The following is a 60,948-nucleotide window of genomic DNA, read 5'->3' as shown; positions in this document are numbered from 1 at the left end:
TCCTTCTAAAACCTGCTGAGCTTTTCCAGCAATTCCTATTTTTGTCTCTGATTTACAGCATCTGCAGTTCTGTCAGTTTCCATTTCCAGCACTTGGCCCATCTCCTATTTTTGTGCTAGAAAATAGGATGAGAATAGTCGTATTCAAATGTAGTTTGGTGTTTGCTTTTGATTGGTGCAGATTCAATGAGCCCAAGGGCCCTTTTCTGTGCTGTAGACCTCTATGACTCTAGAGTTTGGTACTTTTCAGTAAGGACTGTCTTCAGTTAAAAGTGGACCCTGCCATGTTTTAGTGGCATCACGAAGGGTAGTCATCAAACATCTTTCTGAGTCAGATAGATGATGTTTTGTGGGTGGGACTAGTGAATTTAAAAAATATTGTCATAAACAGGCTTAAAGCAGAATTCCACATTGGAATCAAAGTTTCTGGAGTTTTTAAATACATTGGATTGGCGTTCAGGTAGAATAAACTGAATGTCACTTTGCAATAGCAATCTTAATTGCAAACTGTTAGCTGCATTGCTATTAGTCAAAGTAGGTCTACATAGAAAAACACAGCAGCTTCCAAAACTGAAATGGAAGAATTTTGCAATCTAATTGGAAGTTGAATTGGCTGAGCACCCAGTCAGGGCTAGATGCCAGTTTTAAATGATTAGAATTGAGTACAATGATGAAACATCCCAAGGTCAAAGCAAAAAAAAATTGGAAAAGAAATTAGTGGATAATTCTCTCTTGTGACTGGATAATGATTTAAGGCCATAAATACAACAGAAAAACTTTGTATGGATAATTAATATTTTAGAAATTCAAAACTAAATTTCTTTGCTCAGTAGAGTTAAGGGGTTTTAGTTATTTATCTGATAATAACGATAATTATTTTTTCTAGTCTATCCATAGTATGAATGAAGGTAAAATAGAAGCAAGGTCCATATTCTATTTGATTTTGTCTAGGGAGCTGTGACCCATGACTTCCATGTCTGTGTGGGAAATCCAAGATGTTTCTGGTGGTCTGGATGACCAGGATAAGGAGATACCTCCAGTTGGAGCAAATCAAGCTCCAGTTCAAGGCACTATAGTGTATTCACGAAGGTAAGAGCTTCATGAATACCACCTTTGCAGGGGTGGATAAATCTGTAGTTTAAGGTAGTGCAGGCTGAGGCAATCAGTGACCACCAGATAGAAGAAGGGTACCAGGCAGATCATCCCCCCATCTCACTCACCAAACACTTCTCAGCTTTGGGAAACAGTGTGTGTGATGGCTTTGTGAAGGACAGCCAAATTAGCTTATCTGTTCTTGCAGAAAGTCACAGAAAACATTGGGCTGAATGGCCTATATTCATTCTATGATTTAAGTATTCCCCTCTTGACTCCCATACTGGAGCATGGCCCTGCAGGTGTCCAAGCTAATTGAGAGCAACATGACCAAAACCAATCCAGTCCCCACCCAATATTTCAGACAAAACATTGAGTGTTTTTTTGGCATTCCATCCACCACCTTGGATGTTCAGTCCTTTCTCCTCCACAGTGGCTGCAGTGTGCATCAGCTAGAAGATGCACTGCATAATGCAACAAGGCTGCTTTGACAACACCTTCCAAATCCATAGCCTTTGCCATCTAGAAGAACAAAGGTAGCAGATACAAGGCATCATCACAACTTGCAAGCTTTCCTCTGAATTACACAATATACTACCAATCCTTCATTGTTGTAGTGTCAACATGCTGGGACTCCCTTCCCAAAAGCACTTGGAGGGTATCGACCCCACTTCAAATAGACTGCAGTGGTTCAAGAAGGCCACCATCACCTTCTCCAGGGCAATTATGGATGGGCAATAAATGTTGGCTTGGCCAATGATGCCCAGATCTCATGAATAAACTAAAACAAATTCACACATGCAATTGGGTGAGTTAGGCAGGAGTGGTGGGTGTATGTAGGCCACTTGAAAGGTGGAATGCTGGATTCTAATTGAAAGAAAAATCTTGTCTCTAACCCAGATTGCTGCGATCAACAGCAGCTATTTGTGATTCTGGCATTCACACCTCCCCTAGACATTGAAGGCATAGGAAAAAAGAGGAGTAGGTCATTTGGCTCCTTGGGCCCGCTCCACCATTCAATTTGATGATGCCTGATCTGATTACAGCTCCAACTGTACTTTCATGTCTGCCCCACATATTACCTCAATCCCTTATAAATCAAAATTCTAAATAATTCAGCCTTAAAGGTATTCAATGACTCTCTGGGAAGGAGAATTTCAAAGGCCAATGACCTTCTGAGAGAAGGAATTCATCCTCATCTGTGTCTTAAATGAGAGACCCATCATTTTGAAGATAAACTCTTAGTTCTGCATTCCCTCCCTTGCCCCATTATGAGAACCGTCCTCTCAGCATCTCCGCTGTACAACTGCCTCACAATGTTACATGTCTTAATAAGATCACCTCTCAGTCTTCTAATGAGTTTAAACCTAATCTGCTCACTCTTTCTTCAAAGATACACCCTTCATCCCATGATTCAATCTTGTGAAACTTTTCTGAATGTCTGACGATGCAAGTATATCCCTCCTTATCTGGGACAAAAAACAATATGCCCTTCCTGATGAGGGGCTTATGCCTGAAATGTCAACGCTCCTGCTCATTGGGTGTTGCCTGACCTGCTGTGATTTTCCAGCACCGCATTCTCGACTCTGATCTCCAGCATCTGCAGTCCTCACTTTCTCCTAAAACCTATATGCAGGACCCTACATATTGTCTTACCAATACCCTTTACAATTATATTAAAACTTCCCTACGTCTATACCCTATCCTCCTGCAATTTAGAATTGTCCTATCACCACTCCCTTTTACCTTGCATCATCAACTCTTTTGTTATTTAATCTCTCTTGTCTTTTATCCTGTCACAAGTTCTCTTTTTGTGTGGTGCCCCTCACTCTCTGGCTTACAAACTGTTACATCTCTAAATTCTCCCAGTTCAGATGAAAGATTAATGAAATGTTAACTTTTATCTGTCTCCAAGAAACTGCCAGACTTACTGAATGTGTCTGGAATCATTTGATCAGTGATCAGCCATTATGTCCCTTCTACAAAAGGGACATGTTCCATCCTATACTAAAACTGAATTAAATGCAAATATAATTGTCACAGAAACAGTGCAAATCTTGTAAGATTGTGATGATATTGTCAATCAGATCACAAACTTGGAAAACTAACTCCATTTCTCTCCACAGGTGCTTCCTGGGCTGCTAAGAATTTTCAGCATTTTTTCCCTTTATCATGTTTGTTACTTGTTTTCATGATGACAATATTAACTAACAAAATAAATACAATAATGTATAATTCTAGTGTTGAGGGGGTGCAATAAAGACAAATTTGCCATAGTCCTACTGGACAATTGGGGTGTTCTCTCATTAGAGAGGGATGACTGGTAGTGTTTTAACCTGAATGTCACTACTCCTCAGGTGAGGGGAGAAGGTGTGAAGGAGAGCCTTTCATGATAATCTCAACCGGTGCAAGAATTGAACCTACATTATTGGCATCACAAATAAGCCAACCAGCTAACTGAACTAACCAAGCTCCTAAGAGATCACAATAACACCCTATGAGTATCAGCATCAGTATATTAGCAGTAAATATATTTCTAGGAAGTTTCTTACCAGTTATTTTGACAAAGACAAACACAGTCAGGTAATACTCATATTGAAATAACAAAAGTAACTTTGAAATGAAAGTGTTAAATATTCAAATATTATTATTCATACAACCTCATTTCAAAGACCTTACAGTGATTTCAAAATTTGCAACAACCCACTAACCGGGATATCAATTAGGCCACTGAATTCCCCATTGTTGCATTAGACACCTTAACCAGGAATTTATAGTGTTCAGTATGTCTGAAGGCCTGCTGTTTTAAACTCCTCTGTGCACTATTAACTGGAGAGATGAATGCCTCCTTTGAAAAACTGGGCAAAAAGGGACTATCTTGGCAATGTGATGTATGCTTGCGTGGTAAGATAAATCTGATTTTCAAGTTTCAGCCCATTTTCTCCTTCCCGTTCTCTTTCTCATTGTTTTAGTATTGTCAAAAGCTGGAAGACAGACACTATGTGTGATTCTGGAACAGCAATGATACCATCATTGAAATCGAAGCATCATAGAGAAATTTACACTGGTACATTTTATACAGTTTGTGATTTCTAGAGAAACAGATGAGAAAAGTATGATAAAAAAGTTAAGAGTTATGTGAAAACAATAGTCTATTGTTTCTTTCTTGTTAATGTTTGCAATCTGCTGCTAGAATACAAATTGATCCCAAAAATGTTACTGATACTGTGGAGAATTCAACGACTCAACAGTTGATGAGGACATTTAACCTACCACAGTTGCATATTTGCTTTTAGAAGTCAAACTCTTTAGAATTGTGCCATCAAGTTTACATTGCCTCACCCTATCCATTCTGCCCACCATAGTCCTTCTGCCAAAATGCATCAACAGGAATAATGAGCAAAGGAAGGTCTCAGGACAATGATTGCAATATCAGTCTGTATCAAGATAAAATCTGTTCTTCCTTTGAATACTCAATAGCCAATGGTATTGCTAATAAGGAATCAAAATGAACAGCAATCTTCAGTTGGATTGAATTAGATGGTAGAGATAATTGGACCTGACTGCATACTATACAGTTCCCATTTTAAAACTGCATATTCTGTTCTCATGCTTATGATTTCATTATAAATCACCATACTTATATACACAATAAAACTATTTATTCAAATTTGTAACACTGTAATGACAGCTTCCTGTAAGGATCTCACTACATTCACTGGTGCGAATGGTGTAATTACAAATAACAAGTTTAAATAGAAAGTTTCTATTATAAGTGTGGATACTGAAACTTAAAATGAAAGAAAAAGGTAGGCAACACAGGCAGGTAAATTGTTTAATATCTTGTAGGTTTGTAATACAAAATATTTTAAGTGTGTGATACTCTTAAGACTATACTGAGCATGTAAAATGACACATTGTGAAGAACTGTAAGTATCAGAAAATATTTAACTTAAATAAAAGCTATTGTGTTTTCTGGTTTTGTAACCTTTTTTCTTTAAATGTTATTTGACACAAAAGGGGAAAAGATTGTTAAAAATCAGAATATAATGCAATCAATATTAGCAGTAATTATGGTAGTTATTTAAAATATATTGCCAAGTGTCTTTCTCCTAAGATAAAAACAGTTCAGTTGCAAAGCTATGTTATTGGGAGTGTTGGTAAAGAATTAGTTACAGTATTTTTATATGTGTCCTCTGCATTGACCTGGCTTTGCTTCCAAGTGGTAGATGGCTGCTCCTTATTGGTATTGAGATTTTGCAGGACATGGTGATCTTCAAGGTCAGTTGTCCCAGTGTGACGCAACTCCTTGTTCTCCCAGATTTCTGCTGGCTTGGAGGGGCTAAGTAATGGTAATCTTGATATGTGAGTAACAGTACTTGCTGGTTCCTTGGTGAGCATCCAATCTAACCTGTCGCTGTGTGATCCAATGGAATTTTTCCTTTCTTGATTCTTTGGTGTTATGTCCAAAACCCTTAGCTTAGCAAATACATTGTACTTATCTGTCAGATTGAGGTTTTTGTAAGAGCGCTGATTGCCCAACTCACTGTTATCTACACTTGTGAGGGCAGTGTGAAACAGACCTGGGTCAGTTGTAGGTTTGGCCATAGTTGGAATGTTCTCAATTCTTTTGGCATTGCTAGTAGAGATTACAGCCGAACTCTCATCATTTCCATCCATTTTATTTCTAAGTACCTCATCATGCCAGTTATTATGAACCAAATCTGTCAATAGACTCATAGCATGGGTGGACTCCATATTACTTTTGGTATAAAAGCCATGTCTTGATTGGGTTGTGTGTTGACTGTCCATTTTGACCTCCTTCGTTTTGCTGTCGGTGTCGCTTTTGACGTGTTGATTCAGGCCTAGCAGAGTCGATGCAACTCCCAATTCCCCTACATTGGAGGTACTGATTGCCCACCGGTTTGATTCCATACTCGCTGCATCGCTCTTGCCTGCTTGATTCGGGTCATTGGGAGGTGGGTTTATTACCTTCTTCTGGCCGGCCGCTTGGGGTGCTTGCAGCGTGGAAATGCCCCGAGCAGCGATGCCGATACCGCTGTCCGTGGTGCTGCCGTTTCCGCTATCGGCGAGAGTAGAGCTCTGCTGGTGGCTGCTGGAACTGGGAGCCTTGAGCGATCCGCTGTCCGAGGTGCTGAACGCACGGCTCTTGACAGTCGCTCCCCTGCCGCTGGCGCCCCTTTGGTCACTGTCCAAGGTGCTGAATGCCATACTCCTGGCGGTCGCCTGGTCGTCGCTGTCCGTGGTCCTGAACGCCCCGTTGTCGGTGACCGCGTCAATAAGACTGCGAGCACCGGGGATGCTGCTGCCAATTGCCCTGGGCTCACTGTTCTCGGTGATTAGCATGAGACCGGTGCCGCTGTTGACCGTGGTGCTGAAGCCGGCGAAAGCACCGTGCACCATCCCGGACCCCCGCCTCGGTGAGTTCACAAAATCGCTAGTCCGACCGCCCGAGCGTCTCAAATGGCTCCTCTCGTATCGCGGATTGCTGAAACCTCTTGGACTATTCCTTACTGCGTTGAAGGCACTTCTCCGTCTATGCCCGACGCTAGAGTTGCCGGTTTCTACATTGGCCACGGTTAAGTTGCTGTTGGACGGTCCTGGTTTCGTGCGGACCGGCTCCCAAATTAAAGTGTAATAGATCACCAGAATCACCGCCGTCAAAGATACACACAGCAGATAAGCAAAGACCGTTGCAAGTCTCATCCACGTCTTTTGGGTTTTGGCTGTGATTTTCGCTTTCTTGTCTCCCGTAAAGCTGGGACCTCTCATCTGCTTCCCAATCCCATCAGGTGCCCTGTTTTTCATTTCGGCCTTTAAGCTTGCAAAGCAAAACTAAGTAATGGCCACTTCATTACTCGGAGAAAAAAACGCGGGGCCAATTCGTCATAGCTCGCATGTCCTTAAACCTCTTATTATTAGCCTATTTTACCTTTTCAGTTTCCCCAGCGAGACTGATATAGAAACATGCTTTTGTTTACAGCGACAGCCAGAGAAGTCGTCCCGCCTCCAAGCTCCAGCAGTTGGCTAGTGTCAAAATGAGGAATCCTTCGTTAGCTCGGCAGCATGTAATTTAAAACGTTCCAGCCCACCTCTGCTGGCTAAAACAGACACGCAATGATCGAATATTAAAGGGCGATTGCCCCCAACCCCCCAAACACCAATCGTTCTTTACTACCTCTTGTGATTAATAGCCAGATGCACAGAATGACACAGCACGGCAGATGGTTGTTCGGCCCATTATGATTGTACTAGCGCTTTCCAACCTCTCCACTTAACTCTGCATTTTTACTGTACTTATCATTTTTTCAAAAAAGTTATTATGAGTGGAGTGTGTTATTTCCCCGTCCAACTCTACTCTGATTTAGTCCCTGCCCTGCCCTCCCCTCCCCTTCACTGATGATGCAGCATTGCCCTTTGATGTGAAGGGCACTGCTTGTCATTGGCCACTGGGGTGTTCCTTTTTTTTCTGGTGGTGGAAATTACATAAAGATTTGTGCACCTTGTGTCTTTCACTGTGTGTCACACCTACACACACACACACACACACACACACACACACAAACATGGGTGCTGGGTAAAAAAAAAAACAGGATTGTTAGACATCCTGTTTACTCAGAGCTGGCTCTGAGGGAGCTGGAAGAAAAGAAAAAAACGTTATTATGGATTCTACTTCCGCTGTTCTTTCAGTAAATGCCAGACCACGATAAAACCTAACTTGCAGTCACATTTGCAGATGACACAAAACTAAGTGGAAAGGCAGGTTGCAAGAAGGATAGGAACAATTTAAAGAGAGATACTTATAGGATAGGTAAAGTGGGCAAAAAAGTGGACAAATGGAATATCATGTGGGAAAATGTGTAGTTGTTAATTTTGGAAGGGAGAATAAAAGAACAGAATATTACTTAAATGAAGAACTACAGAAAGCTGTGACACAAAGGGAGTTGGGGATACTTGTGCACAAAACATAGGTGCAGCAGGTAATCAGGAAGGCGAACAGAATGTTAGTCTTTATTTCAAGGGGGTTGGAACATAAAAATAGGGATACCTTACTACAACTGCACAAAGTGCTGGTGAGGCCACATCTGGTGTACTGTGAGCAGGTTTAGTTCCCTTTAAGAAAATATGTTATTTCATTGGAGGCAGTTCAGAGAAGATTCAATTGAATTATCCCAGATATAGAAGGAGTTTTATAAACAAAAGATGAACAGGTTGGGTCTCTGGAGTTTAGGTGAATGAGAGGTGATTTCATTGAAACATATCAGACTATTAAAAGGAGCTTGACAGAGTCAATGCTGAGAGGATGTTTCCCCTCATGGGAGAGTCAAGACCAAAGGGCACAGTCTCAGAATAAAGGGGCACCAATTTACAACTGAGATGGAGGAGGAATTTCTTCTCTCAGACAGTTAAGAGTCTTGGTAAATCCTTCCCACAGAGAGCTTGTATATTTAAGGCTGAAATGGACAGATTCCTGATTAGTTGGGGAATTAAGGATGATGGAGAAGGGTACAAAAGTGGATGCGAGGATGTTGGATCAAGCATGATCCTACTGAATGACAGTTAATATTTCTTATGATCTTAACCTCTTTTGGCCAAAATAAAAACTACAGTTTCTTCAATTTTACCACATAACCTGAAATCCATTATACCTCATACTTTTTTGTGAATTGCTGTAGTATTGAAAAAGATCATGATCTCCTTCCTAAAATATGGTGCCCAAAGTAGCTACAACACTTGATCTGGAGTCTAACAAATGTTTATAGAGTCTTAGAGATGTACAGCATGGAAACAGACTTATCGGTCCAACTCGTCTATGCCGACCAGATATCTTAACCTAATCTAGTCCCATTTGCTAGCACTTGGTCCATATCCCTTTAATCCCTTCCTATTCATATTTCCATTCAGGTGCCTTTTAAATGTTGTAATTGTACCAATCTCCACCACTTCCTCTGCCAGCTCATCCCATACACGCTCCACCCTCTGCGTGAAAAAGTTGCGCCTTAGGTCCCTTTTAAATTTTTTCCCTCTCACCTTATGCCCTCTAGTTCGGGACTCCCCCATTCCAGGGAAAAGACCTTGTCTATGAACTTACCCATGCCCCTCATGATTTTACAAACCTCTATAAAAGGTCACCCATCAGCCTTCGACACTCCAGGGAAGACAGCCCCAGCCTATTCAACCTCCCTCTGTAGCTCAAATCCTCCAACCCTGGCAATATCCTTGTAAATCTTTTCTGAATCCTTTCAAGTTTCACAACATTCCTTCCAATAGGAAGGAGACCAGAATTGCAAACAATATTCCAAAAGTGGCCTAACCAATGTCCTGTACAGCCACAACATGATCTGCCAACCCAACTGCTCAATGTCTTTCCAATAAAGGAAAGCATACCAAACGCCTTCTTCACTATCCTATCTACCAGCGACTCCACCTTCAAGGAACTATAAACCTGCACTCCAAGGTCTCTTTGTTCAGCAACACTCCCCAGGACCTTACCATTAAGTGTATAAGTCCTGCCCTGATTTGCCTTTCCAAAATGCAGCACCTCACATTTATCTAAATTAAACTCCATTTGCCACTCCTCAGCCCATTGGCCCATCTGATCAAGATCCCACTGTAATCGGAGGTAACCTTCTTCGCTGTCCATGACACCTCCAATTTTTGTGTCACCTGCAAACTTACTAACTATACCTCCTATATTCACATGCAAATAATTTATATAAATGATTAAAAGTAGTGGACCCAGCACTGATCCTTGTGGTTTACCACTGGTCACAGGCTTCCAGTCTGAAAAGCAGCCAGTTCTGTATCCAAATGGCAAGTTCTCCCTGTATTTCAGGAGATTTACCTTGGCTAACCAGTCTACTATGAGGAACCTTGTTGAACGCCTTACTGAAGTCCATATAGATCATGCCCACCACTCTGCACTCATCAATCCTCTTTGTGACTTCTTCAAAAACAAAACTCAATCAAGTTTGTGAGACATGATTTCGCATGCACAAAGCCATATTAACGACCCCTAATCAGTTCTTGCCTTTCCAAACACATATACATCTTGTCCCTCAGGATTCCCTCCAACAACTTGCCCACGACTGATGTCAGACTCACCATTGTACAGTTCCCTGGCTTTTCCTTACCACCTTTCTTAAATAATGGCACCACATTTGCCAACCTCCAGTCTTCCAGCACCTCACCTGTGACTATTGATGATACAAATATCTCAGTGAGGGGCCCAGCAATCACTTCCCTGGCTTCCCACAGAGTTCTAGGGTACACCTGATCAGGTCATGGGGGTTTATCCACTTAAGCATTTCAAAACATCCAACACTTCTTCCTGTGTAATATGTACATTTTTCAAGATGTCACCATCTATTTCCCCACATTCTGTATCTTCCATGTCGTTCTCTAAACACTGATGCAAAATATTCATTTAGTATCTCCCCCATCTCCTGCCTTCCACACAAAGTCTGCCTTGCTGATCTTTCAGGGGCCCTATTCTCTCTCTAGTTATCTTTTTTCCTTAATGCATGTATAAAATCCCTTTGGATTCTCCTTAACCCTATTTGCCAAAGCTCTCAAGTTCTCTTTTGCCCTCTTGATTTCCCTCTTAAGTATACTCTAAGGATTTACTCGATCTATTCTGTCTATACTTGATATATTCTTCCTTCTTTTTCTTAATCAAAATCTCAATTTCTCTAGCTATCCAGCATTCCCTACACCTACCAGCCTTTCCTTTCACCCTAACAGGAACACACTGTCTCTGGACTCTCTATTTTTGAAGGCTTCCCATTTTCCAGCCGTCCCTTTACCTGCAAACATCTGCATCAAAAGCAACAGCTTTTGAAAGTTCTTGCCTAATACCATCAAAATTAGCCTTCCTCCAATTTAGAACGTCAACTTTTAGACCCAGTCTATCCTTTTCCATCACTATCTTAAAACTAATAGAATTATGGTTGCTGGCCCCAACATGCTCCCCCACTGACACCTCAGTCGCCTGCCCTGCCTTATTTCCCCAAGAGTAGGTCAAGTTTTGCAGCTTCTGTAGTAGGTACATCCACATACCGAATCAGAAAAATTTCTTGTGTACACTTAAATTCCACTGGATCTAAACCCTTAACGCTAAACCCTTAATAGCAGTCCCAGTCTATGTTTGTAAAGTTAAAATTCCCTACCATAACCACCCTATTATTCCTACAGATAACAGAGACCGCCTTACAAATTTGTTTCTCAATTTCCTGTTGACTGTATGTGTTGTCACTGACAAATTGTCTACTTTTAAAAAGAGAACACAAGGTATCAGTGAAAGTACACTTCAAAATATCTCAAAACACAGTTTGAAGGTGATCTATTGCAGAACTAGTCCTTGGTGGGTTTAACAGGAAATGGATATGGAAGCCAGACAGAACAAGTATTTTGATTGTTGTCATCAAGGTGAGATTAGATTAGATTACTTACAGTGTGGAAACAGGCCCGTCGGCCCAACCAGTCCACACCGACCCGCCGAAGCGCACCCACCCATACCCCTACCCCTACCCCTACATTTACCCCTGCATCTAACACTACGGGCAATTTAGCATGGCCAATTCACCTAACCTGCACATTTTTGGATTGTGGGAGGAAACCGGAGCACCCGGAGGAAACCCACGCAGACACGGGGAGAATGTGCAAACTCCACACAGTCAGTCGCCTGAGGCGGGAACTGAACCCGGGTCTCTGGCGCTGTGAGGCAGCAGTGCTAACCACTGTGCCACCGTGCCGCCCATGGTTGGGTGTGTATGTTTCCAACCATTGTACCTCCTTCTGTAACTGATGCTGCCAAATGCCATCCACATTTCAAAAAGCGAGGAGTCATAGGAAAGCCTCAGCCAACACAAGGTTGGTCACAGATGGGAGCATTAAGCGTGCTAATCTGTTCTGCTTTTAGGGTGTAGGTTTGCTCACTGAGCTGTAGGTTTGATATCCAGATGTTTTATTACCTGGCTAGGCAACATCATCAGTGGCGACCTCCAAGTGAAGCGAAGCTGTTGTCTCCTGCTTTCTGTTTATATGTTTGTCCTGGATGGGGTTCCTGGGGTTTGTGGTGATGTCATTTCCTGTTCGTTTTCTGGAGGGGTTGATAGGTGGCATCTAGATCTATGTGCTTGTTTATGGCATTGTGGTTGGAGTGCCAGGCCTCTAGGAATTCTCTGGCATGTCTTTGCTTAGCCTGTCCCAGGATAGATGTGTTGTCCCAGTCCCATCCACAAAAAGACACGACCCCCTCTCCCTCGTAGCCCTACACACGGATGAAAAAAACCCACCATTTTGACTGGGACAACACATCTATCCTGGGACAGGCTAAGCAAAGACATGCCAGAGAATTCCTAGAGGCCTGGCACTCCAACCACAACGCCATAAACAAGCACATAGATCTAGATACGATCTATCAACCCCTCAGAAAATGAACAGGAAATGACATCACCACAAACCCCAGGAACCCCATCCAGGAGAACGATATAAATAGAAAGCAGGAGACAACAGCTTCGCTTCACTTGGAGGTTGCCACTGATGATGTTACCTAGCCAGGTAATGAAACGTCTGGATATCAAACCTACAGCTCAGCGAGCAAACCTACACCCTAAACCTCAAACCTTCACAAACCTTGTGTTCTGCTTTTCTTTGACTAGCACTCTGGATTTTGTTTTACATGCAATGGAGGGGACAAATACAGGTTTAACACAGTACCTTCAAGAATACAACATTCCCTCAAAGTTGCTCTGAAGTATAAGCTTGGTTAACCTGTTTACTTTCTTCCCTTCTTGTCCCAGTGACAAGAGTGTTATGGAGGCAAGATTGATACTAATCTGTGCTGCATACCTTCTCAAACTAGAGAATAGGATTGAAACAGATAGATGGAATTAAAATATCATTGCTCCAACAACCTTTTAAAACATTGTTGGGAGAAACAGAGAATGGATCCGACATCAGACAGCACAATTAGGTCAGTGTGCATTGGATGGAGTCTATCCAAGAAATGGCTGATGTCAGCTATGAAGCAGAAAATGGTGAAGAAAGCTTGTCAACACAGGAGGAAAAACATTGCAACGGCATTGGTGCAAATATCTTATTAAGTTCCAAATCTTAAAAGACAGAAGGATAGTAAGTGCATGGGATTAGCCACATCGCCAAGTCACACACCGTCCTCATCGGAGATGTATAAATCATCATTTCTCCACCATTGCTGGGTCAATATCATTGAACTCTACTGAACTACACAATGGGACCACCACAATCCCATAGACTGAAGCACTTCACAGGAGTGGCTCACTACTGCCATCTGAAAGGTACCTTAGGGAAATGTGCATTAAATTGAGTATTTGTAATAAAATGTGGATTATAAGTAGAATGCCACAGTAATAAAATGGGAATGTTGCAGTTTCAAAAACAAATTCAGTCACTTTTTTTCCGCAAGTGCTCAACAGAATGCAATTTGGTCCAGAACATGTTTATTATAATGATAGAGATGTAATGCATTATTTAGTGTTGCAAAAATAACATTCAACCAATAGTTTCTCTCCCCACACTGAAAGGCAGGACCCTTTCAACCCAGTTTGTTCAATGTTATGGTTGGGGAGGCCGCCAGTTCACTTGCAACTACTTGAATATATACATATATAGTTCTCAAAACCTTTTGGTGTAAAGATTATAGTCATTCCCGATGGCATTTCAAGAATTCTAATCTGACCCTTCAACCCCAGGCCCAGTAATTTCCGACACCAATCAGATTTCCACAACTTCTGCTCTGACTAGTTCTGAACTCATTTAATGGCAGTTTTTGGTACACCATTTATCTTCCCACGTGTGGATTGATGCGATTTTCTCTAGCTGAGTGGACAGTCTCCAATCCAGTGGTCTTGGTCAACCTGTAAATAAGATGGACACAAGTTTAGCAGAAAACACAAACTGAGAATTGCTCCATTAACTGTCACAGAAAATTCAAATTCCACTTACAAAGAGGATTTCCATCAGCTACACCTACCATTTCCCAGAGATCTCTTTCCGAAAAGGCACTTGGCTTTTGCAGTCCATCCTTCTTGAAGGAAGTGACATATCCCCATCATGGTGAATTTATTTGAAGGATTATAGATTTTTGTTACAACCCAAGCCATCACACTATTAAACTGCCATGCACTTTTCAAATCCGTCTTTTGCTAGTTTTAACCTTTGCTCCTTCATTCTGCCAGTTGTGTCTATGATATTTTACCTGTAAAGATTTGAACTTCTACACTACTCACTCTCTTAAGAATCTTTTCCCCAAAGTCCCACAGCCGTTGTTGGCCTCTAAAGCTGCTACCGTACTGATAAGTCAAGAAATATTTATAATCCTTGATATGCCTTTAGAATTTGCTGGTTACTTAAGTCAAATAATCACCCTGCCCATAACCAGTTTCCTAACCAATTTGTACAAAATGTAATTGAGCTTAAAAAAAATTCCCAAGAATAGACCATTTAATCCTTTGGAGGCTGTTCAATTCAATCAAGGTTCATCTTCTGTCTCAGCATCACTTTCCTGTTCCTTCCCCGATATCTCCAAAAACCAAGCTCATGATTGCTGGGATGCAAACAAAATCCAGGGTCTCTTCCCTTTTAACTGAGGTAGCCTCATTAACACCAAGCGCATACAAGTGATACAGACCTTCCCCACACGCTCTGCGTTAGACTTTATCAGTTGATGATTTCCATTAAATCCTGCCTTTACTCTGTAACAGTTCACCACATGAAGTGGTGTCTCCTCCGAGTTTCACATACAATGAGAGCAGCAACCTTGGCCCGTGACTGACTTTCAAGCTGTCGAGAGCACATTCAAAACATCTCTGGATAGTGCAAGTGACTCCCTCCACTCTAATACACAGCAAACAAGAGAATAAGTGTACAGCACCCACCGGAGAACAATGTGCAGGTAAAGGCTAACTGGTCCATTCACTCAGCCCTACAATGTTGTCTGGAACTGACCTCTCATAGCTCCTTTTACAAAGAGGGACAGGAGTGTGTATCCTGCTTTTTGAAACTTACTAAACACAGTTATGACCAGCTGCTGCAGTGGCTTATCAAATTCGACAGGTGGGCTTTTGTTGGAGAAGGCATTAAAGGGTGATGGAACTAAAGTCGTGCAAATGAAGACAAAATACAGATCAGCTATTATTTAAAAGACTATTGGAATAGGTTTGAGGGGCTGAATGGCCACATCCTATTTCTAGGCTCCTGATCACCATTTGGCAACTGCACATGCAGTTTGCGATTAAACCTAACAGGCTCGACTGCACATTTTTACCGAACAGCCAATGGCCACTGAATATTAACATTCACACTCTCTGGCTGAGAGAGAAAAAGAAATGACTTGATTGAAAATCTCAAGCAGCTCGACAGATATTTTGGAACAAGCAGGCTTTCTTTTTTAATATTCTTGTCCATTTGTTGAGAAAATACAAATCCATTTTTGGAACATCAAGTGTAATAAATACACCCTAAGAATACAGTTCAACAGCAACGCAAGTAGACAAGTTCATTTAAACGTGATACAATATTTCGATGCCCTGACACAAGCCTTGATTTCACACTGACTTGCCGAGTGATTTCATTTCGATAACAGATAAAGAGGAAATGTCACGTGGGTGCATTTAAGCACTTGGTTAACATTCAGGTTATAGAAAGCATTCAACAGAAAGAGAAAGTATAAATCAAGAAAACAGCAAAGTTAAGAGCCCAAACCTCTGTCTTATTTCAGCATGGTGACCCCTAGGCGCCAATGTTGCATTTTAAAAAATTACGACACGCTCCAAGTCTAACGTACAAAGGTTAAATATTTATAAATTCAGCATCTGGAATGCTTGGCAAAGTTTCCTTAAAACAGTCACCAACATTTACAAAGTTTGGTGTGTATTTGTTGACAATTTTATCCAATCTGCCAGAGACTCGTATACCCACAGCCTCCAGTGTAACAATGCCTCCCACCTAATATTTGTGGTCATATAGATTTTAAGATTAAAAATACATCAAAAATATTCTACATCTTACACAATTCTTTGCCTCTGGCTATGCAGTTAATACTGAGATTGTCAAACTCCTTTATGGACAATAGTGAACCTTTAACTGTCAATAAATTAGGATATTTTCGTGGATTTCTGGTCCAGTCCCCATTTGGAGTCCTAATACTGCCTGCATTCACATTAATAGTCACTGGATTGGAATTAGAAATTCTGTACACAACCAGCCCTGCCCTTCTGTCAAAACTTGACAACTAGTCAAGGGGGAGCACTACACAGATTCCATAAATCTCAAGCACTACCACCCACTGCATCTGCATCTGCTGCTGCTCAGAAGGTCATGTGTTCAAGTCCCACTCCACAGACAGAAGCACAATCCAGGCTGACAGATCAGTGCAGTACTGAGGGAGTTCTGCACTGTCGGACATGTTACCTTGTGGATGAGATAGTAAATGAGGGCCCCTCGCTGTCCTCTCAGATCTGCAATACCTCTCAGAACATTATTCTGCAGGGATGCACTTCCTGGTGGCCTGGCCTATTTTTTTTTTCCCTCAACAATTACTAAAACAAATAAATTTAAAATAATTTTATCTTGAGCTTGCAGTCCATGAATTGGTTTGTTTGCTACATCGCAAACGATATTTACACTTCAAAAAGCAGCTTGATGGTCATAAAGCACAAACAGGTGTTACATAAATGCATGCTTCTTCCTTCCTGGTCTACGTTGCATTCTATGGCAACAGGAATAATATGGAGATCAGGAACACAGGGTAGTAATGGTGAAAATCCATTAAAGCAAGTGGGTTCCTGAACAAGTCCCATGGCCAGGAAAGCTTAAAGTGGGATGGTAGTAGGGACAAAAAAATATACTTTTGGGCATCAGCAGCAAACTTCACCATGGATTTAAATTGTTGCATCTGGTAAACACCACACTCTATGGAAAATTCTAAACAAAACAGTTTGAGTCATTATACCATCAATACCAATGTTCAAATGTCGTAGCTTAAATAAGACAAAACATGTAGAAAGGCTACATCTGTGCACAAGGTGAATTTCTTGGACATATCTAAAAATTGAGGAAAAACACTAGCATCCAAATGTAACTGGAGCAACTTTGCAGCAAAACAAAGGGTGAAATTACAATTGAGAATGGAGGAAAAAGAACACCAATCCTAAATATTCAATTATTCCAAGTTTGACTGCCTGATCCTCATGAAAAAAAGGGTCAATTCATTTACAAATTTCTCCTGGTCTCCATCAATATTGTGGCCCATTGCTTCCTTGGCTTTGATATGGTTTTTCACACGTGACACTTCCAGTAGGGTTTAGTCACCTCGGAGTAAAGATCAAAACTGGACTGAAGACAGGATGTGGCCAAGGTAAAGAGGATTATAGCTCAAATTGCACGTGTCCTGTCGATAAGCAACTGGCTATTTCTCCAATGTCTTGCGCATCACATCAAAGACCAAAAACAGTCCAAAATTAAGTGTCTGGCTTATTTACATTCAATGACCTTTTGAGTGGCCTACTAGAGATCCAAAATGTCCAAAACCAAACAAGTGGTAACTAACTCCAAAAAGAGTGAAACCACAGTCACTTCTTCAGAAAATTTCCCTTATTCAGAGAGATAAAAAGTGCAGGAAAGGAAAAGATCTGAAACAGGTGCAGCCCATGCTTTCCTGAGAGAGTGCAGGAGAGAGAACGGAGTTGAAGAAGAGTAGACAGCAGGAATCGCAGTTCAGAGAACATAGTCTGGGTTCTATCCCAATCCCTCTACTCAGTACATCAGCAGTTGGGATAGTGATGTTAGTATCCTGGAGCTGGTTAGTATTTGCCCTTTGTTCAGGCCGGTAGAAGGTTAGAGTCGTTAGGTGCATGGTCTAGTCTGATTAAGCAAGGCTTGAAGGTTAGACAGCTCACTCAAAGCAGAGCTTTAGCCCAGAGTGAGAGCAGCTTTACGAAAGCAAACAGTCTCATAGCTAGTGATTTGAACAGCACCTGAGCTGGGCTCATTTCCTTCCACACAATCTGTCCTCGGTTTTGTCCTTGTGGTGGGTTCCGAAACATCTCCTTCAAGATAGAAACATATAGTTTTAATAAATAGACAACAGCATGGCCATTTTGCAAGCAACTTTACATTTTAAAGACTGAAGGTGTAAGAGAACAAAATGTGGTGTTTCAGGGAGAGGTGGAACCTTTGGGGTTGAATTGCATTATCTCCCCCTCCGTTGCGATTCTGATTTATTGCCTTTCTTTGTTAGTCTTTTGTTATTGTTACACTGACCTTGGTGGGCAGTATCTGCAGTAACTTGATGACTGGCTGTTTTGTTTAACTAGAGGAGGATTCTTGGGAGGGTCTCGTGATGCAGTGGTAGATTCCTAACGTCTGGGTTAGACTATGCAGATTCAAGCCGCACCTGAACATGCCTGAACTCATTAGCTTTCTCTTTCTTTAAAAAAAATCAATTTCATGATCTGGTGTGGTGGGGCATATGGACAAGTCAGAGGATCTCCTTGTGAGTTTACTCCTGGCCTACCAAAACTAGCTATCAATAACAGAGTTCAGGGTCATAACTCCCAACTGCCTGCCCCTCTATCATGGTTACACCTGTGCCCAGGTTTGCTTGGCAAGGGAATATGGTGCATTTAGGAGGGTTTCATGATAAATGCCCACCATTTATCAAGATTTTGATTTCAAATTTTCTAAAGTTTTCTTTAAGATTTATAAAAATTTAATCATTTGTGGGATGCGGGTGTCACTGGCTGGGCCCAGTATTTATTGCCTGTCCCTAATTGCCCCTTGAGAAGGTGGGGGTGAACTGCCTTCTTGAAGCGCTGCAGTCCATGTGCTGTCGGTTGACCCACAATGCCCTGAGGGAGGGAATTCCAGGATTCTGATCCAGGAAGGAACGGCAATATATTTCCAAGTCAGGATGGTGAGGGGCTCGGAGGGGAACTTGCAGAGGGTGATGTTCCCATGTATCTGCTGCCCATGTCCTTCTAGATAGAAGCGGTCGTGGGTTTGGAAGGTGCTGTCTGAGGATCTTTGTTGAATTTCTGCAAATTCCTGTATTTAATTAATGCCACAGCACCCTCAGTGGGGTGAAAGTTGGTTCAATTTGGTTAATTTGTTCTATTGAGAGAGAGTTGGGTTCTTCCCAGTTGGCTTCTGGCCAGGGAAAGGTGGAAACTGGTGTTGGCGTTAAACTAGATTTACAATGTGAATATCGGAGTCTTTTCTTGCCTAGTTCAACGTATGGGCCTGTCAAACAAGGGAAAGGACAAAGACAATCAGGATAATTTGTAAAGCATATCTGGAACTCCCGAGGACAACTCACTAAAGCTTGTAATTTTGACTGAAGATGCAACTGTAGTGAACAAAACCCACCAACCTGTTCTCCTATTGGCCTCCTGCTGATTAAGCTGCTTCTCTGTTGTTGCTTGTGTAACCACTATGGTGGCAGTATCACCGGTCTTGTTAGCATCGTCAATCTCCAGTTCTGCCTGCTCTTTCAGGATTTCATCAGCAGGATCACAGCTTCCGCTGACATTTTGTGGAGATGTCTGGTCAGTCACAGCTTCTTGCTCCTTCCCAGCTTCTAAATCCGACTCCCCAACATTGGGACTGTCTCCAGACTTGACCTCCACTGCAAACAAAAGCACGGTTTGTTACCTCAAACTGAACGAACCCGCTCGAGACACCAGAGGCCCAGGAACAGCTGGGGATTTCTGGAGTGTGTTGAGAGTCTCATCTCCGGAGGGGACAGGCTGGGCTCCAGAAATTGAGTAGATTTCAACTCAAGAGTCTCGCCAGCAGAAACATGGGAAAGCGGGCATCGTGTCCTTACTTGGAAGAGGATGTGGTTTCAGCCAGAGGGAGGGGGCACGAAAACGTGAAAAGAACGAAAGCTCGAAACATTATGAAATAGTTTCCACGCAGCTTTCTCCGGCATTCTGAAAAGCTGACACAACCTGCTGCCCAAGATGTGAGAGCTGCTTATTTGGTTTAAAGGCACATTTAATAAGAAAGAAATACATAAATAAATAAATAAATAAAGAGAGATGCTACATCACTGAGAACTGAACCTTACCTTTCTGCTCCTCCTTTGTTGCATTAACTGTTTGTAAGGGATTCAGCTGCAGAGTGGCTCTTGGTGATGTTGTTTCCATCTCCTCTGCCCAGTCTTTCACTGGGTGATACTCATCCAGGGAGAACGGACTGAGTGGCTTGCTTCCTGACTCCTTCGGTTGCATAGTCATATCCTGTGGAGGGATGTGAAGTTTGGGTGTTTCTCTGGGTTTCCTAGCTTGTTGTTCTTTAACACTGGTCTCTGGGCTTCTGCAGGGGGACTGCACCACCTCAGCTCCCTTTGCCACATCCTCCATTACTCCCGCACCATCTTTCTTCTTCTTCTCCTCCTCCTCCTCAAGATCCTTGGTTTCCTTCAGTTCGTCCTCACTGTCCGATACATCCTCTCCCACTATTTCCTCCTCATCATCACTAGCATCTTCCCATTCATCTTCATCATCTGCCTCATCTGCAGGAGGCTCGCCCACATCAGCCTTCCCCTGGTTCTGATCTTGAACAGGTTTCTCTTTCAACTCCTTTTCCTGCAATAATCAAACAGAGGGGCGAACATGTCAGCTTCTCAGTGTTACACAACCTGACCACAACTGTAAACAGTCGCTCAAACCTCAGAATCCCTACAGCGAGGAAGCAGGCCATTCGGCCTATATACTGACACTCTGAACAGCATGCCACACAGACCCACACCTCTACCCTATCCCAGTAACCCTGCAGTTACCAGACCAAACCACCCGAATCTACACATCTTTGGACTGTGGGAGGAAACTGGAACACCCAGAGGAAACCCACACAGACATGGGGGCGAATGTGCAAACTCCACACAGACACGGGGGGGGGGGGGGGGAAGAGAACGTGGAAACTCCACACAGACGGTCGCTTGAGGATGGAATTGCACTGGCGCTGTGAGGCAGTAGTGCTAACCACTGAGCCACCGTGCTGCCCAAATACAAGAAGATATGCTTAACCCAGCTTAGGGATTCTATGATTCTAGATTTTTTTTATTAATTCATGAGATGTATGCCTTGCTGGCTACGCCACCATTTATTTCCCATCCCTAATTGCCCAGAGAGGAACTAAAAGTCAACTTAGTCTGATTTGGAGGAACTGGTATTAGACTAGGATGTGCAAAGTTAAAAATCACACAACACCAGGTTATAATCCAACAAGTTTATTTGAAAGTGCTGCTCCTTCATCAGGTGGTTGTCTCAAAAGCTAGTGCTTCCAAATAAACCTGTTGGACTATAACCTGGTATTGTGTGATTTTTAACTTCCTAACTTAATCTGGAGTTGCACATCGGCCAGACCAGTAAGGATGACCATTTCCTTAAGTGAAGGGTAGACAGATTTTTCCAACAACCGATTCACATTCGATATTAGACTCTTAATTTTAAACAGAACATTTTTTTTATTGAATTCAAATTTCACCATCTGCCATGTCAGGATTTGAACGCTGGAACATTCCCCAGGTCTCTGGATGAGCAGTCCAGTGATAATACCACTAGGCCATCACCTGCCCTGTAGCTGCAAGCTCTTGGCCAAGTATTAAACTTGGGAAGTGAGTACAACTCGTACCTACATCCATATACAGGTGGATTATGGTAGAACAAACCCACTTTCTCCAGCCTTGCATTTTTAAATAGATTGAACCAACAAAATACTGGCTCCAGGCCCGAATGGTGAGCAAAGCCATTTACTGACATTGGGGCCACACAGACATCAATTGGTTGTATGTCAATCTTCTGTTCCATTTTCAATTAGTATTGCTTCCCATCAGTAACACCTTAATGCCACAGCACTCAGTAACATGGGGGTCAATTTCCACATCCACATGTATCACTCAGTTTCACCTCTGCAAAGGAGAGGCTGAATAGGCTGGGGCTATTTTCCCTGGAGCTGAGGGGTGACCTTACAGAGATTTATAAAATCATGGAGGTAAATGATTAAGGTGAATAGGCAAGATCTTTTTCCCCAGGGTGGGGGAGTCTAAAACTAGAGGACGTAGGTGAGAGGGGAAAGATTTAAAAAGGACCAAATGGGGCAACTTTCTCACGCAGAGGGTGGTGTGTGTACAGAATGAGCTGCCAGAGGAAGTGTTGGAGGCTGGTATAATTACAGTATTTAAAAGGCATCTGGATGGATATTGAATAGGAAGGATTTAGAGGGATATGGGCCAACTGCTGATAAATGGGACTAGATTAATTTGGGATATTTGGTCAGCATGGACAGGTTGGACCGAAGGGTCTGTTTCCATGCTGTATATCTCTATGATGAGAAGTTGTGCCCTCTCTGTTTGGGGAGCATCCTGATTGGCTGTCCATCACAGTTAATGACATGATTTCACCATGGACCATGTAATACACCATGTAAGAAGGCCTATGGTGTATTAGCATTGGTTAGCAGAGGGATTGAATTCAAGAGTCGTGAAGTGATGTTGCAGCTGTACAGGACCTTGGTTAGGCCACATTTGGAGTACTGTGTGCAGTTCTGGTCGCCTCACTTTAGGAAAGATGTGGAAGCTTTGGAGAGGGTGCAGAGGAGATTTACCAGGATGTTGCCTGGAATGGAGAATAGGTCGTACGAGGATAGGTTGAGAGTGCTAGGCCTTTTCTCATTGGAACAGCGAAGGATGAGGGGTGACTTGATAGAGGTGTATAAGATGATCAGAGGAATAGATAGAGTAGACAGTCAGAGACTTTTTCCCCGGGTACAACAGAGTGTTACAAGGGGACATAAATTTAAGGTGAAGGGTGGAAGGTATAGGGGGAGGGGGGGATGTCGGGGGGGGGGGGATGTCAGGGGTAGGTTCTTTACCCAGAGAGTGGTGGGGGCATGGAATGCGCTGCCTGTGGGAGTGGTAGAGTCAGAATGATTGGTAACCTTTAAGCGGCAATTGGATAGGTACATGGATGGGTGCTTAAGCTAGGACAAATGTTCGGCACAACATCGTGGGCCGAAGGGCCTGTTCTGTGCTGTATTGTTCTATGTTCTATGGACTGTGCAAGGGGTCAGGCTCCAAGGTCTGCCCATACTGTGGGCATTATCTGCAACACAGTTTTGCTTTGGAAACAGTTTGGAGAAAATTCACTCGGCTGATTTTGAGGATGAGGGGTCTGTCGTGGTTCACTGGAGTTTAAAAGAATGAAAAGCGATCTTACCTGAACATTAAATTTGAAGGGGTTTGATGGGATAAGTGTTGAGAGAATGTGGGGTTAATTAGAGCTGGGGGCCACAGTTTTGAAATAATGGTCTCCCATTGAAGACTGAGGGAAGGAGACATTCCTTCTCTCTAAGGAGTTGCTATTATTTGAAACTCTCTTCCCTCAAAAGCATTGGAGGTTGGGTGTTTGAATATACTCAAGGCTGAGTTTAGATACATTTTTGATCAACAAGAGAGTCAAGGGTCATGGCACAGATAGGGAAGTGGAATCTGAGGCCACAACAAACCAGCCAGGAGTTTACGGAATGGGAGAACAGGCTCGAGAGGCTGAATGGCCTCCCCCTGCTCCTAATCTTTATGTTTTTAATGTATCTTGCATGGGTCTGGATGGGATGCTCCTTGGAGGGTCGGTGTGGACTTGATGGACCAAATGGCCTGCTTCCACACTGTACAGATTCTATGATTCTCATCAGCATTGCCATCATGCAACTGGGTCTCTGGATGAATGGTCCATGTGATAATCCAGTGACTTCACTGGTCTGAAGTATGTCTGCAACCTCACCTTTGAAATTGGCCACATCCCGATGAACTCACTCTCGATGAACTCCTTTGACAGGGAGTCTAAACCTGGTTTCCCTGTCAGTCCCTGTGCACCTAGACCCCGTCCAGTCAGCTCGCTCCCTCTCTGTATTACCATTCCCTCCCCAGTCACTATATGTATCCACAATACAAAGCTTTGGGGGAAAAAGGGTGAGAGAGTGGTTGGGGCAAAACCAGCAGCTTTTGCAGCACAGACATTGGGCTGAACGGCCTTCTCCTACGCAAAAACCTTCTGCAAATAAAGGATATCCCCCTATATAAACACGCAGCCATTTCATAGATTCATCATAAGGCATACATTGAGTGCATTCGGCCCACATTGTATCCCATCACATCTTTATACAGTTGGAACCATCTGAATTTTCTACCACTGGCCCCACCTTTTGCTGTTCACTTATTTCTTTCTGCTCATGTTTGGCTTCACACGTTTCCCATCGATTGTCGTGCATGCTACAGAGAAAGAACAGAATACATTTCAGCGTCAAAACCTACAACTCCAATACACACAAGGAGCTGCTAAAGCAAGCATTCCCCACTTCCCATTCCAGGTAGTTTCTGTTTTATATCACTGGAACTCTTTTTCACTGATCTATTAAATATGATCCATGATTTAGCAATGTTCATACATTGAATTATGCAGCAAAAGATTTTCAGAAATTTACCAGGACTTTATTGGAACTCTAAGATTTAGCACAAACACCAGCATCCACCTTTCCCTTCTGGACCTTTCAGTATCCAGAAGTCAATTTCCCACTGGGGAAGAACATAGTTCTTTTGTGGTTTTTTTAAAAAGATCAACTTGTTCAGCCATACCATGACACATGTCCACCACAGGTAGAACTTGAATCAGGCCTCCTGGTTTAAAGTCAGGGACACTACAACTGCCTCATTACAGCCTTAAGAATCCACCTCTCTCCACGTTGTTCTGCTATAACATAGGTTAACGTGAATTTGATATAATGCCATTGTCCCGTTGGAACACTGTTTCTAAACTGCAAACTTTTAAAACGTATGTTGGCTGTAATGTGATTACATTGCCCATACTTTAGGCCCGATTTTTCTATAACATGGGGTTACCTGTTTAGATCTATTATTACACACCTCTGGAGCAGGTAGCACTTGAACTAGTCCTTCCAGCTTGGAGGCAGGGACACTATCACTCTGCCACAACAGTCCGAAGAGCACAGCTTTTTTTTTTAAAAATAACCAGAGACGCTTTTTATGCTCCACTGATTCTGTTCCATCACAGATTCACCCGGGTTTCTGATTCACCCAACAATTTATATGCAAAATCCATTGGGGCAGTGCAAAAGTAGGGGAAAAGTGGAGAGTGTGCATGTGACTGAGTGCATGTTGAGATAGAATCAACAGTGGCTCAATGGTTAGCTCTGCTGCCTCACAGCACCACAGACCCAGGTTCGATTCCAGCCTCGGGGGACTGTCTGCGTAGAGTTTGCACATTCTCTCCCGCGTCTGCGTGGGTTACCTCCCACAGTCCAAAGATGTGCAGGTTAGGGTGATTGGCCATGCTAAATTTCCCATTAGTGTTCAGGGATGCATAGGTTATCTGCATTAGTCAGAGATAAACGTTGAATAATAGGGTACGGGAATGGTTATGGGTGGGTTACTCTTCCGAGGGATGGTATGGACTTGTTGGGCCAAAGGACCTGTTCCCACATTGATGGGATTCTATGAAAATGAAATTGCAAGGCGAAATTCCACCCAGTTCTTGTTGTCATATATCCAGTACTGCTTAAAGACTGAATAGTTCTTTTTGAGCCCCATCACCAAATCACATGTGTTTTTTCCCACATCTATTAACCAGCAGCAAGTCAGCCGTGCGCTCCAACTGATTTATGTACGAAGCCCTTTCAGGGCAAAGCAGACCATCAATGGGGAGGGAGATGGAAGAGGAGATCAAGAACTCTTCTTTTTTCCCCTTTTTGCCCTCTATACCCAGAAGTGTTCTCTCTCTCTTTCTCACTCACATACACACACACACAAACTGAGCAACCTTCCCACCACCACAACCACCATGACATTTCTGCCCCCCCCCCCCCCCATTTTTCCTTGTAACTACCTGCAGTAATCACCTGTGCAACCGATCAGATATTTACGAGTAAAGCCCATTATGGGCAAAAATATGGAGGTGCTGGACTGGAGTGGATGAAGTCGCACGACACCAGGTTATAGTCCAACAGGTTTATTTAAAATCACAAGCTTTCAAAGCACTGTTCCTTCCTCAGGTGAAGTCACTTCAAATAAACCTGTCGGACTATAACCTGGTGTCATCAGACTTCTGCCCTCAATACTGGCAATGCCAACCATCAGAAGTGAGGGGGGTTTGTTTTAAATGAAAACAGAGATTAAAAAAAAGCAATAGAAAGAACTCAAATTCAAACTCCAATGAGCATGAGCTGATCTGAAACAACTCTGGAGTGGTTTCAGTCTGTCAACTCTCTGGAGTTGACACTAAAAAGGAACTTGCAGCTCTAACAGTGATAGCGGAGGATATAGCTTGTGTGTGTATGGACAATTGTTGATTGAAAGGTTTCAGATTCCAGGGAAGACGAAAGTACTCCTCCCTCAGAGAGGCAAACTGCCACTCAAGACCAGGAATTCTGACTAAATGTTTCCTCTTACATAGAATGTAGGTGGAGTAGGCCATTCAGCCCTTTGAGTCTGCTCCACCATTCGATGATTCAACATCCCCTCAGAGTCAAACAAAAACCCCAAAACACCGTAATGGGATGAGATCGGACATCATCCTGTGGTGTTGTTGCTGCTTTCAGAGCTGAATATGCCATGAATTAAGATCCAGGATGACAGTGAGCAACAGCCACGTGGAGCTGTGTATACAAGTTCCTCAGTAACAGCGAGCGAGTTTGTCTGTTAGCTTTAAACCTGTCTGAAATTTCCAAGTAAATAGAGCCTACACTATTTACCAATCTGGTGAGAGACTGGGAACTCTGTCTTGAGGAGCGCAACTCTCTAGGGGATGAAAGATTACATACAAGATGATCAGAGGATTAGATAGGGTAGACAGTGAAAGTCTTTTTCCTAGGATGATGACGTCAGCTTGTACGAGGGGGCATAGCTACAAACTGAGGGGTGATAGATTTAAGACAGATGTCAGAGGCAGGTTCTTCACGCAGAGAGTGGTAAGGGTGTGGAATGCATGATCTGCTAATGTAGTCAACTCAGCCACATTACGGAGATTTAAACAATCCTTGGATAAGCACATGGATGATTTTGGGATAGTGTCGGGGGACGAGCTGAGAATAGTCCACAGATCGGCACAACATCGAAGGCCGAAGGGCCTGTTCTGCGCTATGTTGTTCTATGTTCTAAGGCGTAGTGGTATTATCTATTATTACAGCTGCCCAGGTAGTGTTCTGGGGACCTGGGTTCGATCCCTAACATGGTGTAATTTGAATTCAAATAAAAAGTCTGGAATTAAATGTATAATATGGCCAGAAAATAATTTTAAATTGTTGGGGGAATACCCCATCTGGTTCACTAATGTCCTTTTGGGAAGGAACTGCCCAGTCAGACCTACATGTGACTCCAGACCCATAGCAATGGGGTTTTGTCTTAACTGCCCTCTGGGCAATAAAATCCCAGCCTAGCCAGTGATGCTGACATCCCGTGAACAAATACAATAAAAAGACACATCTCAATGGTGGGGTTCTGTATCACGTGGGCCCTTAGTGCATTGTCCATACCCCTCCTTCATAAATGGAGAGGCCATTAGATGATTGGCTGCTATACACTAGCTTCCCAGTCTCTCTTGAAAAACGTAGACCAGTACAGCACAGGAACAGGCCCTTAGGCCCACCATGTCTGTGCTGACCATGATGCCATTCTAAAATAATCCCATCTGCCTGCACATGATCTGTATTCCTCTATTCCTTGCCCGTTCATGTGTCGGTCTAAATGCCTCTTAAACGTTGCTATTGTATCTGCTTATACCACTTCCCATAGCAGCACATTCCAGGCACCTACCACCTTCTAGATAAAAACATGCCTTGCAGTTCTCCTTTAAAAACATTCCCTTCGCACATTAAACCTACGCTCCCTATATTTGACATTTTCACCCTGGGAAAGAGTCTGGTTCTCCAGCCTATCCACACCTCTCATCATTTTAAAAGCCAAATAAATTCTGACCATCCCACTCTCACGGCAGCGAGCAATAGCAAAGGTCTTTTTCCTAGTTTGGAGGGGTGGGCGAAGGAGTTCAAAACCAGAGGGCATAAAAGGCGAGAGGAGAAAGATTTAAAAGGGACCCGGGGGCAACATTTTCACACAGACGAGGATTCGTGTGTGGACTGAACTGCCAGAGGAAGTGGTAGATGCAGGTACAGTTACAACATTTAAAAGACATTTGGATAGATACACAAATAGGAAATGTTTAGAGGGATACATGTCAAATGCAGGCAGCTGGGACGAGTTTTGTTTGGGAAATTTGGTCGGCATAGATTGGTTGAACCAAAGGATCTGTTTCTGTGCTGCATGACTCTACAAACCATGTGAAGGCGAAACTGAATTGTGGAATATAATCAAGGTTTACCGCAGTCAGACCACTGGCAGGCACTGTTGCTCTGGTGGAACTAGTTTGGTAATCCATGTTCACAAAAATGAGGGAACTCCATAAATGCAGCCCCCCAACCCAACATCCTATGTGGAACAGAATCCCAAGTAGTCCAGACGGGCCAAATAGCCTGGTTCTATGCTGCGAACTGCACTTGTGCTCTTTTCAACAGTTTTCATAGAGCCTCCCTGCTCCCAAACCGGGGGAAGTGTGGTCACCTTTCAATGGAAACAATTCTGAATAAGGGTCTCCAGACCCGAAAAGTTAACTCTGTTTTCTCTCTCCACAGATGCTACTAGACCTGCTGACTCTCTCCAGCAATTTCCGTTTTTGTTTCACATTCACACGGAGATCAGTTCAATCGGGTTCAGCCGCAGTTAGGAGACGACCTCCTGGTTTGGGAAGCTCAAAAGGGGAAGTGCAGAAAAGCTGAATGTCCCGTTAGCCAAGAACTCAAATACTCCTCTTACCTGTAAATTTTATTTTCCTGCTTCGATCTCCCCCTCTTCGGATCCTTACTTCTGGATGCAGGGATGAAGTCTGAAATGGTTGGCGGCTTTGGAGGACGGCGGTCATCTGGAGCAGGAAGAGGGTGTTATGAGCTAGTGACCTTTCCTCATTGTTAACAAAATGTCAAAACCAAAACGCAAACCCCACCTACACGCCCCCCCCCCCAAAGCTAAATGTCCTCCCCAAACCCCTGCCCCAAAACCACACACACACACAAACAATCCCCAAAACCAACATCTCCCAATACTAAACTCAACCCTAGCCACCCCCCACAATCTCAGCTTTTCACTTTGTTTCTCAATTTGCCAGCAATGGGGTTTAGTCGCTCTGTGACAGCACAGTGCACTTGGCAATTTCCAAACAGCATACTCAGTGCGGCCCTGCTTATTGCTAATCATAGATTTGTTTTCCGTACAATCCCTAGCGTGGAAGCAGACCATTGGCCCATCGAGTCCACACTGAGGTGTCAGCCTAGATTTTATGCTCATCGTTGAACCCACTGCCTTCTCACCCGAGGGGAGAGTGTACCCACTGTGCCAGGGCTAATTTTAAAAAACCATTCGGGAGATGTCAGAATTCATAAGCACAAACCAAACACATGCAGGAGAGCAATGTAGCAAACCTGTATGCTTGGCACTCAGATTTAATCTCTTAAAGTTCCTCAGTCCTATAGTCGGAAAGACAGCCAAAAGGAACAGGAATAGGAAGAGAGAGAAAAAAAAAAGAACAATGAACACATATACTTAAAAGACAAAAGTGTGGAAGTCAATCCTGGACCAGTCGAGATGGTCTACCTGTCCAACATATACGCATAAACCAAAATTTCAGACTTGCATTGCTATAGCATCTTGCACAACATCAGTGTTCCCTAAACCAGTTTAATGGAAACTATTACCTAATTTTTTTTCTACTATTCTTTAAAAAAAAACATTACTTCATAAAGTCCCGTTTCTTCTACTTCTTTGTACCCGAAGTCTATGTAGATGGCGCAGTACCTAAGAAGTCTATGTACCTAAGATGGCGCAGTGCGGGGCAACATTAAACACTTTTTACTGCACTCCTGTACTTGAGTATCCATGACAATAAAATCTAAAATCCATGCAAATGTAACAGCATTTTCATTTCAAAATTCAATCTGACTCTGTTTTAAAGGATTCACATTCTTTCCCCAATGAAGCAGTTAAGGCAGGACACGGAGGAAGATTCTGCACTTCCCTCTTTGAAACACTGGATATGGAATCTACCACATCTATTTATCCAACAGGTTGGACAGGTCCTGAGTTTTAAGTATCTTGTCTGATCAGTGGCACTCCAGACAATACTACGTGTGAAGCATTAGCCTGGGTTAGCGTTGTGCATGTTTGCCTGTGTGGTATAAATGCAGTTTCTGGAGTTGCTGTTGAGCTGTACAAACTACAGACCAAAGGTTCCAGTAGCCAACAAGCGGGTTTTAGAGATGATTCAGTGATCTTCATTCTGCAGACTGCAATGTTGCACTATCAGCTACAAGCACCCAGTGTAAAAGATCCCTTTCCATCTCAGAGAGAGAGAGTCAGCACTTTTGCAAACTCAGGGGAATAGGTTTAAACTAACTTTTTAAAAACTCAGCCGACTGCTTTGTATGGTGTCTTTGATGGTCCATTCACTGGATTTGAACCCAAGATGGACTGATGATAAAGTTATCCATGCCTGTGCTGGGGAACAGGTGCTATTTGCAATTCCTGGGGAAAGAACCCTAATTTGGCTCCTCACTTTTAAAACATTTTTCTATCAGACTTAGCCATCACTGACAAAGCCAGCATTTGTCACCAGTCCTTGTTTGTTCAACTGCTAGTACCATTTCAGTGGGTAATTACGCATTTACCACATTGCTGTGGTCACATGTGGGCCAGACGGGGTAAAGATTGCAGATTTCCTTCCCTGAAGCTCATTAATGATCCAGATTGGTTTTCACAACAATTTGTGCCAATTGGTACCATCACTATGACTGACTACTCCAACTTTCAATTTCAGTTTCCATTTAAATTCATAATAAAATTTGAATTCTACGAGAGGTTACAGTGGGATTTGAACACATGTCCCCCAGAGCATTATTCTGATGCTCTGGATTAATAACTCAGACACGTTACCACACACTATTACCTCCTTGAAATGGGTATAGAAACCTGGCACAGAGGGAACAAACCACACCGGCAAAGACCAGGCAGGAAGACACCAAGGGACAATCAAACTGGTGCCGTACCAGGAATGATCTCTGGCAAACATTATCTGTGTAAACTCCAAACAACAGAGGAGCGGAAATAATTAGATTCACAGCAACTTCACAATCAGAAGCAGATGACCTACAGCAACAGGAGCGGGTTATTGAAACCATCATCCTCGTGCTAGCTCTTTGAGTAATGTAGAAGCATCTAAGGAGGCACTAGACAAACCTAATTTTCTATTCAACCAGTTCAGGGATATTATCACCTCTGGAGCAAGTGGAACTTGAATCCAGACCTCCTGGTAAACCCATTGAGATGGGGGAAAGATTCAGATGATAAAAGTTGGGAGGTGGTTTAAGTGGAGCACCAACAAGGACTGCTGGGCCAAATGGCCTGTTCCTGTGCTGTACATTCTACGCACTTGAAATCAGTTGAACAATTGTGACTCTAACCCTTCCGTCTTTCATGTTGAGGTACATGCCCAACGGGATAGGAACATTCATGGATGGTAATGTCCAGAATTTCTCCTCCTTATGCAATAGAAAGGCCCCCAGCAGGTTAACCTACCTCGCTTACTGTAGCCTTCAGCACAACCGGTGGGAACTGGATTATCTTTGAACCTGAAAGCGGGGCAAAGGAAGAGGGAAAAGAAAAAATAAAATTGATGAATAGGTTGAGACTCAATTCTCATCTCTACTGGAGCTGAGCAAAATGGTTCAAGCAGATCAAATCAAACATAACCCACTGGTGATGTTTAACATCTGTCCGAAGCCATCTAAATAAGGCATAAATAGTTAATTTGAACTGTGCTTAGGAGCTGAGGCAGAAAGGATTATACAAGAATAGATATTTTACTGGAGCATAGTTGACCAGACTGCATTCAAGATGACAAAAGGTCTTTAAAGGATCATCGTACCTTCCTACAACCACTCCCCAGTTGTAGCATTATGTACTCTCTACAAGATGCACTGCAAAAATTCACCAAAGATTCTTAGAGAGCATCTTCCAAACCCACAACCACTTCCATCTCAAAGGACAAGGGCAGTAGATACATGGGTACACCACCCCTCCACTCCACTCACTATCCTGACTTGGAAATATATCGCCGTTCCTTCAGTGTTGCTGGGTCAAAACCCTGGAATTCCCTCCCTAAGGGCATTGTGGGTCAACCCACAGCAGGGGGACTGCAGCAGTTCAAGGAGACAACTCACCCCCACCTTCTCAAGGGACAACTAGGGACGGGCAATAAATGCTAGCAACATCCCATACTGGAAGAATTATTTGAAGGACACAGACAGGACCAGATCATTGAGCCCAACAGTTGTTCACATAATCTTCCAGTCTCTTCCCTTGCTTGTTTATCTAGCCTCTCCTTAAAGGCAAGGATAATTAAAAAACAACAACAGCTCAGGTAGTAGGAGAAAGTGAGGACTGCAGATGCTGGAGACCAGAGTTGAAAAATGTGGTGCTGGAAAAACACAGCAGGCCAGGCAGCATCCGAGGAGCAGGAGAATCGACATTTCGGGCATAAGCCCTTCTTCAAGAATCAGGGATTCCTGTTCTGTGTCAGCCTTAAAACTGATTTTAGAATCCACAGTTTCAGAAAACACTGAATTTCCAAAAATATTCTAAAAAAGAGGTAATTTCCAAAATTAAAACCAATCATATTTGCAACCATTAGCCAAAATAAAATCACAATTATCACACTATAAAGCGAGGGACTTGAAAACAAATGACCAGATACACAATACAGCAGTTTGACAAGAGGGATTATAACAACAGCTGATACTCAGCGTGTGAACAAATTGTCTCGAGAATATGAGTGGTGTGAAAATGAATGCTGGGGCTCTAATTAGAAAAGCGAGGGGGGTGAAAAACAGCTTGGCAGTGCCCGACTCTCTCGATAAACACGTACATGGATTCAGTCTTCTCTGCATCCCACTCGCGTCTCCACTGTCCCATGGCATTCCGATGACGCTCAAGCCTTTCCTGGTCAATCTGCTCCCGCTCCTTCTTCCAGCGCACATACTCCGCTCTCTCACGACCAGTCATCGACATCGTCATGTCGACAGAACCCTTGGAGCCTGACCGTCTGCCCTGGGGGAACATACATCAGCTGGATTGGTTTGGCCTTTATTCTTTCAATGAGATATGGGTGCCACTGGTATCTGTTCCCCACTGGTAGCTGTTGCCCACCGGTATCTGTTCCCAAATGGTTGCCCATCTGTTCCCCACCGGTATCTGTTCCCCGTTGCCCATCTGTTCCCCACCGGTATCTGTTCCCAAATGGTTGCCCATCTGTTCCCCACCGGTATCTGTTCCCCGTTGCCCATCTGTTCCCCACCGGTACCCGTTGCCCACCTGTTCCCCACTGGTACCTGTTGCCCATCTGTAATTGTCCCTTGAACCGAATGGCCTGCTTGGCCATTTCAGAGGGCAATTAAGGTCAGCCACATTGCTGTGGCTCTGGAACCCCATGAGGGCAAGAGCAGCTAATGAATGGTAGATTTCCCTCCCTAAAAAGGACATTAGTGAACTAGATGGACTTTCCGACAAAGCTTTGACAGCACCTTCCAAACCCACAAGCACCTCCATCTAGAAGGACAAGGGCAGCAGATACATGGGAACACCACCCCCTGGGGGTTCTCCTCCGAGCCACTCACCATCCCGCCTGGAAACATATCACTGATCCTTCGGTATTGAGACCATAGAAATAGGGACAGGCGTAGGCCATTCAGCCCCTTGAGCCTGCTCCGCCATTCAATAGGATCAAGGGTGAGCCAATATTCCTCACATCCATTTACCTGCCCTTTCCCTGTTACTCTTGATTCCCCGACTGATCGAGAATCTCTCTGTCTCAGCCTTAAATATACACACAAGGAGTTCCAAAGACTCTCAAACCCTCAGTGAAGAAATTCCTCCTCAATCTCAGTCTGAAATTGGTGACCCTTTACCCGGAGACTATGCCCCTTGGACCCAGACACTTCCAAGAGGGAAGCATCCGTTCAGCATTTACCCTGTCTAGCCCCTTAAAAATCTGATATGTTTCGCCAGAGTAAAGTCCTGGAATTCCCTCCCTAACAGCACTGCAGCTGTCCCTAAATCTTAGTCAAAAATCATAGAATTACAACTGTTAAAAGAATTGCGGCTTTGCCAGCACATGGACTGCAGAAGTTCACCACCGCCTTTGCCAGAACAGCTGGTCGAGAGATAAAGTCTGACCCAGCCAGTGACGCCCACAGCCCATGAACAAGTAAGAAGTTTTTCTTTGAAAACGGACAATGCTTGTCAGGTCACCATTGCTGAGAACAGTCTTACATTCCAGCTTTTTACCAGTTGGATTGACATTCGATTAGCTGCTGTGGTGGGATTTGAAACCATGACCCCCCCAAAACCTGAGCTGGACCCCCCAAAACCTGAGCTGGCTAATGCAGTGACATGTAGCACCAACGCACATTCTTCCCATAGAGAACCACAATAGTGGAGGGGGGAGCGGGGAAGCAGAGATCACTCTGACTGCACGGTTAGATCACAGGTTCTCAGAAGGAAGGGGACAGTTATACAGCACGGAAACAGACCCTTCGGTCCAACTAGTCCATGCTGACCAAATTTCCCAAAGTAACCTAGTCCCACTTGTCTGCATTTGGCCCATATCCCTGTACACCCTTTGTATTCATGTACCTGTCCAAAAGTCTTTTAAATGTTGTAACTGTGCCTGCATCTATCACTTCCTCTGGCAGTTCATTCCACACATGAACCACCTTCTGTATGAAAACATAGCCCCTTAAATTTAAACAGGGGCCTTTCTCCTCTTCCCTTAAAAATATGCCCCCTTGGTTTGAAATCACACACCCTAGGGAAAAGACCTTCACTATTCCCCTCATGATTTTATAAACCTCTATAAAAGGTCATCCCTCAACCTCCTGTGCTCCAGGGAAACAAAGTCCCAGTCTACGTGGCTTCTCCCTCTAACTAGAGCCCTCTATTCCCAGTAACATCCTGGTAAATCTTTTCTGAACACTCTACAGTTTAATGATGTCTTTCCTGTAGGAGGGTGACCAGAACTGTACACAGTACTCCAAAACTCACTGTTTCACTTCCCCATCAGGAAGTGTAGCCCTCATGGAGACCAGCAGCAGGAATAGGCCATTCGGCCCCTCAAGTCTGCTCCGCCATTCAGTACGACTATTGCTAATCCTCCGTCTCAATACCACATTCCAGCTTTATCCCAGTTTCCCTTGCTGCCTTTAACGTCACTGTAATCAGGGACATATTTGCTGGCTGCTTCTGCTTGAGTGACAAGATGAAGGAGAGTTTCCCAGCGCTGCCTATACTGGCCTACCTGCCATTCCTTGTCCCCGCGATCCAATCCGGTCTTCACCTTGTCAAAGTCAGGACCCCCCCAATTCCGGACATGCCGACGGCTGCCATCTTTACGGTCACAGTCAGGGAGGGATCCCAAACGCCGCGGGTCATCCAGAAAGTTCCGCACCGGGTTTTTCTCACCAGATCCGTCCTTGAAAGATGAACCAGGGTCCCTCTTTTAGATTAAAACGCCATAATGTTATAAAAACCACGGCAAACCTCACCTTATCCAACATCGGTATAAGAAAACTTAATTTGCCAACCACAATTCAGTGGCAGTGGAATCAGTTCTAATGGTGCATAGCAAAATCTGGATTGATATTCCCAGGGAAGGGACTGAGAAAGGGGAAGGGGAAATAAATTCAAAAACTCTTGATTTGCTTATGAATAGATGCATTGCAGCAAATCCCCAAAGGGTCCTAAGACAGCACCTTCCAAACCCATCCCTCGACTATCCAAAGGATAATGGATACAGGGGAACACCACCTGCAAGCTCCACTCTGAGTGACTTGCTATCCTAACTTGGCAATGTATCGCTGTTCATTGTGCAGTTAAAACGGCACCTGTCCTTAGATACCTTGGGGACACCAAAGGTGAGCTACGTGGTCAAGTTTAGACTAGACTGGTTAAAGGAAAGACAAAATATCCATTCCTTAAGGTTAGTCATGGACTGCTTTCATTGTGTTGTCCTCCATCCCCAAACTTATTCAGGTCAAAACCAGTCTGACTCTTCAGTTTAGTTCAGCACTCCCACAGCACATGCATAAGCACATACTGAGTCCCAACCCTGCCAACCAGCAGAGGCTGGGAGGAAGTGAGGACTGCAGATCAGAGTCAAAAAGTGTGGTGCTGGAGCAGGAGAATCAACGTTTCGGGCATAAGCTCTTCATCAGGAATCGATTCTCCTGCTCCCTGACCTGCTGTGCTTTTCAGCAACACACTCTCTATTCAGCAGAGGCTATTAACTAAAGAGCTCATCCACATGAAGGACAACTCCTTAAACACAGCTGGTATTTGTTAGTAAAGAGTTGAGGTTTTCTCCCAGGAGATGGCTCATGAATACACAGGATGCCAGCAACCTAGGACAGCAGGTGTATTAACAAGTCAGAGGAGAGACAGTGCTCTGCTCCACAGTCATGTCTCACCCGGCTAATCAAAGCTGCCTGACATAGACTCAAAGCATTAACTCTTTGTTGGAGTAGAGTTTCACCAGCTCATCAATACTGTACTGACTAGCCTCTGTGAGCCAAAACCAAAAAAGACCCCCCAAACTCTTTTTAACCAAAATCAGGTTAGGCCATTCAGCCCCTAGACACCTTCCTATCAATTAGACACAAGGTGTCTCACAGACCCACTTAGCCACCCAAGTTTGCTATCACTCACTAATAAAATAAAAATCTCCCTGTTGACAGTTGCAGTTAACCCCAAAATCCCTTCAGGGAGCAGGGGGAAAGATTCGCTAAACTTCTACTTCCCTTCAGTGAAAGATTAATCCACAACACCACACTGAGCTGACTTTTAAAGGCGATACCTCAACGGCTGGACAGAGGAAGCAGTTTCTTTGTATCAATGCCATTGTTTGTTATTTTATCATTTTGGACACCTTCAACCTTCAAAGCTCAAGGCAGTATAGAATTCCTACAGCACGAAAGCAGGTCATTCGGCCCATTGAGTCCACACTGACCCTCTGAAGAGCATCCCACCCAAACACCAACCCACCCCCCCCCACCCTAGCCTGTGCAGGTTAGATGGATTGGCCATGCTAAATTGCCCCGTAGTGTCCAGGGATGTGCAGATTAGGTGGATTAGCCATGGGAAATGCAGAGATAGGGTAGGGGGATAATTCTGGATGGGAATTGCTTCAGAGAGTTCGATGTGGACTTGTTGGGTTGAATAGCCTGCTTCCACACCGCAGAGAATTTATGATTCTATGACCAATTTAAACTAGCTTGCACTAGGAATGAGGGGCCAAATGGCCTCTTGTGCTGATTGAACCTTGCGTTGGATTTCCACCCATCACTTCAGACTCTCCTTCATTCTTTGTTTAATCTACAAGAACGTCATTTGTTTCACCACTAGGAAGTGTCTTTGGTTGTAAATCCTATCAGATTGCTTGGAGCAGCAGTTAGAGGCAATGAGGAATTTACAAGAGCCAGTGGTTTGATGGATGGCAGTTATAGAAAGGGAGATGGGTTAACTCAAGGGGTGGGCAGGTAGTACAGGAGTCTCCTGTGGCTATCCCCATTTCAAACAAGTACACTGTTTTAGAAAATGCAGGGGGTGAACATAGAAGAATACAGCGCAGTACAGGCCCTTTGGCCCTCGATGTTGCACCGATCCAAGCCCACCTAACCTACACTAGCCCACTATCCTCCATATGCCTATCCAATGCCCGCTTAAATGCCCATAAAGAGGGAAAATACACCACTGCTACTGGCAGGGCATTCCATGAACTCACGACTCACTGAGTAAAGAACCTACCCCTAACATCTGTCCTATACCTACCACCCCTTAATTTAAAGCTATGCCGCCTCGTAATAGCTGACTCCATACGTGGAAAAAGGTTCTCACGGTCAACCCTATCTAAACCCCTAATCATCTTGTACACCTCTATCAAGTCACCCCTAAAACCTTCTTTTCTCCAATGAAAACAACCCCAAGTGCCTCAGCCTTTCCTCATACGATGGACTCTCAGAGGAATGCAGCACAATCAGCCTAGTTTCTGGTATCAAGACTGGTTCTAAATGTAATGATGAGGGGAACATTGAGTTCCAAATGACCAATTGTGTTAGGGGATTCTCTAATCTGAGGCACAGACAGATATTTCTGTGGCCAACAGCAAAAAATCAGAATGGCGCGTTGCCTCCCTGGTGCCAGGATCAAGGATGGCTCAGAGAGGGTGCAGAACATTCTCAAGGGGGAGAGGGACCAGCAGGAGGTCATTGTTCACATTGGAACTAACAACATAAGAAGGGAAAAGGATGAGATTCTGAAGAGAGATTACAGAGAGTTAGGCAGGAATTTAAAAAGGAGATCCTCGAGAGTAGTAATATTTGGATTACTAACGGTGTTAAGAGCTATAGAGCAGATGAATGTGTGGCTGAGGAGCTGGCACGGGGAGATGGATTCACATTTTTGGATCATTGGAAACTTTTCTGGGGTAAAAGTGACCAGTACAAGGAGGACAGATTGCACCTGAATTGGAAGGGGACTAATATACTGGCAGGGAGATTTGCTAGAGCTGCTCAGGATGATTTAAACTAGGAAGGCTTTTTTTTTGATGGGGGGGGGGGTTTAGTGGAGACCCAGGAAGATAGTGAGGAAAGAGATCAATCTAAGACTGGTACAGTTGGCAAAAGGAGTGAGTCAAGGCAGGCAGGGACAAAGCAGAGAACAAGGTAGGACTGAAAAATTTAACTGCATTTATTTCAATGCAAGTTGCCTAACAGGGAAGGCAGATGAACTCAGGGCATGGTTAGGAACAAGGGACTGGGATATCAAAGCAATTACTGAAACATGGCTCAGGGATGGGCAGGACTGGCAGTTTAATGTTCCAGGTTACAAATGCTACAGGAAGGTCAGAAAGGGAGGGGGGTTCAAGAGAGGGCGGGAGTGGCTTTTTTGATAAGGGTTAGCATTATTGCTGTACTTAGGGAGGATATTCCTGGGAATACACTCAGGGAAGCTATTTAGGTGGAACTGAGAAATAAGAAAGGGATGACCACCTTATTGGGATTGTTTTATAGATCCCCTAATAGTCGGAGGGAAATTGAGAAACAAATTTGTATGGAGATCTCAGTTATCTGTAAGAATAATCGAGTGGTTATGGTAGGGGATTTTAACTTTCCAAACATAGATTGGGACTGCCATAGTGTTAAGGGTTTAGATGGAGAGCAATTTGTTAAGTGTGTACAAGAAAACTTTCTGATTCAGTATGTGGATGTACCTACTAGAGAAGGTGCAAAACTTGACCTACTCTTGGGAAATAAGGCAGGGCAGGTGACTGAGGTGTCAGTGGGGCCAGCGACCATAATTCTATTAGTTTGAAAATAGTGATGGAAAAGATAGACCAGATCTAAAAATTAAAGTTTAAATTGGAGGAAGGCAAAGTTTGACAGTACTAGACAAGAACTTTCAAAAGCTGATTGGGCGCAGATGTTCACAGGTAAAGGGACGGCTGGAAAATGGGAAGCCTTCAGAAATTGGATAACAAGAGTCCAGAGACTATATATTCCTGTCAGGGTGAAAGGAAAGGCTGGTAGGTGTAGGGAATGCTGGATGACTCGAGAAATTGAGGACTCGGTTAAGGAAAAGAAGGAAGCATATGTCAGGTATGGACAGGAGAAATCGAGTGAATCCTTAGAAGAGTGCAAAGGCAGTAGGAGTATACCTAACAGAGAAATCAAGAGGGCAAAAATGGGACATGAGGGACCTAAGGGGCAACGTTTTCAAACAAAGGGTGGTGTGTGTATGGGATGAGCTGCCAGCAGAAGGGGTGGAGGCTGGTACAATTACAACATTTAAAAGGCATCTGGCTGGGTATATAAATGGGAAGGGTTTACAGGGATATGGACCAAGTGCTAGGAAATGGGGCAGATTAGGTTAGGATATCTGGTCAGCATGAAGGGTGTGTTTCTGTGCTATACAGCTCTGATTCCATGACTCTATACCTGAAAGAGTTTATAAAACAAACTTTAGTTACTCGTTTTGGAAAGGCTTGAACAAGCAGGAGCCTCAGCACATCCCTCCAGAATTCTGGCCTCTAGACACAACCCAAATGGAAACTGGAAGATTAAGTGACAAACTCACTCTCGTTAACTCACCATCTGGCTCCTTTCGTATTCGGCGATCTTCTCCATTTCTTCGTTCATTTTCTCAATGTTCTGTCTTCGCTTTTCTTCCCATTCCTGTAAAAGGAAAGAGACCACCTTGACATCTCGGCTAATTCCACCTCCTCACACTCTGCCTCACAACCTCACACCCCAGAGGTACCATCCTCCATCGCTACCATAGCGAGAGTTACAATGTTTTTTTGTTCACCCATCCACGGGAGTTGGCCATCATCGGCTAGGCCAACGTTTATTACCTATAAGCAAGAAGCTTGCATTCCAAGGGCTGATAAGAGTCAACCACATTGTTGTGGGTCTGGAGTCACGCGCAGGACAGTCTGGGTAAGGACAACAGATTTCCCTCCAAACAAATGAACCAGATGGTTTTACAACAACGTAGCTTTTCATAACAAATGGTATTGATTCTAAATTTCACCATCTATCACAGTGGGATTTGAACTCCTGTCAGATAACCTATGTTGCCAGTCAGGTGACCATTCAGCTTCTGCCTGTGTCCCAAAGAACAAAAAAAAAAGCAACAAACCCGAACAACGAAACTGTTAAGGTCTGGTAGAGGTTGGATTGCAACTAGTTCTGATGCCCTGACCCAGAGAAGCTGCTAAAACCCAAACATTGTGCAAATGACCTCACTGAGAGGTGCAGGCTCGATAGCAACAAGGATCAGTTAGACACACTCATCAGCAAACAACAGGACCACATCCAAACCAAGGCACACACTGAACACACACACACCAGGCGTTTTGTCCCTCCAGATAAAAAGCAGCTTCAGCAAAGGCAGTATCCTAGCACCTCCCAATCCTTCTTCCCCCGCCCGCCGTGACTCCCACCTTGGCGTTTGAAGGTTTGTGAAGGGGGGGGATGGGGTTACCTGTGGGATGGGGGTGGGCAGGAGCCTGTGACAGCAAGACAAGAGTGGGTGAAGGAGCTGTGAAAGTTGGGGGTGGGTGGGTTGATCTGTTAAATCCACAGAGGATTTAAGTAACAAGCACCTTCCTTTCCACCTGGGTTTGCAGGTCAGGAATCAGGCCACAAGGGAGGCAACACATACTCCTCATAAATAGGTCGAGGTTTTAGAGGGGGCCACGCTGCTGTTAGTACCGCTGCCTCAGAACTGCAGCCTGAAAGATTTGATTTGTGACCCACAGTCTGGGTTATCCTGTCCTCTCTTTCCAGATGCAATGTAGTTTGAGCAATTTAAATGCTCCAATTCCAACACTGAAGGAAACAGCAAGTCCTAAGAGCTCCAACAAGGAATTTTAAACAGAAAAGGGATGAGAGTTAAAGCAGAACATGCTGAAAAAAAATCCATGATATGGAGGAGCTGGTTGGACTGGTTTGAACAAAAGTTAAAAGTCAGACACAACACCAGGTTATAGCCCAACAAATTTCTTAAACATGATGGACTATAACGTGCTGTGTGATTTTTAACTTTGGAGAAAAATTAACAGGGGATAACAGAACTAGAGGACAGAGTTCTCACTCTGAAGCTGTTGACTTCAATATGGAGTCCTAGAGGCTGTTAAACGCCTACACAGAAAAGGAGATGGGTGTTTGAACTTCAATGGAACCTTCCAGCATGTCCATCTTTCCGAATGAGAGAGATACTGGACTCAACAAGTGTGGTTCTCTCTCCACAAATGCCGCCAGACCTGCTTAATTTCTCCAGCACTGTTTTCTTTTTCATTTCAGGTTTCCAGCAGGACTTTGCTTTTCTTTTAGGGAGGAATGTGTGAACCATCGCCACAAATGCGTCACGAAGCCCTTTCCCAGTGCCAATCAACAAAAGGTGCACTTTCACTCTTGTTATTTCGGAACGGATTTTCCCCTCCCAAATCTTTGGGAGGTCCCAGTTCACTGCAAAAAGTAACAAATTAATCTCCAACGAATTCTTACCTTCCTTCGCAAGACAGCAATGTTAAGACATGTCAGGTATCAGTTTCGGTCAAGATTTTGCAACAGATTCAAAACCAGAAACCTTTTCTACTGAAAGAGAGAGGGACTGTACCCAAGGGAATAACAGGCACAAGATGTATTGCAGGAGACAACAGTTGCTGTATGAGGTAAGATCTGGAACCTAGCTGGTTTTAAATGGTTTCCTGATCACTGATAGATGTCACTCAGGCCTCTGACAATCATAAACACAATCTTACATCTGTGTCCATCCTGTCTTGAGGTGCAGTGGCATTGTCCCTGCCTCTAGACCAGCAAGTAAGGGTTCAAGTGTCACCTGCGCTGGAAGTGTGCCACAACATCTTTGATCAAAGTAACTACCCCTGGATCTGCGGGAGTCAGAGGAACAGAACGAAAGTTCTTGGCAAAAGAACCAGTGGTTTATAATAATCAGGAACGCACTGCCTGAGAGTAACTTAAGGATATCATGTTAACGATAAGGTAAAGTTACTGTAGCCTTAGCAGAGCAGAGGGCTGCTCAGTCATTAAAGAGCAGAGAGATGGACAAATGGTGGCGGTTTAACTTGGGGGTCACCACGCCTCAAGCGAAGGGAGAGGTTGAGATGAACAGTCCCTCAGGGTAGTGTCAGCTGACACGGGGATTGAACCCACGCTGCTGTCATCACTCTGGCATCTCCGTCAACTGACTGGCTAACCCCTGTAACTGATCATGGCCTAACAATCGATTGTCAGTCAGGGATTGTTTAACTCTATGGGCTAGTTTACTTAAAACAGTAAAACACATCACAGGTTCAGAAGCATATAACACACCAACTGATTTCTGTGTGCGCTTGCAAACCCTCAAAATGACTAACTTCATTGATTTCAGATAATTTGCAAAAGAAAGGAGCGTGACATGAGAAAAATAAGCTTTTTCACGCTGAGTAGTTAGGTTGTAGGACACACTGCCTGGAAATGTGGTGGGGGCAGGTTCAATTGAGGCATTTAAGAGGAGAATTAGATGGTTATTTAATATGCAAGGCACATGGGACTAAAAGCAAGAGACCGGCACTAGGTAATGATGCTAATTTGTGAAACCAGTACAAGCATGATGACCCGAATGGCCTCCTTCGGTTTGTGTAACATATGCATCTTAACTTGTGATGGGTTTTACTGTTTTAAATGCACTAGCCCACAGGGATAAACAATCCCTGACCAATAACTGATTATCCTTAACATGGGTTAGTTAGCTCAGTTGGCAGAATGGCTGCTGTGTGATGGCAACAACGTGGGTTCAATTCCCGCGTCGGTTGATGTCACTGTGTCTCCTTCCCAACCTCTCCCCTCACCTGAGGTGCGGTGACCCACAGGTTAAATCACCACCATTTGTCCATTTCTCTCACCCTACTGACTGGTAAGACTATAGCAACTTCACCTTATTGTTAAAATGAGACCGCATTGAAAGTTACTCTCAGGCAGTGTGTCCCTGATTATTATAACCCACTGGTTCTTTTCCCAAGAATATTAATTCTGTTCTCCTAATGGGCCAAATGGCCTCCTTCTGTGTTATAAGGCTTCAGTGAACTTGTCTCCAGGGTCTCAACATTACATGCAAAGCACATATAGCACTTCCAAAAGGTGAACTCTCTTAACAGCAAGGTTAACAGCAAAGGGAACTGCTAAAACACTGAACAGAGAAAACACATGCAGGGTTCTGGAGAAAGAGCCAGGGAGTGGTACTAATTGAACCGCACTTTCAAAGTGGCAGCACAAACATGATGGGCTTAATTGCTTCCTCCTGTGCCCTATCATTCTGTCTTTCGCAAACAATTGGCCAAAATTTATGATTCTGTGTAAGAACATTTAAAAAAAAAAAGAGGGTTTGTGAACAGAAATAAATGAGTTGCAGGGTTCATTATCATGTATAATTCAAGATAATAGAATGAGAGAATTGTGACAGAGCAGATGGAGGCCATTCAGCCCATCTTGCCTGCACCATAGAGTCAGAGATATACAGCACAGAAACAGACCCTTCGGTCCAACTCGTCCATGCCGACCAAATATCCCAACCCAATCTAGTCCCACCTGCCAGCACCCAGCCCATATCCCACCAAACCCTTCCTATTCATATACCCATCTAGATGCCTTGTAAATGTTGCGATCATACCAGCCTCCACCACTTCCTCTGGCAGCTCATTCCACACACGTACCCTGCGTGAAAAAGTTGCCCCTTAGGTTTCTTTCATATCTTTCCCCTCTTACCCTAAACCTATGCCCTCTAGTTCTGGACTCCCCCACCCCAGGGAAGAGACTTTGTCTATTTACCCCATCCATGCCCCTCATGACTTTATAAACCTCTATAAGGTCACCCCTCAGCCTCCGGTGCTCCAGGGAAAACAGCCCCAGCCTATTCAACCTTTCCCTAAAGCTCAAATAATCAAGCACCATTACTTCGTGCCCATCCCTGCTGTCTCCCCTTATGCGGAGTTTTGAACCGGATTTGTAATCGCGAGCAGTGCCTGCCAACCCCATTCCACTGTCTCGTGAAATGCAGTTCGAGAAGATGGTTAACTTGATATTGTCTCTGCAGACACAGATCATGGAGGGACTTTCCTACAGTAAAGATGTTGAATCGCTATCACTCCTTCGTCAGAACATAGGATTAAGGAAGTCAGGGGAGTCCGCATGCTGATCAGGAATGCCAGCATGGAGCAGTTGGCGCGAGCAGTTTAAGAGCAAGGAGGTGTTGCTGAAACTGTCTATAAAGTTGGTTTGTCCCCAGCTTGAGTATTGTGTGCAGTTATGGAATTCACATGATAAGAGGGATGTGAAAGCACTGGAGAGGGTAGAGAGGAGATTTACCAGGATGTTGCCTTGGGCTGGGGGTGGGAATCAGTTATGGGAGATTGGACAGGCTGGAGTTGTCTTCCTTGGAGAGAGGAGATTGAGAAGAGACAGGATTGAGATGTAGAAAATTGTAGGTAAAGTAGACAGGAAGAAAGGCTTCACCTTGATGGAGGGTTCAATGCCCAGGGGTGGGAGGGAGGGCATCAATTTAAGGTAAGCATCAGGAGGTTTTGGTGGGATGTGAGGAAAAATATCCAGCCAGAGGCTGGTGGGGATCTGCCTGTGAGGGTGGGAGAGGCACGAACCCTCATGACATTGTAGAAATATCTAGGTATACACGTGCGATGCCAAGGGTATGGGCCAAGTGCTGGAAAATGGGAGTAGAACAGCAAGGTGGCTGCTTTTGACTGATGCAGACTCAATGAGCTGAAGGGCCTCTCTGCGCTGACTCGATCTTATCCCTTTTGTGTGTATATCTCAGTTAAGCCCCTTCCCAGCCTCACCCACCTTGACTCGCCTCTCCTGCTGTGAAGCAGTACCCAAACCCCGGCCTCCTCCGTCAGGTCCACCTCCTCCCGCTCGGCCTCTTCTGGTACGGCCACCCCGATCTCCCCGGCTCAGTCTCTCTGCAGCCGGGCTCACGTGTCCACTGACGTTTCGGGGGCTCCTGTTTGGGTGATCCCCCCACATCATCCTGTCCGTTCTGCTCCCTGGGGAGCGCTGGTGACCATCCCTGTCCTCAGCCTCCTGCCTGAGGCCTGACGTCCATGACCGTCTCCCGGGAGGTTCCAGGGATCCCCGGGAAGAGCTCGCCGTCTTCCTATTGCTCACCGACCACTTCTCCTGCCAGTGAGAGGAGAGAAAGCAATTCAACATCAGTGCCCAGCAAAAGGGTATTTTCCAGGAATAAGGCACAGGATTGGGTTGGGAGCTCGAGAGATCGTGTCTGCATTGAATCTTCAACACAACAGCTCCTCACTCGAGATGCCAACGCAACGCCGCCAGCGCTGAGGGAGCAAAGTAATGGTGACCCAGGCTCAAGTTCCACGTCACCAGGTGGAATTAAGAGTCTAATGATGACCATGAATCTATTGCTAACACGAGGATGATGGTTTCAATAACCTGTTCCTGCTGCTGTAGGTTCTCTGCTTCTGATTGTGAAGTTGCTGTGAATCTAATTATTTCCTCTGCTCCATTGTTTGGAGTTTACACAGATAATGTTTGTCAGAGATCATTCCTAGCACGGCACCGGTTTAATTATCCCTTGGTGTCTTCCTGTCTGGTCTTTGCCAGTGTGGTTTATTCCCTCTGTGCCAGGTTTCTGCACCCATTTCAAGAGGCAATAGTGTATGGCAATGTCACTGAGCTATTAATCCAGAGCGTCAGAATAATGCTCTGGGGGACATGTGTTCAAATCCCACTAGGACCTCTCATTAATTTCATAATAAAATTTGAATTTAAATTAAAACTGAAATTGAAAGTTGGAGTAGTCAGTCATAGTGACGGTACCAATTGTCACTAATTGTTCCAAAAAGCAATCTGGATCATTATTGAGCTTCAGGGAAGGAAATCTGCAATCTTTACCCGGTCTGGCCTACACATGACTGCAGACCCACAGCAATGGGGTTTACACTTAACTGCCCTCTGGACTATTAGGGATGGGCAATAAATGCTGACCTAGCTGGTGACACCCTCATAGAGATGTACAGCATGGTAACAGACCCTTCGGTCCGACCCGTCCATGCCGACCAGATACCCCAACCCAATGTAGTCCCACCTGCCAGCACCCAGCCCATATCCCCCCAAATCCTTTCTATTCATATACCAATCCAAATGCCTCTTAAATGTTGCAATTGTACCAGCCTCCATCACTTCCTCTGGCAGCTCATTCCACACACGTACCACACTCTGTGCGCGAAAAAGTTGCCCCTTAGGTCTCAGTAAATAAAAAACACTCACAGCTGGTGATTTACTCAAGTCAGCCATGTCCATCACAATCTCCTTGCCCCCCCACTTGCGCTCATGTTCTGCCTCATGTTTCTGTTTCCGACTGGTCACAGAGATGCCGTCCTCTTCCGCCTTTTTCCGATCTTCTTCAATTTCCTGTTTCCAAAATTAAAAAATCCAAAAATTAAAAAAAAAAGGAGTTTGCTCTGCCTGAACTGTCCAAGAAAACAAAATTCGAGAAAAATATCTACCGCTGAGAGAAACATTTGTAACTTGTCCGGAGCTCAGACATTGTTGTCTCTCTGTGTAAGATGCTCCAAGGTGGGGTGGGTGGGTTTGGGGGAGGAGCAGGTGACAACGAATGAGAACCCACGTTCCTGACCAGCCTCCGCTCGCCACTGTACCTACCCCCACACGCCTCAAACCCCATCCCTATTCTGCAGCCCCCAACTACCCACCGCTACCACCGCCAGCCCTCCTAACCCCTCTATCATCTTTGGGGACTGCGGCAAATTGTCCCATGTTGGGCTTGGGCGAGGAGGATGAGTGGCCTGGTGGGGCTGTGCAGGTTGCTGTCCAACAGCTCACATTCAGGAGGTTGGGTGGTGGGAGAGTAAAGGATCCATCTCCCACGTGGTGTCAAGGGATTGGCTGAGGCTCAAAGTTGAAAAGGATTGGCATTCATGATGGTGCAACTTGAGGAGATTGGCCGGGGAGTGGGCCAAACTGATTGGGGTTTGGAGTCTGGGGAATGGAGACAGGGTAACTTGATGACCAGGGTTGGGGGGGGAGCTTGGCTGTGATGCATCGCAAATTGAAAACACCCCAAAGTGGTTCCCAAGACCCCAGTTCCCACCCCGGCACATCAACTCTTCACCTGATGTCTCTTCATCAGCGCCTGGTTCTTCTTTCGCAGAGCTTCAATTCTCCGGTCCAGCTCCGCATCCTTCTCCTCCCGTGTTTTTAAATCAGGATCGATGGTCATCGACTGAAAGGGGAGGGATGGAAACGTCAGCAACAGTCACATCGCACCTCAATGTTGTAACTCATCCCAGGACGCTTCAAAGACAAACTGACCAAGATGGTGACACGGAGGGGTTGGGTCTCTCAGTGAGTCTTGAGGGGACGCACGAGGATCAGGAACAGAATTCCAGAACTCAGGGCCCAGGTATCTGAAGGAACAGTCCGCCCTTGGGGAGGGAATACTCAAGGAGATGGAGTGAAAGCAGTGCAGAGATCTCAGAGGGTCGCTGGGCTGGAGAAGGTTTCAGAGATGGGAAGACATCATGAAGGGATTAATAAAACAAGGGAACTTTTAAATCAAAGCACTCAGACTGAAAGTGACCAAAGTCAAGGAAGGGCAGAGATTTCCCACGGGTGGAATGGTAAAGTTATCATAGTTCCAGAGGACCATAGGACAGCTCTCTTGTTAGACAGGGAGAGAGACAGAGACAGTGAGCATGAGAGAGACAGCACAAGAGAGAGAGAGAGAGAGAGAGAGAGAGAGAGAGAGAGAGAGAGAGAGAGAGAGAGAGAGAGAGAGAGAGAGAGAGAGAGACAGCACAAGAGAGTGAGAGAGAGACAGCACGATAGAGAGAGAGAGAGAGAGACACAGCGAAGACAGCACACAACAGACAGCACGGGAGAGAAAACAGATGGAGTTTAACCTGTTTGGGGCAGGGGGGTGTCACTGTGCCTCAGGCGAGGGTGGGGGCGGTGGGGTGAAGGTTGAGAAGGAGAGTCCTTCATGGTGATCTTAGCCGGGGTGGGAATCAAATCCACGCAGTTAGTGACATTCTATCACAAACCAGCCGTCCAGCCAACTGAGCAGCATAAGATTGGAAGAAATTGGGGACGGAGACAGAGAGAGAGAGAGACAGACAGAGAGACAGACAGACAGAGAGACAGACAGACAGAGAGACAGACAGACAGAGAGACAGACAGACAGAGAGACAGACAGACAGAGAGACAGACAGACAGAGAGACAGAGAGACAGACAGAGACAGAGCCAGTTAACAGGATTGATGAGTATTTTGATTTCAGGATATATAGTCAGACAATGTAAAAATGACAAAGCAGCAAGATTATAGGTCAAAAGCTTTTACATTGGGGTTAACAGGGCTCAGGTACTGAAACTAAAGTGTGTCAGGAGCAGGTGGGGGCATAGAGATGGGTTTTCAGCTGTTTTTGTAATAGGCATCCAGGAAGTACTCTTACTAACCAATCCATGATGCGAATGTCACTCAGAGCACAGGAACCAACATGAGGACCTCAGGCTGAGACAGCAACAGAGACATCTCCTCAGCAAAAACCCCAAACATGTTAAAACATAGCCAGAGGGAGCCTTCTGATTGGTAGCCATTAGGCACTGCTGTGCCCCAGCCAGGTGGACCCACCCTCAACAGCACTGGGATAAGACCATAAGACATAGGAGCAGAAATTAGGCCAATCGGCCCATTCAATCACGCCTGATAGTTTCTTGAGTATTAAGGGTTACAGGGTGAAGGCAGGCGAATGGGGTTGAGAAACCTATCTTAAAATATACTTAATGACCTGGCCTCCACAGCCTTCAGTGGCAGTGAATTCCAGAGATTCTCCACTCTCTGGCTGAAGAAGTTTCTCCTTATCTCTGTTCTAAAAGGTCCTTGTCTCTCTTACAAATAGAAACACCTTCCCAACATCCACGCTGTCCAGGCCGTTCGGTATTCTGGGAGTCTGCGTAACCAAGTGGAGCAAATCCCAGTCAGACTCTAGCTTCAATTCGCCATTAGCGTATTTTGATGGTCGCTTGATTGGACCCTCCATCGGCCATGAGCAAGCCCACCTCTGGGGGAGAAAATGGGCCTGAATTTCCCAGAGGGAGGGAAGAGCTGGTGAACCAGCCAATACTGGCAAAACTGGTGCCCGTCCACCTCCATTCACGTTCCCCTAACAGGGAGGGGGAAATCCTGCCCAAAGCTATTGGCTTACTCCACTGGGTGTTTCAGTGCCACACAGATCTCATCCTGGTCACAAATGCCTGAGCGGATCTTGGGTGGTTATCAGTCCTCCTCCCCCTCCTCAGACAACCAACCAAGTCTGCTGTTTCTGGGTTAGTCAAGGAACACAGTCCGCCGGGATTCACAGTCCCTGCCACCAGCAGGTCATCTCTGCTCAAACAAAAAATGCACACAATCTTCAAATTGGCCAAATCGCTGACCAACATTTGTCATCACAGGGGTGGGATTAGAAGAATTGTGTGTGTGTGTGTGTGTGTGTGTGTGGAGGAAATCAAAAACTTGCAAACAAGATCAATTTGAACAGGAGACAGACATAGTTAAGGCACTATGGTAAAGCTGGAGCGACATTAGGTTTATGCTGGGTTTTATCCTGGGCACTTACCATCACGGCTTGCGGTGTGTCGGTAATAACTCTGAGCTCACTTTAAACTCCTGCAGAATATTGAAAGAGAATTGAGAAATTTATAGAGTTTCAATAACAGTGAAAAGTAGCTAAGTTTGTGCAGTTAAGAGCAAAGCAGATTGTTCAACTCTGTGAGACTGTGATAAGTTTGTTGGTGTCCTGCTGAGCTGAGAGGGAGAGGGAGCAGCTGAGGGAGATATTAAACAGGCTCACACCGTTAGTGAGATCACACATACTAAAAAAAAAAGAGCACTGCGCCCCCAAGAGTTTGGCAGTGTTCCTGGTTTGTTCCACTCTGACGTTCACTCAACTCAGCCACCACGATGATAGACTGGTCTCGTCGCTCCCAGATTAGTGAGGAATTCTGTCGTAGGGATTCAAGAAAACATGTGTTTACGATCAGACTGAGGTCATCTGAAGTGCTCTCCAGTGAGAGCCACATTGTTTAGGTTAAACGCCATTTGGGCAAGGACTAGCAGAAACTACAGATCCATACGCAAAGGGATTACTGTGCATCAACCAAGTCGAGTGAGAATTTTATCCCAGCATTGACAATCTATGAATACAACACTTAGGAAGGGTTGAAGAGTATGGCGCTGGAAAAGCGCAGCCAGTCAGGCAGCATCCGAGGAGCAGGAGAGTCAACTTCATCAGGAAGAGCTTATGCTCAAAACGTCAGCTCTCCTGCTCCTCGGATGCTGCCTGACTGGCTGCGCTTTTCCAGCACCACACTCTTCAACGCTGATCTCCAAAATCTGCAGTCCTCACTTTCTCCAACACTTGGAAAGGAACAAAGGTTAGGGCTGAGGGGAATGGGGCTCATGGGATTATTTTGGAAGCAGGAGTCACTGGCAAGGTGGTTATTTCTTCCCGGTCTGGGGTTTGTTAGGCCACTCCAGATATCAGCATCACTGTGGGCCGGCAGTCACATGTAGGCCAGACCAGGTAGATTTCCTTCCCTAAAAGGCACCAGTTGAGGTTTTAATAACATTTGACAAGGATCGCCATTTGACAATGCACATGCTTTGCCTCGAACCTTAGTAGCATAGGCTCCCTACTGTGCAGAAAGAGACCATTTGGCCTATCGAATCTGTACCAACTCTCTGAAGAGCATCCCCGCCCAGACCCAGCACACTACCCCATCCCTGTAACCCTGCATTCCCCATGGTTGAACCACCTAACCTTCCCATCCCTACACACTATGGGGCAATTTCCCATGGCCAATCCACCCTAACCTGCACATCTTTGGACTGTGGGAGAAAACCAGAGCACTCGGAGAAAACCCATGCAGACAGAGAATGTGCAAACTTCACACAGACAGTCGCCTGAGGGTGGAATTGAACCTGGGTCCCTGGCGCTGGGAGGCAGCAGTGCTAACCACTCAGCCAAAACGCGAGATGTTTTTGAATTAAAATTTGACCATCTGTCATGGTGGGATCTGAACCCATATGCCCAGTCCAGTGACATGACCATGATGTCACTTCCTCTCCACAGCAGCCTGAAAGAGGCTAGCACAGGAAGGAATGGGCTGAATGGTCACTTTCTGTGATCTCGGGTGAGTGTATAGTCTGCTTTATCAGTGGGTTCTTTCGACGCACGGGACATTTGGTTAAAATGATGTTCTCCAGATTCACAAAGAGACTGGTTGCTCTTGGCAACGCAAATTATTTTGCTTTTTAAAAGCAACGGCACTGGCTCTCGCTATAACTGAAGCTTTCAACATTAAACAAATGCAGCTGCTGGTCTTTGGATTCATCCATCAACATATCAAAGCATTTAATCAAACGGTAAATCAAACAATGTCTTTAGTGGATACTAACAGGAAACAGGGATGGTCAAAGCATTAATTTTACATTTGTATAGTTCACTTGCTGTACTGAATAAGAATCTAATATATTTATCCACAATTCATACAAAAATGAGATTTTTTTCATGTAATAAATTCGATCATCCTAATTTACTTGTGCGCCCATTCACACCTCAGCCCTATGTTCACAGGCTGGCACTTACACCTCAATATTAAAATTCTCATCCATCTTTTCAAATCCCTCAGTAGTCCTGCTGCTCCTCATCATTAATGTCCTCCTACTCTTCAACCCTCCGAGATCGCTGTGCTCCACTACTTCCAGCCTCTTGCACATCCGGGATTTTAACCGCTCCACCACTGCCTTTAGCTGCCTGGGGCTGCATCTCCTTACAGCTGTCTGCTGCCCTCTCTGTCTCTAAGATGTTCCTTGAAACCTCCCCCTTAGTTGAAGCATTTGGTCACCCTTCCCCAGACAGTGTGAAATTTACGATTGGTTATCACACCTGCCAGCTGTTATTTAAGATTAGATGAGATTTGATTCCCCACAGTGTGGAAACAAGCCCATTGGCCCAACAAGTCCACACCGACCCTCCGAAGAGTAACCCACCCAGACCCATTCCCCTACATTTACCTCTGACTAATCCACCTAACACTGTGGGCAATTTAGCATGGCCAATTCACCTAGCCTGCGCATCTTTGGACTGTGGGAGGAAACCCACGCAGACACGGGGAGAATGTGCAAACTCCACACAGTCAGTCGCCTGAGGCAGGAATTGAACCCAAGTGTCTGGCGCTGTGAGGCCGCAGTGCTAACCACTGAGCCACCATGCCACCCTTATACATTATATAATAAGAATGGTCCCAGGAATGAAATACTTAACATATGAGGAACATCTGGGGTCTCTGGGTCTACCCTCGATGGAGTTTAGGGGGATGAGGGGGGATCTAATTGAAACTTTCAGAATTGAACGGCCTAGACACAGAAGACGTTGGGAAGGTGTTTCTATTGGTAGGAGAGACCAGGATCCGAGGGCACAGCCTTAGAGTAAAGGGAAGACCTTTTGGAACGGAGAGAAGGAGAAACTTCTTCAGCCAGAGGGTGGGGAATCTATGGAATTCATTGCCACAGAAGGCTGTGGGGGCCGGGTCACTGAGTATATTTAAGATGGAGATAGATATGTTCTTGAATATCAAAGGGATCAAGGATTACGGGGAGAAAGCAGGAGAATGAGGATGAGAAACTTATCAGCCATGATTGAATGGTGTATAGGATCCAATGGGCTGAATGGTCTAATTTCTGCTCCTATGTCTTACGGTCTTATAAATGCAGGTTGTTACTGTGGAATGTCCAGCTGACCGTGTCAATAACTTCTCTTGAACGAGAAGCACCATGGAACTGTTTAACGAACAGGGAATAGAGGCCAGTGAATTGGGACTATTCCTGCTACCAGACCTTGCTAGCACACCCCAGGGCCAGCTTCCCAGCTGAACCTGCTGGGAAGACCGGGATTGGGAAAGGGATGAATGCAGAGGCTGTCAGCAGTCTGAATCTACGAGGAAAGATTGGTTCGACTGGGCTTGTATTCACTCGAGTTCAGCAGGATGAGAGGGAATCTAATTGGAACGCAAACCATAAAATTCTAACAGGACAAGACAGACCAGATGCTGGGAGAGTGATGCTCTGGTTGGGGGAGTCTACAAACACAGCAGCAGCACAGTGGCTCAGCGGGTAGGGCTGCTGCCTCACAGTACTGGGGTCTCAGGTTCTATTCCACTCTCCGGGAGGAGATTACACATTCTCCCAGCGTTGGTGTGGGTTTCCTCCTACAGTCCAAAGATATGCATGTTGGGGTGGACTGGCAGTGCTAAACTGCCCCATAGTGTCCAGTCTAGGTGGGTTAGCCATGTGGAGTCACGGGAACAGGGTGGGTGAGATGCTGTTTGGAGGGTCAGTGTGGACTTGATGGGCCTAATGGCCTGCTTCCACGATGCAGGAATTCTACAAAAAAAAAGCTGACACAGTCTTAGGGAAATTTAGGACTGAGATGAAGGAAAAAAAGTCTTTGGCTATGCGGGTAACGAACATTTAGAATTCTCTGCCACAGAGAACTTCGAGCATGGATCAGTACTTGGGACTATGATGTTGTGGCCATAACAGAGACGTGGGTTTCACAGGGGCAGGAATGGTTGCTAGACGTTCCAGGGTTTATAACTTTTAAAAAGAACAGGGAGGGTGGAAAAAGAGGAGGGAGGTGTAGCATTTTTAATCAGAGAGTGCATCACAGCTACAGAAACAAAGGTTTAGAGGAAGGTATGTCTACTGAGTCAGTATGGGTGGAAGTTAGGAACAGCAAGGGAGCAGCTACCACATTGGGGTTTTCTACAGACCCCAAATAGCAGTAGGGAGATTGATGAACTCATAGGTCAGCAGATTTTAGAAAAATGCAGACGTAGCAGGGTTATTGTTATGGGTGACTTCAACTTTCCCAATATTTACAGGAACCTCCTTAGTGCTGATGGTTTGGATGGAGCCGTTTTTGTCAGGTGTGTTCAGGAGGGTTTCCTTACTCAGTATGTAGACAGGCCGATGAGGGGAGAGGCCAGTTTGGATTTGGCGCTTGGCAATGAGCCAGGACGGATGTCAGATCTCACGGTGGGGGAACACTTTGGTGACAGTGATCATAACTGCCTCACACTTACCATTGCCTTGGAGAAGGAAAGGATCAGTTACCATGGGAAGATATTTAATTGGGGAAAAAGAAATTATGACGCAGTCAGGAATTGGGAAGTACAGATTGGGAGCAATTGTTCCACAGAAAGGACACAACAAACATGGAGACTGTTCAAGGAGCAGTTGTTGCGAGTGATGCACAAATTTGTTCCTCTGAGAAAGGTAAGAAGGGGTAAGATTAAGGAGCTTCTTGTCAAAAGGAAGAAGGCAGCTTACGTAAGGTGGAGGTGGCAAGGATCCAGCACAGCTTTAGAGGATTACTAGAAAGGAGCTCAGAAATGGACCAAGGAGAGCCAGGAGGGGGCACGAAAAAGGCTTGGCAAGAAGGATTAGGGAGAACCCAAAGGCATTTTACTCATACGTGAGGAATAAGAGAATGATCAGGGAGAAGGTAGGGCCGATCAGGGATAGTGGAGGGAATTTGTGCGTGGAGTCTGAGCAGATAGGGGAAGCCCTAAATGAGTTTATTGCTTTGGTTTTCACCAAGGAAAGGGAACTTGTTGTGGATGAGAACTTTGAGGAGCTGGGATACAGGCTTGAACAGATCAGGATTGATGAAGTTGATGTGCTGGAAAGTTTGGAAAACATTAAGATTGATAAGTCCCCAGGGCCAGACCAGATTTATCCCAGGCTGCTCCGGGAAGTGAGAAAGGAGGTCGCTAAACCGCTGGCGAAGGTCATTGCCTCCTTACTCACCACGGGAGTCGTACCGGAGGATTGGAGGGAGGCGAATGTCGTTCCTCTTTTCAAGAAGGGGAATAGGGAAATCCCTGGCAATTACAGACCAGCCAGTCTTACATCTGTGGTCAGCAAGGTTTTGGCAAGAATTCTGCATAATATAATTTATGACTATTTGGAAAAGCATAGCATGATTAAATGCAGTCAGCATGGTTTTGTGAGGGGCAGTTCATGCCTCACAAATCTTATTGAGTTCTTTGAAGAGGTGACGAGACAGGTTTATGAAGGTCAAGCAGTGGATGTGGTGTATATGGACTTCAGCAAGGCATTTGATAAGGTTCCCCATAGTAGGGTCATTCATAAAGTCAGGAGGAATGGGATACAGGGAGATTTGGCTGTCTGGATTCAGAATTGGCTGGCTGACAGAAGACAGAGAGCGGTTATAGATGGAAAGAATCCTGCCTGGAGATCAGTGGTGAGTGTGTCCCACAGGGCTCTGTTCTTGGGCCTCTGCTCTTTGTGGTTTTTATAAATGACTTGGATGAGGTGGATGAGGAGTGGGTTAGTAAGTTTGCCAATGATACAAAGGTTGGAGGTGCCGTTGATAGTATCGAGGGCTATTGCAGGCTGCAGTGCGACATAGACAGGATGCAGAGCTGGGCTGAGAAATGGCAGATGGAGTCCAACCTGGATAAATGCAAAGTGATGCATTTCGGAAGGTCGAACTCGAATGCTGAATATAGGATTAATGACAGGATTCTTGGCAGTCTGGAGGGATCTTGGTGTTCAAGTGCACAGATCACTAAAGTGAATAGGACTGTCATGGTGTTTTGGCTTTCATTTACAGGGGGATCAGGTTTAAGAGCCATGAGGTTTTGTTGCAGCTCTACAAAACCCTGGTGAGACCACACTTGGAATATTGCATCCAGTTATGGTCGCCCTGTTATAGGAAAGATATGGAGGCTTTGGAGAGGGTACAAAGAAGGTTTACCAGGATGCTGCCTGGACTGGAGGGATTATCTTACAAAGAGAGGTTGATTGAACTCAGACTTTTCTCTCTGGAGAGAAGGAGGAAAAGAGATGACCTGATCGAGGTGTACAAGGTAATGAGAGTCATGGATAGAATCAATACCCAGAGACTTGTCCCCAGGGCAGGATTGACTGGCACAAGGGGTCATAGTTTGAAGATATTAGGAGGAAGGTATAAAGGAGATGTCAGAGGTAGGTTCTTTATGCAGAGAGTTGTGAACGCACAGAATGCGTTGCTAGTGGTGGTGGTGGAAGCAGAGTTATTAGGGACATTTAAGCGACTGCTGGACATGCACATGGACAGCAGTGAATTGAGGGATGCGTAGGTTAGGTTATTTTATTTTAGATTAGGAATAATGCTCGGCACAATATCGTGGGCCGAAGGGCCTGTTCTGTGCTGTACTTTTCTGTGTTCTAGAAGGCTGTGAACGCCAAGTCACTGAATATATTCAAGAAAAAGATGGATATATTTTTAGAATGTAAAGGTATCATTTAGAATGGGGATAAAGCAGGAACCTCGCATTGAATCGAGGACAAGTCAGGATCATATTGAATGGGGATGCAGGCTCGAAGGGCCAAATGGCCTTCTTGTGCGCCTATTTCTACATTTTCTGGTGGGACTGGGGAGGGAGATTTCAATTCCTTCATACCTGGTAAGGTCAGTGTCTGATGAGAATCACACTGTCAGCGGGCCGAGTGACGTTAACAGCCTGGGATGGAGTATTTAGCCACAGGAGTAGCAAGTGTAACATGGATTGCTGCTGAGATTTTACACCCCAACCCCACACTGCAAAACTCTGGGCAGGGGGAAAATTAGAAAAATTAGGCTCTCTTTTGTTTTAGACGTTGAATTCTTCCCACAAGGCATCTGCAAATTGATTCTCTCAATCCCCAATTTTGTATTCCGAGACAGCCAGAGCTGATTCAAAGCACAGTAATCAATTGCACTGCCCCCTTACAAAAAGCACAGTACTCGACAGAAATCTCAACCCAGGAGATTAATGACATGACCTGCCTTGTCAGATCAGTCAAACACTCCAACTGTCTGGGATTATCCAGTCAGCATAACACTTCCCCCACCCTCAACCCAGTCTCTCATGTACAGATTGCTGAAGAGAATAAAACAAACCACAGGTTAGACCACCTCATGCTTGAGAAACGGGCAACTGGATGGGGTCGTCACAGAGTCATAGTCATAGATGTACAGCACGGAAACAGACCCTACAGATCGACTCATCCATACTGACCAGATGTCCTAAATTAATTGGCCAGTACTTGGCCCATATCCCTCTAATCCTTTCCTATTCATAAACCAATCCAGGTGCTTTTTAAAATCAGCCTGACCAGAACCTGTCAAATAATGTTCCAGCTCACATGGTCACTCAGCCCAGCTGTCCCATGCTGGCTGTTTCTGTTCCATATGAGCCTCCTCCCACCCCATCACCAGATAATTCCAAAAGCCTCAGGAGCTGGAGTCTTTCTCCAGCTTCTGCTTTCAACAGGTTCACACTATTCACCTCCAGCACTGACAGGGAGGGGAGAGGAGGAGATTTACAGCCTCCAGTTCTATCCCACCAGGCCCACCCAGCCCCAACCCTAACCTCCCTACCACTCTCCCACCACCGAAGTTTGTGGTGTGACCCATGAGGGATGATGGTGGAATCTGTCTGTTCAGAACACTCTCTCACAGAACCCACCTCACCTTCCAACCCCCTACACACCACCCTCCTGCACGCACCCCTTCATTTCCCTTTGCTCCCTCTTTCCCCAGCACTTTCCCCCATTCTCTCCCCCAACCTCAGCCCCCTCCTGCCCCAACCCCTGATGGGTTGGCTGGGACATTTGGACAGATCTCCAATTCCCCACCCCAATATTTTGACACTTGCCAATAAAAAGGCAGAGGGAGGGAGGCCGAAAGCACAGGCCTAAAGCTGACTCTGGTGTACAACGTGTATCGATTTCCTGCAAAAAGCCCTGAGCAAAGCACTTTCTTTCTAAAAAGAGTTTTCCTTCTCTCCTTCCAGCCTCCCCTCCAAATAACAACACGCCAACCCCCTCCCCTTCCCCAATGCAACTGGGAGCTTGCTGTGCTGAAGCTGGGAAGCAATCTGCCTCAGAGGAAGGGGGTTCTGGCCTTGTTTCTGCTGCTCCCTCCCATGCCCCTGAGCTGAGGAAGGGGGAAGCAGCAGCTCAGGGAGCTCCCTACCCACTCTCCCTCCCCACCCCTGCCCTCTGCCCAAAGTCTCACCGTCTCTTCCCTCACTGCTGTCGGCTCCTGCACCAGGCCAGTGGCTAGATCCCAGCGCTGCCAAATCGTGCACCTCACCCCTAGACAGACACAGACACACACTCACTAAGCTCCCACGTTTCCTGCCAAATACTGAGCACTCACTTCCCTTAAAGGGATCAGCTGTAACCAGGAGGTTTGCATAAAAATTAAACCTCGGGCAATGAGGACTGACCTCCTCCAAGCGTCACTCTGTCAGCTCTAAGCCATTTCCTTCCAGTCCATCAAAAGCACTTCAATACTTGCAGCGAAGAGCTTTGAGCTGGTTGGGATAAAAGGGAAAATATCTTAAAGGCAAAGTCCTTGAATTGAATTTGTGCCTGCCCGGAAAATAATGTGTGATTAAAAACCCACAACAATTTGCCTTTCCCTTTGGAATGTTTTTCTTTCGGCTTGTGATGCTTTGCAAATGATCTTTATTAATTAGTTCATGGAGAAAAGGCCGCTTATTGAGGATTTTTCTTTCCCTCTTTCTGATTTATGCAATAGTTTTCGACATTTCCACTCTCAAAGGTGGGATGTGGCAAATCAGACCCCACTGCCCGGAACTTCATACAGTGTATTTCTTGGGAGGGTTAGTAACGTGTGACCTGCTCCTATCTCCACACACACACGGTTAAAGTGTGTGACTGTGCAGGGGCTCTGTCTTTTATGTATCAGACAATTGTGCTCCAATCCCCACTCAAAGGAATCACAAAGATCATCAAGGCTGACTCTCAGAGTGCAGGGCTGAAGGAAGACTGCTCAGTCGTAGGTACCATTCCTGCCTTCTCTGGTGGGTGTTAAAGATCCCACGGCCACTGTTTCAAGAAGATCAGGGAGACTGTCCCCTGTAACCTGGTTCACATTCGTCGAGAGGCCATTCAGCCCATCGAGTCCTGCACCAACCATTTGAAGGGTGACACATTCTACATTTAGATTGGCCAGCCCACCTAACCGGCACATCTTTAGACTGTGGGAGGGAACCAGGGCATCCAGTGTACTTAAGAAAGACTGTTTCTTCCTTATTTTTCCAATTAATGTTCAGAAGGACTACAATGTTAACTTTTAACTTTGTTTTTCTACCATATTAAGAAAATGGTAATGCTCTATTTTTAACTTTGTATCTCTATGTTAATACTTGTACCTAAGTTTTGTACTGGGTAAAAACAATGACTGCAGATGCTGGAAACCAGATTCTAGATTAGAGTGGTGCTGGAAAAGCACAGCAGTTCAGGCAGCATCCGAGGAGCAGTAAGATTGATGTTTCGGGCAAAAGCCCTTCACCAGGATTCCTGATGAAAGGCTTTTGCCCGAAACGTCGATTTTCCTGCTCCTCGGATGCTGCCCGAACTGCTGTGCTTTTCCAGCACCGCTCTAATCTAGAACTAAGTTTTGTACCATCAAACCTGCTCCAACAGTCAGTGAGATCATGGCTGATCTGATAATCCTCAACTCAACTTTCCTGCCTTTTCCCCATAATCCTTCCCTAATTCCCTCACTGATTAAGAATCTGTCTATCTCAGCCTTGAGTGTACTTAATGACTCAACAGCCCTGTGCAGTAAAGGATTCCACAGACTGACAAAGTTCTGAGAGAAGAAATTCCTCATTTCCCTATCCTAAATGGACAATCCCCGATTCTGAGGTTATGTCCTCTGGTCCTAGACTCTCTCAGTTGCGAGTTGAAAGTATGTAAGAGAGAAAGGGATTCAAAATCTATTGTCCCCTGGGCAGGCACAGAAATCACAAAAATTTCAATGCTACCCCCCAAGCTGAACTCCATGGGTTCCCTCGAATCTGGGTGCCAACTGTACCCCTTTGTCCCAGGCTCTGACCTTGCCACCTCTATAATGA

The 60,948-nt window shown here is 44.9% G+C and overlaps 2 protein-coding genes across 6 annotated transcripts; both read right to left on the bottom strand.

The window, feature by feature from the left end:
• Positions 1–4,912: 4,912 nt before the first annotated feature.
• LOC122542746 (uncharacterized) lies at positions 4,913–7,545 on the bottom strand. The gene has a single exon (XM_043680744.2). It carries the CDS (start codon positions 6,918–6,920, stop codon positions 5,232–5,234), a length of 1,689 nt encoding a protein of 562 aa, XP_043536679.2. The 5' UTR covers positions 6,921–7,545; the 3' UTR covers positions 4,913–5,231.
• A 6,032-nt stretch (positions 7,546–13,577) lies between these two features.
• ccdc9 (coiled-coil domain containing 9) lies at positions 13,578–59,169 on the bottom strand. Of its 5 annotated transcripts, XM_043680736.2 has the most exons (16): positions 59,076–59,169; positions 50,562–50,611; positions 48,058–48,168; positions 47,193–47,336; positions 45,741–46,076; positions 40,470–40,553; positions 35,624–35,821; positions 33,197–33,378; positions 31,849–31,901; positions 29,700–29,744; positions 29,038–29,143; positions 24,357–24,426; positions 20,224–20,743; positions 19,525–19,779; positions 18,131–18,202; positions 13,578–14,011 (listed from the first exon to the last, which is right to left on the bottom strand). In XM_043680736.2, exons 2-16 carry the CDS (start codon positions 50,562–50,564, stop codon positions 14,007–14,009), a joined length of 2,184 nt encoding a protein of 727 aa, XP_043536671.2. In that variant the 5' UTR covers positions 50,565–50,611; positions 59,076–59,169; the 3' UTR covers positions 13,578–14,006. The 5 variants fall into 5 exon arrangements, with proteins under 5 accessions (XP_043536671.2, XP_043536676.2, XP_087839988.1 ...); XM_043680741.2 differs by lacking the exon at positions 29,700–29,744 and having other exon boundaries at positions 59,076–59,168; XM_087983862.1 differs by lacking the exon at positions 29,700–29,744 and having other exon boundaries at positions 35,624–35,797; positions 59,076–59,168.
• Between the last annotated feature and the right edge of the window lie 1,779 nt (positions 59,170–60,948).

This window comes from Chiloscyllium plagiosum, unplaced genomic scaffold (genome assembly GCF_037043375.1).
Source record: "Chiloscyllium plagiosum isolate Xiang-an unplaced genomic scaffold, Cpla_swu_hap1 HiC_scaffold_47, whole genome shotgun sequence".
Lineage (NCBI taxonomy): Eukaryota > Metazoa > Chordata > Chondrichthyes > Orectolobiformes > Hemiscylliidae > Chiloscyllium > Chiloscyllium plagiosum.
Note: the sequence above shows the minus strand (reverse complement) of the source record. Positions and strands in the feature narration are given on the sequence as shown.

Bases quoted from the DNA above. Each gene is read 5' to 3' on its own strand.
- LOC122542746 (XM_043680744.2), bottom strand. From the start codon at position 6,920: ATGAAAAACAGGGCACCTGATGGGATTGGGAAGCAGATGAGAGGTCCC.
- ccdc9 (XM_087983860.1), bottom strand. The intron at 33,379-35,623 runs GTAGGCCAGTAT...ATGTTCCCCCAG, and splicing joins GCGGGGACAAGGAATGGCAG to GGCAGACGGTCAGGCTCCAA. The intron at 18,203-19,524 runs GTTGGTGGGTTT...TCTATCTTGAAG, and splicing joins GGAGGCCAATAGGAGAACAG to GAGATGTTTCGGAACCCACC.